The following is a 72,089-nucleotide window of genomic DNA, read 5'->3' as shown; positions in this document are numbered from 1 at the left end:
AGGTTGAGTATGACATGGTGGCGGGGTTAAGACTGGAGTTGGAGGCGAAGAACATTGGGCTGGAACTTGATCTGGAGAGGGAGAAGGCTCGGGCTACTACTGCAGAGGCTGTCGCAAATTTGGCTGATGAGATAGCCAAGAAGGCCAAAGAGAGTTATACTCGGACCTATGGCGAGTTGTTAGAGACTAAGAAGAGGCTTCAGTATGCTTATGATGACTATGCCGAGCTCCAAGGTCATGTGGTAAATGGCATGAATGCTCTCTATGAGAATTTGAAGGCCCAAGCCCGAGTTATTGCTCCCAATGCCGACCTCAGCTTATTCAGTATGGACAATATTGTGGAGGATGGCTGTATTGTGCTTGGCCCTTATGATGATGAGGCTCCTCCTTCTGCGCTGACGGTTAAGGCCTCTACAGCCCCTCCTGCTGAGTCGTCTGCAGCTCCTTCTACTGAGGTCCCCCATCCCGAACCTGAACCTGAAGTGGAGATCTCGGATGATCCGGATGGTGTTGTTGGAGCTGTCCCGATCTTTGGTTATGCCTCCCGCCTCTCAGGATGCTGCCACCAGGGCGAAGCTAGATCCTTTATAATTCTCCCTTATTATATATCTTTTTACTATGTATTTGAGGTGGTCTGACCTGTGGACCTTTTAAACTTTGGTTCTGTAAGTCTTTTGGGATGACTTTTCTAACACTTTTCCTAGTTGCTTTTTAGCAACTTTTCGTTTTTAATCAAAACACTGTTATCTCCTGGGTTGCCATTGGACAGCCCTTGAGCCTTTAATGTTTTAATTTTTGTGCTTCAGCTTTTCTCGGCGATGCACTGATTTAGCTTCTGGCGAGGTGCTTTTGTTTTTAGGTTGTTCTTCCAACCCTCGTATGGTTTTCTGTGTTCTTGGCAATGTAGTCCCTTTGTGGGTTCTTTATACCCTGGGACTCCTTGGTTCGTTGCCTTTTTCAAGGTAGTGTTTGCTTTGTGGATCAAGCCTTGTCTTGGTTGTGCTGCCAACCTTCTGCTCTGGCGACATTGTCTTTTAGAGCTTACTGTTCGGGCTTTATAGTCAGTTTCCAACAACTTTTTAGGTGGTGTCCTTATATTGAACCCTTTCTTTTTAGTTTATTTGGATGACTTTTTAGCTCCGTCCTGAGGTCGTGCCTTTGCTTTTTAAGTAGCGTCTCTTTTCAAGACTTGTACCCTTTAGCTAAGCACCTCGGGCCTAGGTTTTTCAACCATTTTGGCCTTTGTGTGGTGTTGTTCCCTTTTTAGTGATCCTTTCGTTGGTCCGACCTCATCAAGTTATTTTTAGTAATCCCATTTTTAGTCCGACCTCATCAGGTCGCTTTATATGGGTTAATTTTTATAACTTCTTGCATTAACTCGGGCATTATCGCTTCACCTTGCTGACCTTTCCTGGTCGGGCGATGAATTTTACATTTTTTGAGCGTAGATTAATATGTCTTGGTAAGAAACTTTTTTAGGGAATCTTTAAAATTTCATTCAAGTAATAAGATAAAAATATAAGTAAGAGTATGTACATGTGAGTGCTTACCCTTCTAGTCGGGTAGTTTTTAGATCTTGGCTTGGCGCCTCATTAGAAAACCCTTTAGGAAAAAGAGTGCGCCTTGGCCTGAGATCTTTTTCTAGATTTAGTACCTTCTTAGGTTACAGGCATGCCATGACCTCGGGAGCTTTCGTCCTTGGAGGTCGGTTATCCTGTAGTAACCCTTCCCTAGTACTTCTGTGACTCGGTATGGCCCTTTCCAGTTAGCCGCTAGCTTCCCTTTTCCTGACTGACCTGCTCCGATATCATTTCAGATTAAGATGTGGTCATTGGTAGTGAAGCTTCGTTGGATTACCTTCCGATTATACCTTGAATCCATTCGACGTTTTAGCGCTTCCTTTTTAATCCGAACTCTTTCTCGGACTTCTGGAAGTAGGTCAAGCTCTTCCCTTTGTGCCTGGAAGCTAGTATCCTCGTTGTAGAAGATCACCCTAGGGGACCTTTCCTCCATCTCTACGGGGATCATTGCCTCCATTCCATAAGCAAGTCGGAAGGGTGATTCCCCGGTAGTGGAGTGTGGGGTTGTCTGATATGCCCACAGGACTTGCAGGAGCTTTTCAGCCCAGGCTCCTTTTTCGTTCTGTAGTCTCCATTTTAACCCGACCAATATGACTTTGTTGGCGGCCTCCGCCTGTCCGTTGGCTTGAGGGTGTTCTACAGAAGTGAACTAGTGCTTAATTTTCAGATCGGCTACCAAGTTTATGAAGCCCGCATCGGTGAATTGAGTGCCATTGTCTGTGGTAATGGAGCATGGGACCCCAAACCTTGTGACAATATTTCGATATAGAAACTTCTGACTTCTTTGGGCGGTGGCAGAAGCTAATGGCTCTGCCTCGATCCACTTTGTGAAGTAGTTTATTCCAAAAATGAGGAACTTGACTGCCCTGATCCCTGGGGGAATGGTACGAGGAGGTCGAGCCCCCAATTTGCGAATGGCCAGGGTGAAGTGACGCAGATGAGCTCTTCGGGTGGAGCTATATGGAAGTTGGCATATTTCTGGCACGGGGGGCACATTTTGACGAACTCAGTTGCTTTCTTCTGTAAGGTCGGCCAGTAGAAGACGGCTCGAAGGACCTTCCTGGACAGTGCCCGTGCCTCTAGGTGGTTTCCGCAGATACCACTGTGAACTTCCTCCAGGACCTCCTTTGTGGCAAAGGTCGTGACGCACTTAAGGAGGGGTGTTGAAATCCCTCTTCTGTATAGGGTGTCGTCTATCAAGGTGTAATATTGTGCCTCCCTTATGAGCCTTTTTGCTTCCTTCTTGTCTGTGCGAAGTGTTTCAGATTTGAGGTAATTGATTATAGGGGTTATCCATCCTTGGTCTTGGTCCGATATATTTAAGACCCTCTGCTCCTCCGAAGTTGACAGATTTTATAGTGTTTCTTGGATGAGGCTTCTATCGTTGCCCCCTGGTTTGGTGATGGCTAGTTTTGAGAGTGTGTCAGCTCGGGCATTTTGTTCCCGAGGTATATGCCAGATCTCGTATCCCATGAATTTTCTGAGCTGTTCTTTGGTTTTGTCTAGGTATTTCTTCATGGTAGGATCTTTGGCCTGGTAGCTCCCTTCTATTTGCGAGGTGACTACTTGTGAGTCGCTGAAGATGGTAAGCTTCTGAGCTCCAATTTCCCTAGCCAGCTTCAAACTAGCCAGTAGGGCCTCGTACTCGGCTTGGTTGTTCGAGGTAGTAAACTCGAACCTTAAGGAGAGTTCGAGTTGGGTTCCCTGGTCACTTTCTAGGATGACACCCACTCTATTCCTGGCTTTGTTTGATGAGCCAACAACATAGAGATTCCAGTTAGTGGGGTTGCCTGAGGTGTCGGTGTATTCTGCGACGAAGTCAGCCAAGTATTAAGATTTGATGGCTGTCCAAGCTTCATACTTAAGGTCGAATTCGGACAACTCAACTACCTATTGTAGGGTTCTTCCTGCTAAGTCGGTTTTCTGTAGAATACCTTTTATGGGTTGGTTGGTCCGTATGCTGATGGTGTGGGCCTTAAAGTATGGTCGGTGTCATCGGGAAGTAAGTATAAGGGCATAGGCGAACTTCTCTATCTTTTGGTAGTCTAGTTCAGCCCTTTGTAGAGCCTTACTGACAAAGTAGATAGGTTGTCATCCATTCTCGTCTTCTCTGACTAGGGCTGAGGCTATCGCCCAACTTCCCATGGCGAGGTATAGGATCAGTTCTTCTCCTTGCCGGGGCCGGGTTAGGATAGGTGGTTGCCCCAGGAATGTTTTGAAGTCTTGGAAGGCTTGTTCACATTCTGGGGTCCATTCAAACCTCTTTCCTTTCCTTAGTGTTGCATAGAAAGGGAGAGATCTCAAGGCCGATCCGGCTAAGAATCTAGACAGGGCCGCTAGTCTTCCATTCAGCTGCTGGACCTCTTTGACACAGGTCGGGCTTTTCATGCTGAGTATGGCCTGGCATTTATTTGGGTTTGCTTCAATCCCTCTTTGGGTGAGCATGAAGCCCAGGAATTTGCCAGCTTCTACCGCGAAAGTGCATTTTACGAGATCGAGTCTCATCCCGTGCTTTCTAATGGTGTCAAACACTTCGGCAAGGTCAGGTAATACCGCTTCCTCTCTTTGTGTCTTTACCAGTATGTCATCTACGTAGACCTCCATCAGCTTTCCGATGTGGTTGGCAAAAACTTTGTTCATCAACCTTTGGTATGTAGCCCCTACATTCTTGAGTCCGAAGGGCATGACTACGTCGTAGTAGTTTGCTCTTGGGGTTAGAAACGATGTTTTCTCTTGGTCATTTATCTTCTCAGTGTTGCATATTGATGGGGGGAAAAATCATCGGTAAAGAATTTCACAAAAAATTGATCGCGTTGTAAGTATAGATCTAAACCGACAATTAAACCTCAATCAAATTTAAATAGTTTGTCACTTAAGCAAACCCAATAAAAATCAACCGAAGTATTTAAACCTCGGGTCGTCTCTCAAGGAATTGCAGGGAAGTGTACTTATAATTGGTTATAGAAAAGTATATTTTTGGTTTTTTGAAATAAGGAACAAGAAAGTAAAATGGCAAGAAAATAAATCAATAACTAAGAAAGCTCCTAACAAGGAAAGAGAATTAGAAGTCCTATCCTAATTATCATTATCAATTGTGATGGTAATTGCCTTTTGCTTTCACTTAGTCAACCTCTAACAATGAAAGAAAGTCGAGTGAGCAAAATCAACTTAGATTCACAAGTCCTAATCAAAGACTAGATTTAGTGAAGCTTAAGCCAACTAGCAAGTCTCAATTACCAATCAACAAAATACTTTTGATAACTCAAGAGTCTCTAAATAATTAGTCCAAGTTAAGAACAGAAAACTCTAAATTAAAATCCACCCAAGTATTTCATCAAACACTTGGACGGCACAAAATAAAAGCATGGAAAATTAATAAGAGATAATAAAGTCTAAACTAACAATTGCAAGCAATCAACAACACAGATAAAGAAAGAAGCAATAAACATGAAATACCTCACTTGCATTAAAAAGGAAATTGAATCTAACATGGAGAATTCATAAACCAAATTAGCAAAATAAGGAAATCACAAAGGGAAATAGATAACTAGAGTACTAGAATAATAGAATGTAGAAGAGAAACTAAATTAAAGCAACATGGAAATCTGAATTAGAGAAGAACTAAACCTAAAAACCTAAAGAGAAGAGATAGCCTCTCTCTCTAGAAAATTACATCTAAAACCTAACTTGTTGTGTGAATGTGTGAATGATTGAATCCCCCATTCTGCTCCACTCTGCAGCCTCTAATTTGGATTTTCGAGCCTAAAACTGCGTCAAAAAGGAGCCCAGAAATTGCCCCCAACATTTTCTGTAAATTGCAGCACGTGACGCTCGTCACGCGTACGCGTCGCTTGACAAAATCTTAATCACGCGTGCGCGTCGATGTCAGCTTCTCAAAACTCCAAATTCTTGTGTTCCTTCCACTTTTGCATGCTTCCTTTCAATCCTCCAAGCCATTCCTACCCTTTAAACCCTGAAAACACTCAGTAAATATATCACAGCATCGAATGATAATAAGGAGGAATTAAAATTAGCTAAATTAAGGCCAAAGAAGAATGTTTTCAATCATAGTACAGAATTAGGAAGGAAAATGTAAACATGCGAATTACATGTATAAGTGTGAGAATAATGGGTAAAAATCTACTAAATCGAGCATAAGATAAACCCTAAAAATGGGGTTTATCACATATTTCTCGGTAGAAATCTATAAGGGACACCCGAAGAGGTGTGTGGTTGTGGTATTTCCTGGGTTTCTCTGCAGATTGGTCTTTTTTTACTGGGCTCTTTATCCTTATCCCGAGGAGGGTAGGAGAATCCGGTTTTTGAGGTTTCTCCTAATCAGGAGTTCTCCTCCATATTGATGTATTTTTTCACCCGTTCTTGTACCTCGTTTAGAGATGTCGGGTGTTTTTTGGATATGGAGTGGCTAAAGGGTCCTTCTCATAGGCCATTGATGAGCCCATGATGGCCGCTTCTATTGGAAGAATTTGTATGTCAAGGCATGCTTTATTGAATCTTTCCATGTAGCTGCAGAGGCTTTCCCGATCTCCTTATTTAATTCCTAGCAGGCTTGGAGCGTGTTTGGCTTTATCCTTCTGAATGGAGAACCTGGCGAGAAATTTTTTGGCAAGGTCTTCGAAGCTTACGATCAATCTTGGAGGCAGGCTTTGCAACGCGTCGTGTCCGAGGCATCCATGAGGTACATCCCGCTTCTGAAGTTGCTGAGGTGATGGTTCGGGTCGGACATACTGTTGTATGGGGTCATGTCAAGAGCTTTGAAGTCTTTCGAGACTTTAGCCTTCATGATTTCCTTTATGAACGGGTCTTGATCCTTGTGAGGGCTATCCTCTCGGTCGGATCGAGTGGTTTTAGTTTTGAAGTGGGCTTCGAGTTTTAGGAGCTTGTTTTTTAGCTCTTGACGCCATCTTGTTTCTCTCCGGAGATCTCACTCGACTTTTCGCTGACGTTCAGCTTATTGCTCGATCTGTTTGAGGTGATCCTGTTGTTCATAGATGGCGTCTAAAATTTCGGTGTTCTGAGGTTGCTTGTCTCCCTTGGTTTGGTATGTGTCCTTTGGTGTGGCATCCGTGTTCTTAAGTGGTGTTCCTTCTTCCAATCCGGAGTTATAGTCGTTGGTAAGGTTGTTTGCCATGGTGATGGGATGACTTTCAGGCTCCCCGGCAACGGCACCAATGTTCCGAGGGTTACTTGAAACGTTGAGGTCGAACTCGGACGAGATCTTCTGATGTGACCGGAACCGCCGTTTTTGATTTTGTTGCAGTCTTGAAGTGCTGTTGATCCTGGGTCACCGGGGTGGTGGTACCTACAAGAGACTCTGATGCCTAAGTTAGCAAGGTCTTTAGGCAGGTTTTTTTGTGGAATTCGAGTATGAGTTATACCTGGGTGCTCCAATGTATTTATAGTAGTGTTTGACAATCTTCTTTAGAGATAAGTTCGTTATCTTATCTTATCTTTGTTGATTGAGATCGTTATCTTTTGGGTCAGCCGCTTTTTATTGGGCGGTGACTCTTCTTCTCGGGCCTCCTTGAGCCTTTCTTGGATCTCTTGTGGCGGTTTGTCCGACCTCTTTATAGAGGGGTCGGTGGTTGACTAACCCAGTGAGAGGTCGGACCGGGGTATGAACACTAACCTAAACCTAAAGAGACATTAATAGTAATTAGAAATTTACAAAATTGAAATAAACTAAGCTAAAGGTGCGAAAATCTACTTTTGGGCCCACTTGGTGAGTATTTGAGTAGAGCTTGGTGTCCAACTTGAAGAAGTGGGTGTTGAACGCCCACTAGGGGTTAAGATTGCTGCTTCTTTGCTCCCTTTGTATCATTGAACTCCAGGTTTGGGCCTTCAACGCCAACCTTGGTCCTCTTGGGGTGTTGAACGCCCCATATGGGGTAGTTTGGGCATTAAACGCTCATTTTGGACTGTCCAATCTGAAGAAAAGCGTAGACAATTAAATATTGCTGGAAAGCCCTGGAAGTTAGCTTTCCAACACTATTGAGAACCTATTATTTGGACCTCTGTAGCCTTAGAAATTCTTGTTTGAAGGCATGGAGGTCAGAATCTGACAACATCTACTCTGCTTTCCTTGCCTCTGAATCAGACTTTGCCAGAATTTAACCAAATTCACCCAAAATTCACCTAAAATTATAGAAAAATATAAAAGCTCAAAGTAATATCCAAAAAATTAAATTTTGCATTAAAACCTACTAAAACTCAACAAAATGTACTAAAAACACTAAGAAATTGATGCCAAAAAGTGTATAAAATATCCACTCGTCACTCCTTCTTCAGGAGTTTGATGTTGAGATTAGAGATAGCAGAGGTGATGAACTTTTTACAACAGGTTTACCCACCAATAATGCCAGAGTTGTGATGAGCTTCTTGCAATGGTATATCTTCAACAGGTTTGTAGTCCCAAGGGCCTTGATCAATGATGGGAGAAGTCACTTCTGCAATAAACAGTTGGACTCTCTTCTTCAAAAGTATGGAGTCTGACATAAAGTAGCTACCCCATATCACCCTCAGATAAGTGGACAAGTAGAGGTCTCTAACAGATAGCTCAAGCGGATTCTAGAGAAAACTATCAGTGCCTTGAGAAAGGACTGGCTAGGAAGATCAATGATGCTCTCTGGGCTTACCAGACAGCCTTCAAGACCCCTATTGGCATGTCTCCTGACTAATTAGTCTTTGGAAAGGCCTGTCACTTGCTTGTGGAGTTAGAGCATAGAGCCTACTGGGCTACAAAGTTTCTGAATTTTGATGCCAAGACTACTGGAGAGAAGAGGCTTCTCCAACTCAATGAGCTTGATGAATTCCGAAGCATAGTATATGGAAATACCAAGCTCTACAAGGAGAAGACAAAGGCAATGATAGAAAAATAGCCACCAGAGTGTTTGAGCTAGGTCAAAAAGTTCTTCTATTTAACTCATGGATCAAGATATTTCCTGGGAAGTAGAAATCTCGGTGGTCAAGACCATTTTTAGTCTCTAAGGTTTCTCCGTATGGTCATATTGAAATCATGGATGAAGATGGACAGTCAAGCTAGTTGATAGTTTTATTCTTAAACTGGAACAGGTACGTTTGGAACGGAGTTGAGAGCTTGGTGAAGATGGAATTGGCTTCTGTTTAGAATAGGATGCACATAAATTGAGAAGGGTTTACTACCACCCTAGCGTCTAGCTCCATGGGTGTGTCATTAGAAGATTTGGTTTCTGGAGGGCTGGCGTTTAGCGCGGCCTTGGGCTTTTAGCACCAAGGTTGATGTAAAAAAAACGGGGTGGGCATTATACGTCATGACACTGGTGTTTAGCGCAGAATGCTTCACAAGTGGTGAAATTGATTCGGGAGGGGTGGCACTAAATGCCCATAACCTGGCGTTTAGTGCTGATTATGCTGCACCAAACCCCCCCCCCCCAACTTAATTTGAATTCAAATCGTTTCCCAATCCCCTTGATTCTCTCCCTCTTTTTCGTTTCCTAACCTAACACCCTCCTTCTCCCATTAAATCTCTCCTCTTGCCCATACCTTTCACCCCAATCCCATTACTCCCCTTCCCTACTCCACACAACAACCACAAATTCCATCTTCTTCTTCTTATTCCTTCCTCCCTGCCCACACCAAAAATTGTCTCTCCCTCTCTTCATCTTATTTTTTTGTTCTTCCTTTCTTTCCCCACCATATCCCCTACCTCAAGTACATCATGTTCTTCTTCATTATTCTTCCTCTTCACACGCCACCCCTTCTCTCCTTCTTAGCCCCAACCGACCCTCTTCCCCCTCCTTGCTCTCTTTTATTTTGCTCAGGAAAGAGCAAAATTTTAAGTTTTGTGTTGTCGCACCGCTCATTTTCTATTTTTTCTCAAAGGCAGCAAAAGGAGGAGAATCATCTTCAAGGAAGAGAAAGGAAAAGGCACCACAATTTGGCAATTTTAACTCAAATAGGTTCTTGTCTAAGTTACATGAGGAGAACTTTTTTGAGATCACTAGCAAGAAGAAGGTGATCCCAAAAGTAAAGTTTGACCTCAAGCTAGATAAATATCCAAAGATTCAGCAACAAATAGAGAGAAGAGGTTGGAAACTATTGAGAAATCTGCATACTGATGTGGGACAGCTGAAGGTCAAAGAATTGTATGGTAATGCATGGATCACCTACAAAGATCCTGCTCGTGAGGTGAATGAGAAGAACTACCAAACTTATGTGAGGGGGAAGGTCTTGGACTTCATTCCAGGGATGGTTAGGGTGGCCCTTCAACTCCCACATCCAAATTATCATTTGGATTCTTATACTGAGAGGATGAGCTGGGACTGGAGGTATGATCAAATACCTACAGACATTTGTCTTCCGAGAGCTTAGTGGAGGTTGAGTACGAATGGGCAACCAAATTAACTGGGGCAGGATGACCTCAAGCCGGTTGCTAGAGGTTGGCTAGAATTCATCCAATGCTCCATTCTTTCGACTATCAACCGCTCAAAGTGCACCGTGGATAGAGTTTTCATGATCCACTGTATCATGATTAGCTATGAGGTGGAGGTGGAATGATACAGAAAAATTAATCCGCATAACTACCGGCAAGTATATCAGGTCGTATCAAGTAATAAAACTCACAAGAGTGAGGTCGATCCCACGAGGATGAAAGGATTAAGTAATCAATAGTTAATTGATAATGACAATCATAGTGGAATGATAAGCAAACAAGAAATTTAAATGACTTGAACGTAAAAGAAAGCAATAAAGTGCAGGAAAGTAAATGACATGAATGTAAAGTACGAGAATATAAAGTACAAGAAAGTAAAGTGCTGGAAATGTAAAGTGCAGGAAATGTAAAGTACTAAAAATTAAAGATAAAGACATTAGGGATTGGAGATGTTGATTTCTCTTGAACTAATGATTCTCAACTTCTACTCTGTTTCATGCAATGTTTATATCTATTGGAGATCATAAGTAATTGAGCTCCAATTCCTTGGTTACTCAATTTCTCAAATCATGAATAAATGCCAATTCCTTGATCCAATGCTCATGAAAAGAGGTGAAGCATTAATTTCTAATCCAAAGCCACACAACTCACAAGACCCCAATTTTGGAATGATTATATGTCACGTATCAACTCCAAACCAAAATCAAACTCATTCTGAGAACAGAGTTTCCAACTGAATTACTATGATTCCTTTTCCAAGGTTCACATAGAATTCTAATAGATCCAATTCTAAGACGCCAATGTTAGAGAGATTACATGTCACAATATCAACTTTAAATCAAGATCAAATTTATTTTGAGAAGAGAGTTTAAACTGAATTGTTATGATTCCTTTTCTAAGATTCACATAGAATTCTAATAGATCCAATTGGATCTTTAAAGAACTAAACTTTCTCCTATGTATGAAGATAGGATCAAGAAGAGAAGAAAATAAACATCAATTCAATTGAAATTGTAACAGAGCTCCTTTCCCAAATAAGAATTAGAGACTCACAATATTTACAAAAGTGATATAGAAGAAAATGGAAGAGAAGAGAAGTGTGGAAGAGAGGGGTCTGACGACCCCCTCTCAGTGGGTGTGTGTCTTTATGTATCGGTATATGATGATACTATTTATAGCTATCCTAAATTACCAAATGAATTTGAAAACAAATTACAATCAATTGAAAATTAACTATTCTAGATGTTTCTTGTGGCCTTGATTGGTTGTCAATTGTGGGCTTGCTTGTCTGAATTTTGAGTTGGACTTGAGTGAGATATATGATCCAAATTGAGGTTCCTGGGTGTTTCGGCGTCATTTTCACCAACGCCTTTAGTACTTGGTGTTGTCGCTGGTGTTGTTCAATCGAGGGCCCTTTATCTTGGCTGTTGTTTTCACTTGTCACGCGCGACGCATATGCATGGCTTTCATCGCAGCCATTGCTTAAACAAATGCCTAAACCAGCACCCATTCCAGCGCCAGGTCCTTAATTCCAGGAGCAAAGCTCTCATCCTCACGCGTACTCATGGCCTTCGTCGCAGGCGCTGTATGAACAAGCGCTAGTTCAATTCTGGCATTGGTTAAACGAACGCCCAAACCAGTGCCAGTTCGAGTGCCCGATCTTGCTCCAGGGGTTCCATGCTGGGCATTGGAAATTCCAATGCCACTTTCAGCACCACTTCTAGCACCACTTACTGGGCGTTGGCAATTCCAACACAGTGTGCCAGCCTTTGCTCCTTCCTTTCTTCTTTTGAGCTTATTTTGTGTTTTTTGCTTCTTTTTCTACCATTTTCTGCAAAATGAATCAAATCAAAAAGATCAAAACAATATACAACTTAAGCACAAAAATTACTCAACAATTGGGCATTATGAACTAAATTTTGATATGAAAAAGCATAGAAAAACACACATGATACACATGCATCATGGAGGACATCATTCCACAACAAATATATAGCATCGCCTCCAACTCCTCCACGCATGCAAAGCTAGCCATCCTTGATATTATTTACCAGCTTTGTGAGGCTGCAAGGGACAAGTTAGATAATGATTTCCCCATTCCCATTGAGAGACCGATCTTAAAGAAGACTATGGAGCATGCGAGAGAGTATACAAGGGTTCCGAGGGGAGGTCAAGATGAGGAAGAGGGATAGCAAGCTCCTCCACCACCTCTCATGCCTCAAGGGCACTACTTTCTGCCTCAGGATTACTGGCAACAACTAACATCCTCCCTTGAGCAGATGAGGGTGACCTAAAATAGCCATGACATCTTTCTCCATCAGATTGTGGCAGAGCAAAAGAATCAATGCCATGCACTTCTTCAAGTGAGGCAAGACATACGTCGTCTGAAAGGACCAAGTGGAGCACAGCCTGAGGAGGGAGATAGCCACCGTAATGACTGAGGTGGTTAAGTTCTTTTCATCCTATTTTTCTTTCCGTTATGCTTATGTTATTTTCCTGTTTCCTATTTTCTAGTATTTACTGTTAATGCATGACTCAGAGTTCTCAGTTTTCCTTAGTTTCTAGTTCGTTTTTAGATTTATGCTTTTATTTTCAAATGATGTCACATGTATTGTCCTCAAGAAGTATTAAAAAAAACAGAGAAAAAGTGGTGTTTAATGTTAGAAGTTGAGTTTATTTTACAATTGCCTTGTTACATTGCATATGGTGGTATATATATACTTATGATTGTGATTGCATTAATAGAATAATGTGTGGTGTTCCTTGAACAAGAGGAATGTTGACTCTTGAGGAACAAGAATTTAGAGAAGTGTTATAAAACCTCCACAAGTAAGCAAGAGGTTGACCCTTGAACCAAAAGAATTGAAAAGAAAAACAAGAAAAAGAGTGAAAAAGAAAAAGCAAGAAAGAGAAAATAATGTTGAAAAATATCAAATAGAAAGCTAAGTTACAAAGCTTTGAGTATCAATGGCTGAGACCCGATTATGTGCCTATGGTGTTTATTGTTCAAGGACGGCTTAGGTGATTAGATCCGAGGTGTGCTTCATCCGATAACTTGGAACAACTAGTTCGAGATTGTCGATTGAAAACTTATTACACAAGCCACCTTGAAACAAGACATTTAGCAATCCAAATAGGCCCTGGCAATGTTTGGGATCAAAATCTCAGTTATATTCTTGTCGTGCAACCATGTCAAGGAGAAGCTTGAGAAACTAGATTCGCGGGGTGTGTTATCACCGGGTAACTTGGACCAACTGGTCCAGGATTACCAATCGAATGCTCACTATCAAAAGTTGCCTTTAGACGGAGCATTTAGAGTTATCACCTGACACATCTGGTAGATAACCCAAACATTGTCCACTCTACTGTCTACTCGCTATATAGTATAGCCTCGTAGGGTGAGTGCCCTGTACACCTCACAGATAGAGGGAACCTCGTAGAGTTAAATGCTCTGTATACCTTGCAGAGTTAATATTCTATACACCTCATAGATTTACAAGCCTGTATCTCTCACAAGGTTAGTACCCTATCATATCATTGTATAACCATTCTCAATTTCACCCTGTATCTCTCGCAGTGTGTGTACCCTGTACACCTCGCAGGCAGAAAATCTGTATCTCTTTCTAAACTCATTGTTCGTCTTGCAAGGTGAGTGCCCTATACACCACACAGGAAGAAAAGCATGTATCTCTTTATTCATAATCACAACACGAGATAGGAAATCCTCTACCTCAACTCGCCTATTCATTCATCTCATTCGTCAATTTCATATTCAATCAGTTTGCTACTCATAAGCCTCATTATTAATTCAGTTTCTCACTCCTCAATCTCCTTCATTATCAATATCACTCTCTCCACATGTTTTTACTCATTTCAAAACCTAGCACAAGAGGGGGAATCCTCAACCCCAACTCATCTATTCATCCCGGGATATAGTGCCCATCACACTTCTCAATCATCTTCTCGTCAAAATCTTCACTCATTTATATAACATATAACTCGGAGGAAATCCTCAACCTCCCCAATCCACCATCATTCACAAATTATCAATAACTTTGACCCATCATTCAGTTCACTCATTATCACCATCATTCTCATCATACTCAATCATAATTATTTCATCATCAATTCACTAATTCAACTCATAAATTATCACTCTTAACTTCTCTATCCTCTATTACACCGGCTTTAGACTTTTATTGTGGTTTAAAAAAGTTTTGAAGGCTAAACGAATGGTTAAAAACTCAAAAATTCAAGTTTTGCAAACCACCCTCCCGTACGCGAGAAATTTGGGCAGAGAGCTTACGCGCTTAAGAATGACATGCGCCACATACGCAGCCCATGTTCGCATATGCATGGGTTTTGGCAGTGACCAACTCTCACGTACGCATGATGGGTTCCACGTACGCATGACATATCAGAATGGGAAAAAGCTTATATGCACCAAAAACTAGTTTTTCAGCCAAAATTCTAAACCTTCATAACTTTTTTCACAAAATTCATTTTTCAACCATTCTTAAACCGTTGGAAAGATCGATAAATAAATTTTCATTAAAAATCTTTTTTCATAAAATTTCCAACCAAGGACCGAGTTACGGTCTACCAAAGTTGGTCAAAAATCAATTTTTAACCAAAAAGAGAATTTACCAATTTCTCCAAAACTTCATAAGCCAGAACAGTTTTTAACTAAACAACATAACCCCAAACCACTTTAATTCACATATTCACAATTAACCAAACTCAAACCTACTCCATTCCCACATTTTAACTCAAAATCATCAACTTCACATCTCAAATCCTCAATTCTAATGTTCCAACAATCATTACCTAAAATTCCACATACTCAATATCAAAATTCCCATTCAAACTCATGCATCAACATATAATACAACCACCAACTTACCAATCTTACCTTTTTCCAGCTTTCGGCTCAACATTCATCAATTCAATACATAACTTATAAATACACAATCACCATTCAATATCAATTTCAATAACACATCAACTACACATATCAATTTCATCCAAACACATAATTCATACTTATTCCTAAGGGCATCTAGCAAAGAATTTCACATTACATCACACAGTATTTAAATAAAAATTAAACCATACCTTAATGACATCAAAACTAAACCCTCAAACTTGAATTCCACCAAGTCCAAATTCCAAATTCACCTCTGCCATGCTCAAACACCACCAATGCTCAATTCAATGCCTTAAGTACTCAATCTACACTAATTTCATATAATATGCACAATACGCAAACTCTAGGGTTTCATAAAATTTGATAAACAAATGAAAAAAGTGACTCTTACCTTTACTCACTAAAATTGGTGATGATATCTAGCTAGAACTCAAGTTAGAGCTCCTCCTAAACACTAGAATTGTAAAACCCGGATAATTAATAAATTGTTAACTCATAAATTAAACTTTATTCTAGAAAATTATAAATGTGATTTTTTATGGTTTAATATGATAGAGAAAATTAAAATGAGAATTTTGACACTAATTTTAAAGAATTTGGCCCAAGATTGGGCCGAACGGGCCGAACCGAACAAAATGGGCCCATATTGGGCCCATGGCCCAACCCAACTCCACTTTAATGAAGGCCATCAGCCCTTATTTCCCAAACAAAGGGGGGAAACACGCTGAAACATGGTGAGGGGGAGAAGGAGATGAGCAAACCCTTGGCTTCAATTTCATTTTACCATAACTTTTGATCCGGAGCTCCAATTGACAAGCCGTCAGTGGCCATGCGTTTGTCTTGGAATTATCTACAAAGCCCATTACATCAAAAGGTAAGAAAACCATATTCCTAGTTTCTTTCCTCTCTTCTCATTTTCGAAAATTTAGTGTTTGGGGTTTTGAGATTTTTATGTTTTGATGTGTGTAGAGTCAATCTAACTTGAGGAGATTATTGAGTTATGATCCTATAATATTTGGAGAAGGTAAGAACCCTAGCCCTCTTGTGGAATTATTGAGATTTTGAGTTTAGGGATTAATTACAGTGATACATGCAGTTTAGATTGAATATGGTTGATTTGGAGTACATTGATGATGTGTTGGAAACTTGATTGTTGAACCTTGGTGATTGTGATTCGGTTCGAAGAGGCTTTAGGGCTATGGACTCTCGAGGAACGTTGACCTTGAAGTGTCCTTGGGTTTTGTGAGGAATCAGCTAAGGTACGGTTTAAGTTTCATTTAAGTACCGTGTGATATGATGTGAATTTCTAGGTTAGGTGCCCAAGGATTAAGCTTGAATGGTATAATTGATTGGTATTATATGTGTAGTGAATGATATTGGATACAGATTGCAGAATTGTGCATTGCTGTTGTGTTGATTGAAAATGGTATTGGATAGTGAATTATGTGGTGATGAGTTTATGTATATTGAATAGGTGAAATATTGGGCCGGAGGCCGTGAATTTGGGCCGGAGACCGGAAAGAGGTAAGGATGGTATGTATATGGTTGATGATTGGTGATTGAATGAATGATAGTAATATATAAGTGTTGGAACATGAGGTTTTGTTAATTGTTTAAATTGAAAGAATGGATGTTGTTTGAATTGAATTGTTGAGTTGAGATCCATGAAAAATAGAGAATTGGTAGAATATGGATATAATGAGGGAGTTGGATAATATTTAATGCTGAATTTGGTAGGTTTTTGGGTTGGTTTCAAAAGGTAGGAATTGGTATGTTTTGAAAATGGAGGTTGTAGAGTTTTATGAAAATTGTGATTTCAGCCCAACATTAGTGAAGTATAACTTGGTCTCCCGACCTATGATTTATTTCAAACTTGTATAGAAAGAAAATCTGGTCCGAGATGTTTATGTCGTTCGAAGAACGGAGGAAAATGTTTTAAAATGAGGAAGTTATGCTCGATCAAAGTTTGGTGTGTAAACTGAAAAATCTGGACTTAGCAGCTTTTTGGTGTTGCTCCATTGTATGCGTATGCATACATTCCATATGTGGGCAAAAATGTATGTTCACACGTACACCTGGCCCACGTGTACGCGTGACCTGGGATTTTTACGTACGCGAAATCCCTCGTACGTGAACATTCGCTTCTGCTTGATGTATATGCATACACGTGAAAGGTAATGCGTACGCGTCTTGGTCCAAATATGCACCCACGCGTACGCATGGCCCATGCGTACGCATGACATTTCAGTAAAACACTCCCACACATACGCGTGGCTTACACGTATGCGTGATCCTATTTTCAGCAAATATGAGTTTTGTGTTTTTAGAACCAAATTTCTAACCTCTAAGCCTTTATTTTCACTCTTTTAACCCTAGATCTTAGTAGTAAACCTAGTAATGAGATGAAGCTAGGGAAGAGGAGGTATCTTGGTGGTGAAGTAAGGTTGGAAAGTGATGACTTATATATGGAAAATATGAATACATGGAGTATATGTGATGTCATTGCTATGATGAATGGTTTTGAAATGATTATGAATGACTGTGAATGAATGTGATCATTGAGACTTCGTTCATGATAAGAATATGTAAGTTTCTCTTTGTTGCGAGGTGTGTCAGACACTATATCCCATGAGTGTGATGGGCACTATATCCCAAGAGCATGGGATGTCAGGCGCAATATCCCAAGAGTGTGGGAGCACTTGTCCCAAGAGTGTGGGATGTCGAACACTATATCCCATGAGTGTGACGGGCACTATATCCCAAGAGTGTAGGAGCACTTGTCCCAGGAAATGCAACGGGCACTATATCCTATGAGTGTGACGGGCACTATATCCTGAGAGTGTGACGGGCACTATATCCCAAGAGTGTGGAGGCATAGAGAGATGATATCCGAGTTAGCTACCGGGTGTGTCGGGCTCTGGCAAGTAATCGACACGTGAGCTCACGGCTAGTAGGATAGACATGCATCATATGCATTTGTTTGAATTGTCTGGGTTTGCTTAATTGCTTTGGATTGCCTAATTGTACATGTTTCCTGAATATTTGCTAATTGCCCTACTTGCTGTACTTGTGTATTACTTGTCTACATTGTTTATGTTTGATTCGGTTCTTGGGTCAGTCGGTTGGGAGGTGGTAAAGTATGAAAGGTTTTGGTTAGAATTAGAACCCGCTATGATAGTTGCCAAGTTATGGATTAGGAGAGCTTAGGTTGGATATGACGAGATAAGAAGTTTAAGATGCTTACTGAATTTATATTATAGTACGTTGTATTTATTTGGCACTTTTACTGTACAAGGAACCATGGGTCGGGGGTTCTCATTTCGTATATATCTCTTGTTTTTCAGATGCAAGTCTAGGTACTCAGCAGTGAGCTGTGGTTTATCTCAAAGACAGCGAAGACCTTTGAAATTCCCGGATTTACATTTTCTTAGACTCTTTCCGCTTTTGTTTTGAAAACTTATGCTATGTATTTAATCCTTTGAAACTTGCCTTTAGGGGCTGTGATGTATTTTGGGAGTGATAGGAATTCACGTTATCAAACTGATTTTCATTCTATACCCTAGCCGGCCTAAACTTCACAGGTTGCGACTAGCAGCTATTTGTATATATATTATACAATTATATTATGTCTTCATCTCATTCTGCTTTACTGTTTTATCCTTACCTTCGCTTTCTGAATCGCGCCTTATTTCTATATTATCGATACATAAGAGTTCCCATTTTCGCGATTTTATTTTTACTCCTTTTCATACTTCTTGTTTAACATTTTCCTTCAACATATATATAATTGCGTACTATAATCCACCTTGAGAGTCATACCACCTTAATATCATTTACTTATGACTCGAGCATAAGGATCTGTATATTTGGGAGTTACAAGAATCACAAAGTTCCATGAACACACAACCAAAAACGTGATATTCATACCAAAATCGAAACTGGAGATTATTGACGGAGAAGCTTATCGAATTTTTATATGGAATTGAAGAGCTTCGCATGGGCACAAACGACTAGTCAATCGGAGCTTTGGAGAAAAAGTTATGGTGGATTGAATTTCAAGAAGTTAGGGTTTTACACTCTTCCCTTCCCTCTCTTCTTTTTCAGCGTGGAACTCTAAAGAAAGTGGGTGAATGATGCTAAATTGCATTAATGTGAATGCTTATATATGTGGACTTGGGCCTGGTTCATTCGATTTAGCTCGTTAGCCCAATTTTGGGCCAAAATCTTTAAGATTTGTGTTTTAATTCATATTTCAAGTATTCTTGCTTCCCCAAATTATAATTTCTACTTTTCTTAACTTCTCTGGCTCATAATTAATTTTCTCACTCACAATACTGGACAGTCTAAGCCAGTACTACTGGTTAAATTTTCAATACGCGTCATTATGCCTTTTTCTGCAGAAAAGTACATCTTCCCACTCAAAAAAATCCTCTGAATCCAAATATCATATTTAAATTTTCAAATTATGGTTCTAATATTTTCCACTACGTCGGTCCCTATTTAATTAATTAATTATTTAATTTTCGTTTAATCAGAGTTTTACACCCTGCATTAATTTTATTTTGGTAATCACACAAGAACAATTTTCTTATTCTTCAAGAAACCATATTTTTTCACTTTCCCTTTACTATAACTTTGACGATTTGACTATTGTATTTTTCAAATAATAAAATTATTTTTGTTGCATTAAAAACAGTGATAAAATATAAGATACTTTAACACAATAATATTTAAAATTATGCAGAACAGTGGTGAAAATAATGGAACTCACAATGGATGATCACATTATTCATGAAGTTTGATATTTTGTAATGAAGTATGGAAAAGAAGTAGACATGTGATAGTTCTTGGAATTATAATTCATGTAGTAGGAATTCATGAGTAGTTATTATCATGACTTTGACTTATGGTATTTTGTTAGAATGTTATGTCATCAAAGTCTATTTTTTTGGTGATAAATTTATATATGTTGAATTGGTTGATTTAAAATTATATATATAAATTTTTTGTCATTATTTAAATTACTTTTTTAAACTATGATTTAAAATTATATATGAATTTTGTAAGGTTTTGCTAGGAAGATTCATAAAAAAGTGTAGCCATAGGTTTTTTGAGCTAATCTATAGCCACATTTTAAAAGGGTGGCCATAGTGTAGAGCAATCATCAACGGCTACACTCAAAAAACATGGCCATAACTAAAAATATTGGCATGGTTCAAAAGTATAGCCATATCTTCAACTATGGCACGCTTTCCAATCGTTATCATAACCAATAGGTACGTTTAAGAAAGAGCGGTTGCATGTCTACCAGAAAGCACGCTTAGAAAGTGTGGGTATGGGGTTATACATATAGTCGCGTTTTAAAAGCATGGCAATCGATAACAGCGTGGCAGTAAAGTAAGTAAGGCCATAGTTCACTAAAAGCGTGCTGATAAAGCAATGGCAATGGTCGCGCATGTAATCCCTGAAAAAGCTTGGCCATAGCTAAAAAAGTGTGGCCAGTATCTGTGGATATGCTTTTTTTTTTTTTACTTTTTGGCACGCTTTTTAACCATGGCAAAAGCTAGTTTTTCTTGTAGTGAAAAAGTGTTACTTGATTCTCTGGAATGGTGAATCCTTTGTGGACAACCTCCTAAAAGCCAAAAGTCTTGTGCATATAGAAAAGTTTTCATTTGAGAATGTTTATCCTCATAACAGTCCTTTGACAATATGGAGATGAGAATACTTATAGGTTAGCTAGTCATAGGTATGAAAAAATTTGTTTAATATAATCGATATTTATAGCTGATAGGCTAGGAAGAAAGATTCTATGTGCAATAGATGATCGAATATAGCTCTGGTACCACTTTTAGTCTTATAAAATAGTTTGAAGTTGGTTTATTGTATTATGATCTTGAATTTTTGTAGCAAGAGTAGAATAATAATTTTGATAAAGGAATAATTTTGATGAATGGTTGGAGAAATTTTACAGTTATATTATGGATTAAGTACGATTTTGGTCCCTAAGGTATAAGCCAAAAAAATTTTACGTCCCCTAAGGTATAAGGCAAAAATCATCCCTAAGGTTTAACTTGGTTTTAAAATCGTTCTTTTTACTTAAATCTTAAAATTTTGGACTAAATTATTCGAAATAAAAAATTATAAAATTAAAAAAAGGAAAAAAAGGGAAACAGAACGGACAAGAGAGAGAAAGAGAACCATGGGAAAGGGAAGAAGAAGAATGGGGAAGAGGAAGGTGGCGACGATGCCGGTGAGGGAGGACAGACGCCGCATGCCGCATCGCTGTTTCTGCTCCTGCGCCAGTATTCGACATCAACCCCAGCAGATCGGCGAAGGAGGACATCTACCGCGTTGCTGTTTCTGCTCCTCCTCCTTGCTCGCTCGCCGGTCGCCGCTGCTTCGCATCCTGGCTGCTACTCCTCGCCGCTGGTCCTTCCTATGATACCAATTTTACTTCGAATTTGTTGATTTTATTAATTACATTGTTAATTATTCTACTTCTGTTTCTTTTGTTAATTACATTGTTGATTTTGTTAATCACATTATTTCTGATTCTAATTCCATTGTTATTGTTGATTCTGATTCCATTGTTCTTCTGCTTCTGCTTCTGATTCCATTCTTCTGCTTCTGATTTCATTTTTGTTGTTGATTCTTCTGCTTCTATCTTTTGTTGTTATATTTCAGAGTTGAGAAATATGGTGATGGTTTCTTTTTTCTTCTTCTCTTTTGCTGTTGCGGCTAGTTGAAATAAATTATGTTTTGATTCTTTGATATTTGAAATACAGATTTATTTTCTTCACTTTTGTTTTTGCTTCTTTTTTTTATGTTTATTACATTGTTTCTGCTTCTAATTTCATTGTTCTTGTTGCTAATACTGTGATGAAGAAGAAGAAAAAGAAGAAGAGATGCTACTGTGATAGAGAAGAAAAAAAAGAAGAATAAAAACTGAGTATTTTGGTGAAGAAGGAGAATGGCATTTTGGTCCAAATGGCGATTTTAAAACCAAATTGAACTTTAGGGACGAATTCGAATTCAAAAAAAGCTTGGGGACGAAACAAATTTTCAGCATCTACTTTAGGGATCGAAATCGTACTTAACCCTTATATTATTAATAGGTTAAAAAAATAGTATAAAGATATTTTAGGAACTCGATATATATTTCACTTGATTACAATAAACTCTATGTTAGTCTATTTATATTACTTGATCTATTTATTTATTTAATTACTAGGATTTTTCATCCTAATATCTAAATATTTATCCTTATACAATAAAATCATGAAAAATATAAAATATAAATATTTTCATGAATGTGTGTTATAATTAACACCGTTAAACAAAAAAAAAGGACAAGCAAATACACATAGAATCAAACACTCGAATAGTAAATATATTTCACATTACTTATAGAATTCAAACACCCCACTAGTGTGTATATATATATATATATATATATATATGCGGTACCCCTTAGGCAAGTCTCGTTGATATTTCAAGTAGACTACCTACTCAGAAATATTTTGATGTTGATAAACTAGATTCCTAAGGAAGTAAAATCTTCTCCAATCCTCTAAATTATCATGGGTGTTTGACAAAACCTTACTGGTTCTGTTTTAGTTTACTCGGTCAAGAAAAAAAAAAAAAAAAAAAGCATCATAGACATTACAAGAAAGCGCAGCCTAATCCAGCCCCCCTTGGACGCTAGCTAATTAGATATTATCATTTAGAAAAGCTGCTCCTTCTTGTCATACCACCATCTCCAACTGTAACAGGAAAAAAAAGGGAAAAAAGCAGACCAAAAAGCATTGGTTAGCAGTCAAAAGATCAGAGCATCGTCATACATGCGGACTCCACATTCAAATATTGTGTTGCAATTTTACCGCTCGCGTTTTACTCAAGAAAATAACGCGTCCGTGGCAAAAGCAATATACAAAAAAGAGAATCTTTGGAGCGGTTCCAATCTCATTTTCTAAAGCATTTTGAAATATTTTTACTATCAAAAGAGTTATACTAGGTGACTTCACTTTTTTGATATTTTTCTTTAGGTGAAAAATCAAACTTGTTTTTATATAAAGTTGAAGATCCAGAAAAATATTAACAAGATAATAACTTATTAATTAATTAAAAGTAATCTAAGAGTGTTAAAAGTTTAAAATTTATAATTTAAAAATTTATAGATAAAAATTTAACTCAGAAAATTATTTAAGGCCCAAAAATACAATTAATTATAGAAAAACGTGTATTGGTATTAAAATTAATTGTATAGGCTTAAGTCTGTTTCGTACTGTGTATGAGAAAACTAAAGATATAGAAATAACCAGAAAAATATTTATAATAAAAACTGGAACACTTATCTTTAAAATTTTGGTCCTAGGTGAGGCCAATAGGCGAAAAGATAAAAATGCCCCTCGCCCAAAATTTCATTCATTTTTACATTGAGATAGACAGTCTCAAGAGTAAGAAGAGAAGATGGAAGAAGCATAACACTATTCGCATACACATACAAATCCATTTTTCTTAAAAGCCATAGCTCCAATCGACGACTCATTTGCGGCCACGCTATCATTTTACCATCATCTTCGATTCTATATAACTTTTGCAGTGAGTAATCACAAGAACCTTACCCCATTTCTCCATTTACTTCTGATTTTACGTTTTTGGTATATGTTGATTGAAATTAGTGATTTTGATGATTTAGGGGAAGCTCAGTCTCAATTTCTAGAGGAATTTTTACCCAAGGTTATGTAGAACAAGGTAAGACAACTCTTTCTCCCTATATTCCCTAATTTTATGCAAAAATCCTAGTGTAAATAAATGAAATTTTGGTATAATTAGACTGAATAGAGTGATTGGTTGCTTGGCTTGAATTGGTACATATTGGTTTCTTGGACTCGATTGATGAGGAGTTGGTGGATGCTTGGATTGGCCAGAAGGAAAGGATCAAGAGGTTGGAAACCGCCGCTAACAAAAGGTATGGGTTTTGGTTTCGAGTAAACAATATATAACGCTATGTAAAAACCTAGGTTAGATGACCTTAAGAAAGTGTTAAATGGATATGATTGGTGCTGTTGATGACATTGGCTTAGTGTGAATGTTTATGTTGGTTAATTATTAATTATTGAGCGAATTATATGATTTGGTCTGTTTTGAAGTTGGGTGATATAATGTTGAAATGAATTATTGTAAGTGAAGTATGAAATTAGATTTGAATGACTGATTGATGTTTAATTTGGACTATATGATGATGGAATTAAGAAGTGATGTAATTTTGAAGGATTGAGATTTATAATTTTGTGTAAATAATAACATATGAAATTGAATTAAAAGTGGTTAATTGTTGAGTTTGGTGAAATTAGTAGGTTTGTTTAATGAGAAGTTAAATGATGACTTGGATGAGTTGTAAAGTGAAATAAATAAGATATGGTTTGAGTTTGAGCATTGAAATAAGCATTTGGTATTGGTTTGGAAAGAAAAGGATTTGAAGAATGAAAATTATGGATGATGCAGAATTTTAGGTAAAATAGATATTTTGGCCAACTTCAACAGTGGCACTCGTAGCTTGGAATTGAGAGAAATACATCTTGAATTATAACTGGAAATGAGTACTTTAAAATCGTTGAACGATGGAGGAAAAATAATTTTTGTAGATAAAGTTATAGATGTTTGAAAATTGGTGTTGAAAATTGAAAATTTCAGATTTTGCAGCATACCAGAAAATTCACTGGTGTGTGCGTGCACAGGGGTATGCGTGTGCACCAATCAGGGGCTAAATACAAGTCTGTGCGCACACATAAAGTGGTGCGTACCCACTCGTCAGGGAAGGTTTTTGGGTCTGTGCGTGTGCACACAGCCTGTTTTTTTTTTTTCCAAAATGTTGGTTTTTTACTGTTTAGCCTTCCCAACAAGCTTGTAATCCCTGTAACCTCCATTTGAAGTATGATAACCATTTTTAAAGCTTTGAAAATATTGGAGGTGAATTGAATTGATTAATTCCTGTATAAAAACTTGGTTAACCAGATGAAAATGTTGTGAGGATGGTTGTTCGTCCCGTCCATGCTGAGGACGGTGGCTTGGTCTCACTCATGGATTAATAAATTATAATTTACTAAATCGGTTAAGATTTTGACTCATTATAAAATATGATTATAACCGTGATTTGATAACTGAATTAGCAAGGACGTGGGTTTGTCCCGCTTGCGTTATTGATGAGGAACATGCACTTAACAAAGATGGTGGTTCGTCCCACTTGTTCAGTGCTGCGGTGTAAATATGGGGATTGTGATTTTGTCCCGCCTATATTATTTCTGTTTGTAAGTGTGACCAGGTACTCATTCCCTAAAATAGCTAGCCTCCAAAAGAAGGTGAATAGGGGACCCTTCCTATGAGATGTGAACAGGGCACTCTCCTTGCAAGATTATTTTTTATTCTTATGCAAGAGACATTTACCTCTTAGGATGCATGCTAGAAAGATGATATCCGGGTTAGCTACCGGATGTGTTGGGTCTGGCAGTTTAACCGACACATGAGCTCACGGCCAGTAGGACAGGCATGCATCATGTGCATTTTGTTTGCTGTTGTTTGAGTGTGCATAATTATTTTGGTTTGCCTAACTTATTATTCTGCTTAACTCTTAACTGTACTACTTGTTTTAATTGTGCTAAATTATGATTTCCATGCATTTGCTTTGTGTTTGTGATTGATCTTCCTGAACTGAATATATGAATACGGAGAGATCATGATGTACTAAAAATGATTGAGACTAGAGATAGTTACAGAGCTGAGAATTTAGCAAAATTTAACCTTGTGTGTATTAGTGAAAACCTTAGACTTGAACTTCGGTAATGTTAGAGATTAGGATTGCCTAGAGGGTTCATATATCTTTATATAGTCTTTATTTGGAACTATTTTCCTACTGGAAATCTTCGAGTTCTCACCTGTCGTGGATTTACTATTTTTTAGATGTAGGACGTGATGCACCTTGCTGAGAGGGCGGGATTCTATATGGAAGCGAAGAAGACTTTTTGGGAATTATTTTGGCTTTCTAGAATTCTCTCTATTTTTGATACTTTATTGTATATATTTTGTATATTCCTCATAGAGTCTTTTATTTGGAGAGACAGGATGTCTATTTTGTATACTTTCTGATGTTGTAATATTCTAGTTGGCTTTTTCTTCACCGGTCGAGACTAGTAACTATTATGTATTCTTTTCCAAACTTCTATATATATATATATATATTGCTTTTGTATACGACATGTTCTTGCGTTACCGTTTTACGAGTGTGGTTACGGCTATCAATGTTTATTTTTCTTCACATGCTCCTAGTTATATCATTATTCTTTTATTATTTTGTATGAAATCTTCCTTTTAGGTATCGTAATGCCTCACCACCTTTGATTTATGACTATAGCGTAAAGTTTTGTGTGGTAGGATATTACATGATATATATCATTTAACAATTTTCAACTATCAATATTACATAAGTATAACTGTAGATAAGTTTACATATTTTTTATCTGGTTGAGTATTTTAATATATGTACTAGACTTTGCTGGTACGGGTTGAGGGAAGGATCAAGGATTAGCCAGTCTTAGTGATGACATGATCGGACCTTTGAAGTGGCGAAGGCTAGTACCTGCAAAGACACTCTGACGCCCAAGTCAGAATGAATATTAGAGGTATAGGTGTGAATTAGGAGTGTCTAACGTACCTGAAGGATCCATTGACTCCCTTTATATAGTTTTTCTTGTTATCTTATCTTATCTTATCTTGTTAGTTAAGATAAGGGAGATATTTAAATTTGAATATTAGTTATTGGTTCCCAGCTTTCTGGCCAGTTTGGGCCGTAGGATGACTTGGGTTTCGGGCCTAGTTCATCATTGTGATGTTTAGGGCCCAAATGCCAAGACTGGAATAGTTGCCCCGCAGCGTGAGAGCAAGTGTATGCTTGGTCTCATTGCTAGCTGATCAGTTTAGTTCTTTACTATTCAGAAGGTCATGTTACCGTTGTCAGAGTGCGGACTATTTCTACGTTTGTCCGTTGCGTTTCCCGATAGTGAGCTTTGTCTATTAAATTTTCCAATGTGTCATAATGATGCATAATAAGAGAGAGAGAGAGAGAGAGAGAGAGATTTTTGCCTTTTTTTCATGTCCACCCCTAGTCCTTCCATATTTCAATTTAAAACTTAGGAGTTTTTTGCTTCAATATCCTTGTAACTGCTCCTTTCTCCCCCATTTTCCTCATATCTTCCTTTCTGGCATTTTTCTGATCTCTGGTACTGTTGATGGGATTGACCATTATTGGTTGTTGCATTTTCGCTCTGCTAGTTTCTTCTCTTGCCGATTTCAGAACAGGTTAATGCCTTCTCTTTGTTTTTCACGCTTTGTTGCTTTAGTTTTCGTTCTACATTATTTCTTTTTAGGTTTCCTTCATGTGATGGTAGAGGAAATGCGGGGATGTCATTGTTCTGTTAAGGTTTTGGATTTACGGGATTCGGTAGATTTTTGGCGTAGTTTTGATATAGGAAGGGATCTTCTTGTTTTCTGTGTTTTTGGGGAATGGGCTGACAGTGGTGCCCCTGTTTGGATATAGGTATGGTAGGGCAGAGAGGAGTTTAGGAGAATCCGAGTCTGAGTTTCCCAGCTGGAGGTGTACTGGATCGTTACCATTGTGTGATGTCTGATGTGTTAGGTACACCCTCCCGGTTAGATGAGATGGACCTTCAGAGACTTTGAGATGAGGGGGCGTGTTGGGAGGAAGCGAGGCAGAGCAACAATATAAGCTTGTGCTCATTGGTTAAAATGAGAGGGTGTGCTACCTAAATTTGGACTCCCCCCAGGTTCCCAATGGATATGGGTGTACAAACCTTTGTTTACCAAGATGGGGTTCGGTTGGCTTTCTTTGAGTTTGTCATGACCCTTCTGAATCATGTTTCCATAGCGCTGTCTCAGCTACATGATGCATGAGCATCATGAATATTTTTTGAGTTGTTGTGGTCTTTTTATGATTGTAGATAGCATTGGATAAAGATTTAGTAAGAATTAAGAACGAGAAAAGCCAAAAAGATCACTCTCTGGACTCTTGGTGTCTGGCGCGGTACTAGCGACGCTCAACGTAACTAAAGGAGCCACACAAATGTACCCTCTGGACCCTTGGCGTTTAACACTACACTAGCGACGTTTAGTTCCACTCATGCCCAAACCTCCATTCTCCACTCTGGACCTACAGTGTCTAGTGCGACATCATCAGCCTTCAGCGCCATTCCACCCTTACCTTCACTATTTCTTTTGATGGATTAATATCATTGTTCCCTACTTTTATTAATACACTGATATTTTATTTATGAATTAAGTTTCGTTCTTAGTGTATTGGAAAATAACTTTAATCTGAATTAATTTCCTCTATTATCTTGGAAAGGTTAATTTTTAGAATTAAGCTAGAAATCTTTCTCATGATTTTTTAACTGTCCGAACTTAATTTGATAAGTGACATAAAATCAATTACGGTTAGTTCTTAAGAATTGTGTGGCCTTTAAACTAGAAATTGTATTTAATCTCTTAACACAATTAATTGTTCAAGGGATTGGGGTTTGATTACTTAGGGTTTGTCATGAATTATATCTCTGTATGATCAAAGTAGATAGCAATAATTGTTGATCTTGAAACTTAAATATCTCTGGCACCTTAACTTTTCTCATCATATTACCTCTCTACATGTTTACAATTGATTTCATTTACATTCCCTATTTTAGTAGTAAAGATTTAAAGAACTCACTTTTGATTGTCTAACTAGAATAATCATTTAACCACCACTTGCTTAGTCCATTAATCCTCGTGGGAACGACAACCCACTCACGTGGTATTACTTGGTAGGACTCGGTGTACTTGTCGTTAGTAATTGTGGAAAGTCCGCATCAATTTTTGGTTCAATGCCATCTGATGCACTGCAACCCATACCTGAAAAATCCTTGTAATTACTACATCTAAACAGTTGGGTGGCTATCCGTATCTTCGAACCGGTGTGTGAATTTTTGGAGATACCGGCTCAGGTTAAAGTCTTTTTATTTTTCTTTCTGTGCACCATTCCACATAAGGAGGGGATACATTGAAAAGGAATATTTCTTTCTGTGCTCAGCCAAACCGCCGGATCTTTGACATGTTTGAAGATTCATTCTATGGTTTTAAGGTAGAGTATTTCTAGGTCCGTCCGGTCCAAGGTCATTGCCCTTTTTGGTTATCCCAGGAGGGGGAGCGCCGAATTTGCCCATATTAGAATTTTGGGGCTGGGGCTTCTATCTCACGAGGACAACTTATGAGGGCCTCTCTTCTGAGAATAAGGATATCACCTATGTTTTAATAGCGATATTTGAGGATACAGCATTGAATCCTCGGGACGTCTTGGGGAGTCTCAAGGCGGGTAGGTCGTATGTTGGTAGGTTCATATCTAGTCTTTATGCATCTGTCTCCCATTTTGGTAGGTTCATTTCTAGTCTTTATGCAAGGTCCAACCCCCATGTAAAAATATTAGCAACTCATTTATGTTACATTGTTTTGGCTTTACTTTCGTTTAGTTTTTAATTTTGTTTGTTTTACTTGAATAAGCTTTCGTATTACTCAACTGCTTTCAATTGATAATCCTGTTTATGCCTATATCTATCACCACTATGTCTTTTCTTTGTTGCTTGAGGACAAGCGATCATTCTAGGTTTGGTGTTGAAAGATACGTTCTACATAGCCTAAAAGATGATGAAGAGAAAGGCAGTGAGAACTAAGGTTGTTTCCTTCCTTTTTAATTATATGCATTTGTTTCAGTTTACTCTATCCTAGATAATGCATTTAAATTTTCTATTTGTTAAGTACATGTCATTACTTGTCCATCACAACCCATAATTACAATTATACTTGTTCTTGAATGTAAGTAAGGAGTCTTGTGCTAAGAAACAAACAATGGATTGATTATATAGAGAGAATGACAATTTGAGTTTGGAAGGCCAAAATAACTGAATTATTCAACACTTACTGAGCCAAATTGCTTGAGGCCTTAATCTAGAGGACTATTATGGGATCCTTGTCATTGAGAAAGATTTGGAGAAGAAAAATATAATGAATAATAATTAACAAAAAGGGGTTGAAATAGAAGCCAAAGGCTCTGAGTACCTCTGACTAAAGGAATCAAAAGAAAAATGAGCTCAAAGAGCCCTCCTAAGTCAAGTGCTTGTGGTGCTTATCTATCAAGCAAAAGCTTGAAAATAAAGCATTTAGAGTCACAGCTAAGCTCAAAGGTGCAAAGTACCCCCCTCCAAAAAAAAAGAGAAGCCAAAGGCTCTAAGCACCACTGATGGAGAATGTTGAAAGAAAAATAAGCTCAAAGAGACCCCAATCAAGTGATTGTGGTATTTATGTATCAAGCAAAAGCTTGAAAACAAAGCATTTAAAGTCACGGCTAGGCTCAAGGTGGAAAGCATCCAATAAAAAATAAAAAAGGAACATGTGCAAAGAAAGTATATAAGCTTGCTTTAAGGTGATGGTTCAAGGAAGCATTCCATAATCTAATCTGGATAGAAATTTTCAAAGAATATAACCATTTGTGTTGAACTGTATATAAGTGAAATGGCTAACTGAAATCATTTGAATTGCTACCATTCACCCTTGCATTTTAAGCTGTAAGATTTTGAAGATTAAGGCATGATTCTTTGCTTGCTTAAAGACAAGCAAGAGCTTAAGTTTGGTGTTGTGATGCATGTGCATCATGTTGTGTTTTTCTATGCTTTTTATATGAGAAATAAATGCATAATGCTTAAATATAGACTGCTTTGGTGCTTAAGTTGAATATTGCTTTGATCTTTTAATTTGATAAGTTTTGTAGGAAATCATAGAAAAAGAAGCAAAAAGCACAAAACAAGCTCAAAAGAAGAAAAGAGAAAGTTTTGGGAACACTTTAAAGCTTAGAACACGCTTTGGAACCTTAGGCCATGCTTTTGAAAGTGTGGCCCATGAAGAGAAGACCCCTAGAAGTGCAACAAAGTGGCGTTCCACACGCCAGGGAGAATGGGTGTGTAGAATGGAAACACCTTCAATATGGGACTCATGCATATGCATGCCTCATGCATATGCATGCCTCATGCATACGCGCAACACCTGAAAAATGTGGATTCATACATACTCATGCCTCATGCGTATGTGCAAAAGCCGAAAAATGAGGGCTCATGTGTACACATACTGCATTCATACGCGCGATTGAAGATTTTTGTCATAGTCATTCATACGCATCCCTCATACGTACGCAGGTCCCAGTGAACAGTGGGCGTTCCACACGCTAGGAAGAATGGGCATTTGTGATTTACACGCCATCGACACTTAAGTGAAGGCTTCTATTTGGTAATATATATGGGCGTTTAACGCCACACTTTAGGCGTGTCACACGCCATATTTTACCTCCTAGGACCTTGTTTGATTGAGTTGCGTTCCACATGCCGCAGCCCGGTATTACACGCTAGGCCAAGTTTCCAGAAGACTATTCAAAGATCCCATCTGGGCATTTTACACGCCATAACAAGGGTGTGTCACACGCCAAGAAAGAAGGAGCTCTAGGGACCACAGAAGAGTGGCCTTTCACACGCCACATGTTGTCGTTCCACACGCCGAACAGGGAAGACCTCCCAGGGAAGAGAAGATAGGCGTGTTACACGCCCAAGGGTGGCATTACACGCTAAAGGGGCAGCTCCAGGAAAACATAGCATTATGCATGAAAAGCGTGGCATTTACATGCAAAGCGTGGCATACACATATGGGTGTTTCACTTGCTCCCTTTGGCCCATTTTCTATAAGCCTTGTTTGCAACACTCAAAGCCAATTCAAGATGAAAATTTGGGACCACAGAAGATACAAAGTTGAAGAATTAATGCGGAAGATTAGATTCGATTTGTTTTGTTTTTGAATTTAAGTTTGAATTTAATAATTAGGTTTTGTTTTATTTAGTATAAAAAAGGTCCTAAAAATACTTTGAGGAGACCTTCAGACCTTTTGCCATTTTTGATATTTTGTTTAATTTCCTCCTTGGTTAAGGCTAAGAGCTCCATTCATCTTTTAATGGATTATTAATCTAAGTGTTTTATTTTAGATGAGGGTTATGATTTGATTTAATTCATGATTGAGTTTTCGTTCTTCATCCTTAAAGATTTAGAATTATTGGAAAATATTCTAACTCCGTCTTGGATTCTAAATATTGTTTTGAAAAAAATTAATATGTGAATTAGCTTGAAAACTCTTTCACACTATTTTTTATTTCACTAGGAATAGGTTCAAAGAGTGTGTGACACTTTGTGAGTTTCAATTGTTAGGACTAGCTTGAATACGTGACATATAATTCAACCTACGGACTATTTTTGAATCTTTCTTGAAATTGAATCAGAATTGTGCTTCACCTCTTTTTCTTAAGCAATTGACTAAGGAATTAGCGGTTAATTGAGTTAAAGAGAAATTGAATTGCCAAGGAATTGGAATTTGATTATTTATGATTCGTCGTGATTAATCTTTGCATACCTCATATAAATAAACATATGGATTGTTTTCCTAAAGAGTGAACATCTCTGACACCTTAACTATCTTTATCATCTTATTTTCATAATGAATTTTAGTTTGCTTTTGTTAAATTTTCTATTTTCATGCTATTTACTATTGAAACACTTATTTTTTATTGTTTGACTAGAATAATCAATTGACCATTGTTTGCTTAATCCATTAATTCTCGTGGGATCGATACTCACTCACCGTGAGATATTACTTGGTACGACCCGGTGCACATGCCGGTAGTTTGTGGTTTGTAAAATCCACACCAATGGCTCTTCACAATCGACGCCTCCTGTAGATTTTATTCTCAGCTCTCAGACGGTCTCTCAAGAAATTGTTCAAAAGGGGACTACTGGAGATGATGATATCTAAGAGATTCTGATCCTGGAGCCCAATAAGAAAAGTAAGAGGCCTACCAAGAGAGGTAATTCGGAGGGTATTAACACAGGTGTGGTTGCCCCCTGTGTGACTAATCACTCCTTTGATGCTACCAGCTTTATTAATCAACACTTGTTGCCTAGCACAGATGAATACTTCAAGGTTTGTTATCTTTTCAGTTAGGCTAAGTCAGTATACCATGTCCCCCCCCCCCAAATGGCCGCTATCATCTGAAGGGTTGAACCAATGCTTTTGCAGACTTTCCTTCTGGATGAGAAACTTCATCAGGATTAGGCGGAGCTTAGCACTCTAAAGGGGCAACTAGATACATCCAAAACTGCAAGGGCAAAGGCAGCTAAGGATGCTGAGGATGCGGGCTTTGAGATCCTACGCTTGTCAGAATGGGAAATTGAGATTATGTCCCAGGTGGCTAGGGTGAAGAAGTTGGCAGCCGATGCTGAGAGTGCTGCTGCCGTAGCCCGTTCCAAAGCTTATGTCGTGAGGGTCGAGGTGGAGGGTTTGAAGCAGCAAAATGCCGATCTTCTAGCTAATGCGAGGGTGGCCACCTCGGCTACTGAGGAAGCTTTGAAAGCTTAGGTCCAAGTCTTGGCTCCGGGCATGGATGTGTCTGTTATAGGAGCTTTTCGGACTGTAAAGGACGGGCAGATTGTAGATCTTGAGTAACTTGGTTTTAAGTTTTGTGAAACAATTTCTTAAGTTTGTAAGCCATTTGTGCGACATATATACACTGCTTTGGTGGCCTTTCCTTGGCCGTTTTGTTATGAACTATTTGTGGGACTCTTGGTGGGCCAAATTGCATGCTTATTTGATTTGTTTGGATATCGATTTGTTGGCCTCGGGAGTGATCGGTCCCCCGGATGGCCATTTTGTTCGTACCGTTTGTTAGAGTAAAAACGTAAAAACTTAAAAGAGATTATTTGAATGAATAACCTTTTTATTAAAAGTTCGGCCTCATCAACCCCCCTCCCCCAGTTGTCTTTTGGGTAGGAAAGAGTGCCTGAAAAAATGTTTTGAACATGAACATGAGAATGGAAAAGTAAAACAAAACAAAGGAAATATGAAAACTCCAAATAAACCTTAAATTTTGCTAAAGTTATTAACTCAGTGGAAATCGCCTATGAGTAGTAGCTCCGTATATTTGCGGCATTCCATGTTCTCAGTAGCTCAGTGCTGTTAAGTCGTTCCAACTTGTAAGCTTTCTTTCCGATTACAGACTTAAGTCGGTAGGGTCCCTCCAAATAGGGAGTTAGCTTTCCCAAGGTGGGAGGGCCGATGTCATTGCTCACAAGACCAAATCTCCTTGCTTGTAATCTGATTTTACCATGTCTTAGTTGTACCTCAGACTTACTCTCTGTTTTAAAGCTAGTTCCCATAGGTGGGCTATGCTTCTGACTTCGTCCACGAGGTCCTACTCTACGTCCTCATCATGTGCTCATATGGTCCTTCGAGGGCTGGGCTCCCTAACCTCAACAGGGATGACGACTTCTAGGCTGAATGTCATCCTAAAGGGGTTCGGCTGAGGTTTGGGGCAATGTTCGGTATGACCAGAGTATGGAACCAAGCTCGTCGGCCCAGAGACCTTTGGCTTCGTCTAGTCTTTTCTTGAGTCCTTTCAACATGATCATGATGGCCGCCTCTATTTGGCCATTCGTTTGCGGGTGTTCCACTGAGCTAAACTTCTGTGAGATGTCGAGTCCCTCTAGGAACTCCCTGAAGCGTTTGTCTGCAAACCGAGTCCCATTATTTGAGATAACAATCTCTAGGATCCCGAATCAGGTTATGAGTTGTCTCTAAAAAAATCTCCAAAAGAATCTCTTGGCATTGAGTGGCGGTGATTGTAGATAGTGCTTCAGCTTCTATCCACTTGGTGTAGTAGTCAATGGTAACTATGAGAATTCTGAGTTGTCCGGGAGCTGTGGGAAAGGGGCCTATGAGGTCAATTCCCCAAGTTTTGAAGGAGCGTTCTGTCGTTATCATGCTGAGATGATGAGGGGCTGCTTGATGGAGGTTGGCGTGCACTTGGCACTGCTTGCAACTTTTGACTAGTTGCAGGGTATCTCTGACGATGGTGATGATAGTAGTCCAGAAGTACCCAACTCGGATAACTTTTTGAGCTAGGGTTTTGCCTCTGATGTGGTGGCCACAACATCGTTCATGAATTTCTCAAAGTATGTAGTCCGTCTCACCGGTTCTGTACACATAAGGAGGGGTTGGGATAGTCCTCGCTTATACAATCGTCCCGCTATTGTGGTGTACTTTGTGGCTTCCCACTTCACATGTTTTGCCTCCTTAGGGTCCCCAGGTATGTCCTTGGTGGTAAGGTACCCGAGGATCAGGGAGGTCCATGAGTGCTGATTGGACAAGGGCAGGTTTGTCGAGGAAGTGGTGATGGAAGGTTCTTTGATGACTTCTTGGATTAGAGAGCAGTTTTTCGAGACCGACTTGGTGCTCGTTAGCTTTGCGAGTAGGTCATCTCCTTAACTTTAGATAAGTACCTTTAGTAGGTGTCCCGTGTTTGGTAATCCCCATTTATTTGGGAACTAACTACCTAGGAGTCACTGCAAACCTCCAGTGTTTTTGTACCAACTTTCTTAGCCAGCGTTAATCCGGCTAAGAGGGCTTCATATTTTGCTGATTGTTGGAGATTGGAAATTCGCATCGAATCAACTGTTCGATAATAATCTCATTCTCGTTTTATAATATTATTCTCGCTCTGCTGGAGCTGTTGTTCGACGAGAATAATATTAGAAAACGAGCCTTGATTCGAACAACAGCTCCAGTGGAGCGAAAAATCTACCACAGAATGAGTCTAAGATGCATAAGTGTGAATTAGGAGTGTCTAACGTACCTAAGGAAATCCTTGACTCCCTTTATATAATTTGTCTTATATCTTCTTGACTAAGATAAGAGAGGTATTTGAACTTGAATGTTAGATATTAGTTCCCGACTTTCTGGCCTATTTGGGTCGTATGGATGACCTAGGTTTAGAGTCCGGTTCATCATTAGGCCGTTTGAGACCCCAAATGCAAGGACCAAAACAATATGTAAATCGGTCATTTGATGATGTGTTAAAAGAAATATCTAATTACTATTAAATAGTCGCCTTGAATGAACAAAGATATTACTAACCCAAAAAGAAATAAAAAATTTGGCAATTTTTTCTCCAAATAGAATTTGGAAAATCACAAAAGTTTGACATAATTAAGTGCTTATTTGGACACCATTATTTCGATAAAAAAAAGATTTTTTTTCAATGAAAAAAAAATCTTTTTTATTTTTTATTGTGTTTTGTAAATTTCTAGTAATAAAAGTAAAAGCACTAAAAAAATATAAAAAAATATCTTTTTTGAGAAGGTATAATTTACATCTTTTTTAAAAGATCTTTTTTTTAAAAAAAAAAGATGTTTTTCATGTAATAAATAAAGAAAAAAGTACTTTTATATTGTTATACCAAAACATAATTAATAGATAAAAATATCTTTTTGTATGAGATATCCAAACATAAAATTACTTTTTTTTTTTCATAAGCTCTTTTAAAAAAAAATAACTCAAAAAAGATTTTTTTTTTAATCTCACCCAAACAAGTCCTAAACTTCACCAAATTAGTATATTTGATCTAACTTTAGTGAGCTTTGGAAGCCATGAGCATAGCACCCAAAAACTATTTTGTCGAAATTAAAATATCTCAAAGGGGAGGGTCAAAATTGTTGTTTACTTGTTAATTTTGGTTTCGTGCTATAATATCTCTATGTAAAAGGGATTTATTCTTTTTTTTATTTAAAAAAAAAAAGAACTCACCAATAATAATCCCATCTGGGTCTAACTTTGGTCATGCGGTTGTGGCCATGAGGATAATCACTTTCAGCTCTTCTGGCGTTTCGGAAAGCACAGCAACCAATGGAATAAATGCAAATGAGGAACACAAGCACCACAACGTTCAGAACTGATATCTTATGCCAATCTCTTCTGATGTTTTCAAGCACCCCAGCCTTGCACGAATCGCATTCGTAGCATAGCATTGTTGGACCGCTGTTCCAACGATAGCAATCAGATTGTTGAGCAACCACTATTGTGTCCGGGTTGTAGTAATTGGTATTGCATGATGTTGGTGGCTTACAGCATCCAGACTGCAGTCAAACATATAACTTATTATTGGATTCTCTTATGTTTCATCAATTAGACAACAAATCAAAAGGAGTAGATATAAACATTTTTTTTTAGTAAATATTCAAATTGATCTTCAAAAAATTTGATATTAGACACTAAAACATCTATATTGGCTTTTGATGTTGCTATAACATTTTTTTCCAGTTTGGAATATAATTTTTTTTATATTTTCATTTTGATTGACTTGTTTCATCGAACGAAAATATATCATAGGCTAAAATTATAATGTTAAAATAATGCTAAGGCTTAGGACAAAAAACTTTTGAACATTTTAGGATTAAGACTAAATTTTTATGCAACTAAAGCTAAAAGTTACATATTAAAACAAAAAGAATAGCTACAAAAATGGGAATCAGTTTTTTATGTAACTGTCATTTTTTTCTAGTTTGGAATATAAATTTTAAGAGTAACACTATACATCCAAATCTTTTTATAAATTAAGTCCAACTAAATTAAACAATAAAATTTAGAATAATGCTAGCTATAATTGATTTTTGTTATATTAGACTAACTTAGTTAGACTTAGTTAATAAAAAGAATTGGATGTATAGTATTATTCAAATTCTTTTATAAATTTTGTTTTTATTAACTACTTTCATCAAATGAAAATATATGTTATGCTAAAATAATAATGTTAAGTTAACGGTAAGGCTTAGGACAAAAAAATTAAATCTTTTAGGACTAAGACTAAAATTAAGAGTTACATATTGTACATGAAATTAAAATTAAATTAAATTTTGATATAGTGTTAGTGTAAAATAGTTTTACACATATAGTCATATTAAAAAAAATAATTATTTTTTATATGATCGCGTGAATAATTATTTAAAAAATGAACATAATTGAACAAATGTGTAAAATATTTTAAAAATTCATATCTCCAATGTCTTTTCCATTAATATTATTCTTTTCGAACATATATAAAAAAACTCAAACTAATAAAATTTCAATTTCAAAATTTGAATCCACAAAATATATGATTAAAAAAAAAAAAAAAAAAAAAAACTACCAGTGTACCTGTATCGGAGTCATATCCCTCTTTATATAATCAAAAGAGGTCCAAGAAGCAATCTTGGCACAAGTATTAGACCCCAAAATACACCCTCTAATAGTGCTCCAATATCGGGGATCCTTAACCCTACTCCTTAACCATGGTGAATAACCCCCAAGATGGTACTCCTTATACACCCTTCCAGGAACTTGAACTCCACCACCCTCGCCAGTCACAACGAACCCAAATATGGTCAAACCAAAGAGTGCGGTCATTAGGAGCAACATGATCGCCAAGTAAATCCATAGTGCCCAAGCCACATGAAAACATGAACCTATGAACCCTGCAAGTGAAATCACAAGCACGACAAAGCCTATAACCAGAAGTGGGGTCTGCAGGAAATTCTCACACGTTGTTGTGCTCCTTGCCATCCATAGACCCGCACCAATTATGGGTATTGATGATAAGAGTGTGAAGAAGTTCAAGAACCCAATCACTGTGTTGCTCAATCGTTGCATCTCATAATCACTTTTTCCTTCTCTCTATATTGATGATGGCTTCCTAGTTAGTTATGTTTTGTATTCATTTTTTTTTTTATTCCCTTCAAAAAGCTAAGGGATGTCGCTGCATATGTTAAGCTTTGGGAATTTTAAAAGAAGGGTAAATTACGTTCAAAAACTCTGCAGTTTCCCGAAATTACATATAGTACCCCACTAGTTGAGCCACATACTCTCATTCTATGTTTGGTTCGAGAAAAAATGAGAGGAAATAAAAAGAAGGGAAAGAAAATCAATAAAAAAATAATATTTTTTTATTTGGATATCAAACAAAATAGAAAGAAAAGAAAATTTTTCATCATAAATAAAAAAATAAGAAAAAAATATTATATTTTTTTGTATTTCTAATATTACCTTTAGTTATATTATTATTAATCATTATTATTATAAACTTAGTTTTAATAGTTTTAATACATTATTATAATAGAGTTTACATTTAAACATTACATGTATTAGATAAATAATTTAAATTAAATATATAAAATTATAATATTTTATAATATTTATAAAATATAATAAATAAAAATAAATAAAAATATTTATACTTTATTTTATGATAAGGAAATTAATGTAATTTTATATTATTATATTTTTTTTCTATTTAAATAAAAGAAGATTTTTTTTATTTTCTTTCATTCTATCCATTTTCTTTTCATCCATACAACACACATAACTCTATTTTTTCTTCTATTTTCTCTCTTCTCATTTTCTGTCCTCTTATTTTCTTTCTTTTAATTTTCTTTCATATATGCAAACAAAGTATAAGTCTAAAGAGTCTAATGTCTAGATGCATCTAAAATAAGCATAATAATTTTAGATGTATTAGATGAGCTATTTTTTATGAGTTATTAAATATTTAAATTTATTAAATAAAAATCAATGAAGGTTATAAAAAGTGAGTATTAATAAATTTTATACATGTTACGGATCCGACCCACGGATCCCGCATACCCGGTTACCCGGTACGACCCGTTTCGACCTGAAGGCCCAGAACCGGCCCTTCCAAGCTCCTAACCAACTTTCGAATTCAAACATCTCCCTTATCTTAGCCAAATAAGATAAGATAAGATATTCGCCATCACCTATAAATAGAGGACCCAGGTCCCTCCAGGTATTCATCCATTCCACACACTTTCTACCTCTCAGATCCATTCTGACTTGAGCGTCGGAGTGTCTTTGCAGGTACCACCCCCATTGTTCCAGTCAAGCAATCCGATTCCAGCTTCGCCCGCGGGTTCCCGATCCACCCTTCAAACCGTACCAGAGACATCTCGTACATTGGCGCCGTCTGTGGGAAATCTGCGCCAGCTGGGCCCAATGGGGGACGTCCTAGAGGAAACCCCCTCAAGCCAGGATGACTCTCAACCAATTAACCCAACCCCCGAGCACCGTGAGGTCACAAACCAAGCGAGAATAGCAAGCACTATCCAAAACGCGAACGATCACGACGTCACGGACCGACGACATCCTGAGAAAGCCAGCGACAAAGCAGCGCAGATCATCCAGGATCTCTGCCTCCGAGTTCAGGAACTCGAAGGCAAGATAACCAATAAAGGAAAATACAACAACGAGCACGGAAGCCATGCAACCTCCAGATCAAGATCTCGCCGCGGTAGGTCGCCAACCCGACGACACGACAGAAGAGACGGTCGCAGCTCATCACGCGATCACAGACACGAGAAATCGCCAGAACGGCGATACAACAAGAAACATAACCGCAGCGCTTCTCGAGATCTGAGTTATCAACATTACTCAGACGAAGATCGGAGGGACCGAAACACCAAACGCACGAGAAACGACCATATAATAATGGGAGCTACACCCTTCACAGAAAGAATCCTAAGGGCAAAACTCCCCAAAGGCTTCGACAAACCTACCGATATAAAGTACGATGGAACTAAGGATCCCCAAGAACATCTAACGGCTTTTGAGGCCAGAATGAACCTAGAAGGAGCAGCCGACGCGGTCCGATGCAGAGCCTTCCCGGTAACCCTCGCCGGGCCAGCGATCAAATGGTTCAACGCCCTCCCGAACGGATCCATAGCCAGCTTCCACGATATTACACGAAAGTTCATGGCCCAGTTCACTACTAGGATCACCAAAGCCAAACACCCCATCAGCTTACTAGGGGTCACGCAAAAACAAGAAGAATCCACAAGAAAATACCTCGACCGCTTCAACGACGAATGCCTAACGGTCGACGGACTCACGGATTCCGTCGCAAGCCTTTGCCTGACCAATGGGCTAATGAACGAAGATTTTCGCAAACACCTCACCACCAGACCGGTATGGACCATGCATGAGATCCAGAACGTCGCCAAAGATTACATCAACGACGAAGAAGTCAGCCAGGTCGTCACCGCCAACAAGCGGCAGCACGGCAACGCCCAGCGCGGCAATTCGGCTTCTCACCAAAATCCAACACTCAAAGAGAATCAACGGGACCACCCCAGGCCGACTAGCCGACCACCGAGAATAGGCAAATTCTCTAATTACACGCCCTTGACAGCACCAATTACTGAGGTATACCACCAAATAGCAGATCGAGGCATCATTCCGAAAGCCCGGCAACTCAAAGAAAGGACAGGAGGCAACAAAACCCTTTACTGCGAATACCACCGAGGTTACAGTCACAGGACACAAGATTGTTTCGACCTTAAAGACGCCCTTGAACAAGCCATACGAGACGGCAAACTCCCAGAATTTGCCAAAATCATCAGAGAACCGAGACGCGCGGAGAGAGACAGGTCGTCGGAGAGGGAAGGACGTAACCCGAGAACCCAAAAGCAACCCCCCAGGGAAAGCCCAGAGGAAGATCCAACCATCATAGTAAACGTCATCACAGGCAAGGACGTATCAAGCAAGTCAAAACTAACAATGAAGAAAGACCTCAAGGTAATGGCTGTAAGGAACCAAGTCCCAATCTCCGCGGCCGACAATACGATAACGTTCTTACCAGAGGACTGCCAACACGGCACCTCAGCCGAGGATGCCCCTTTCGTCATCTCAGCTAGAATCGGAACAGGACTCTTACGAAGGATACTGGTAGACACCGGGGCAGACTCAAACATCCTTTTTCGAGGAGCCTTCGATAAACTCGGACTCCGCAACGACAACCTCCAAACACACCGCCACGGCGTCACGGGACTCGGAGACAACTTCCTCAAACCAGATGACTCAATCACACTTCCCATCACCATAGGAACGAGCAGCCAGAAGAAGACAATCCTATCTGAATTCGTAGTCCTAAAAGACTCCACAGCCTATAACGTGATCCTCGGAAGGAAAACAATCAACGACTTCTCCGCAGTTATCTTCACCAAATACCTCCTTATGAAATTCAGAACCGACGACGGCTCCGTCGGCACCATCCACGGGGACCGAGAAGTCGCAGCCGAATGCGATAACACCAGCCTAGCCCTAAGGAAGAAATCACGAGATGCGGCCAGAGTATTCCTAGCCGATCTGGATGCCCGACAAGACGGCCAACCCAGGCCAGAGCCAGAAGGGGATATGGAAAAACTACAAATAGGGCCAACCAAGGATGAATACACCTTCATTAATAGGAACCTCCCATATGACCTCAAAGAGGAGCTCTCTCAACTCCTGAAACAAAATAGAGACCTGTTTGCATTCACACCGGCCGACATGCCGGGAATAAACCCCGACCTAATGTCTCACCGTCTAGCCGTGGACCCCAAAGCTAAACCAGTAGCACAAAGGAGAAGAAAAATGTCACCGGACCGAGCCACCGAAGTCAAAAAACAAGTTAAAGCCCTACTCGAGGCCAACTTTATCCGAGAACTCCCCTACACGACCTGGCTAGCCAACGTCGTACTAGTGAAAAAATCTAATGGGAAATGGCGAATGTGCGTCGACTACACGGACCTCAACAAAGCTTGTCCGAAGGACGCCTTCCCCCTACCAAACATCGACGGATTGGTAGACGCTGCATCCGGTCACCGATACCTCAGCTTCATGGACGCATATTCTGGATACAACCAGATTCCGATGCACCGACCAGACGAAGAGAAAACAGCGTTCATCACCCCGGACGGGACGTACTGCTACACAGTAATGCCCTTCGGTCTAAAAAATGCTGGAGCAACCTATCAAAGACTGGTTAACAAGATATTCCGAGACTTATCCGGTAACAAATTAGAAGTCTACATAGACGACATGCTCGCCAAGACCGAATCCGGCGAACAACTAACCAACGACCTCGAGGTCATAATGAACACCCTACGAAAGCACCAAATGCGACTCAACCCGGCAAAATGTGCCTTCGGAATGGAAGCAGGAAAGTTTCTCGGCTTCATGATTACACAGCGCGGAGTCGAAGCAAACCCAGAGAAATGCCGTGCCATCCTTGAAATGACAAACCCAAAAAACCTCAAAGAAATCCAAAAGCTCACCGGCAGATTAACGGCGTTATCACGTTTTCTCGGGGCATCGGCTCAAAAGGCAATCCCTTTCTTCAAACTAATGAAAAAAGGAACACCTTTCAAGTGGGAAACGGAATGTGAAGAAGCTTTCCAACATTTCAAAAAAGTTCTAGCGGAACCACCAATCCTCGCCAAACCTCAGACAGGGGAAATACTTTACATATACCTCTCCATAACGGAGGAGGCACTTGCAGCAGCACTAATCCGAGAAAACGAGAAAAAAGATCAAAAACCCATATACTTCATAAGCAAAGTCTTACAAGATGCGGAAGCTCGCTACTCACGCATAGAAAAGCTAGCTTACGCACTCCTTATAGCCTCCCGACGCCTACGACAATACTTCCAAGCTCATTCCATGACGGTCCGAACCGACCAAGCGGTCAAACAGGTACTACAAAAACCCGACTTAGCAGGAAGAATGCTAGCATGGTCCATCAAACTATCCCAGTTCGATATCAAGTTCAAACCTCGATACGCGATCAAAGCACAGGCCATGGCCGACTTTATCGCCAAAATGACACCAGGAGACTCCACCCCCGAATCGTGGAAACTACACGTTGACAGCTCCTCGAATACCACCTCCGGAGGCACCGGGGTCATTCTCGAAAGCCAAAACGGAGTCGTGATCGAACAATCAGTGCGATACGAATTCCCAGTCTCAAACAACCAGGCAGAGTACGAGGCCCTCTTGGCAAGCCTATCCTTAGCCAGGGAAGTCGGAGCAAAGGTCCTAGAAGTAAATACCGATTCTCAGGTAGTCAGTTCCCAAATTAACGGAGACTACCAGACACGAGATCCCCTCCTACAACAATACCTCGCCAAGGTAAACAAACTAAAGGAAGGATTCGAGTACATTACCATACAGCACATTCCTAGGGAACGAAATGCCAGGGCATACCTACTCTCCAAGCTAGCCAGTACCAAACCCGGACACAGTAACAAGTCGCTGATCCAGGAAGTCGTCAAGACACCCTCCGTGTCAACAACAACCAACGCTCATCTGACAATCTCAAACCGGGGATCTTGGACCTACCCTATCCTGCAATACCTCCTCGATGGAACACTGCCACCAGACCCCAAAGAGGAAAAACGAATAAAAAGGGAAGCCACCAACTATACCATTGTCGCAGGACAGCTATACAAACGCGGATTCTCGCAACCCCTGCTCAAGTGCATCGAACCCGAAAACACGGAGTACATACTCCGTGAAATCCACGAAGGCTGCTGCGGTCACCACGTCGGGGGCAAAACATTAGCCCAAAAAATCATCAGAGCAGGCTACTTCTGGCCCACGGTTATCCGGGATTCCATACAAATAGTTAAAAACTGCGACAAATGCCAAAGGCACGCCAATATTCACCAAGCCGCACCGCACCAGCTCAGCACCATATCGGCAGAACGGCCGTTCGGCACTTGGGGCATCGACCTCGTCGGACCCTTCCCAACGGCACCCGGCCAGCTTAGATACCTCATCGTCGCCATAGACTACTACACTAAATGGATCGAACCCGAACCCCTGTCCTGCATAACGGCAACCCAATGCCGAAAATTCCTCTGGCGTCAGATCATCACCCGATTCGGGATCCCCGAGATCGTTATCTCGGACAACGGAACCCAATTTACCGACAAAAAATTCAGAGAATTTTTAGAGGGGCTACATGTATCTCACCGTTTCAGCTCGGTAGAACACCCTCAGACAAATGGACAGGTGGAATCCACGAACAAAATAATCGTCAAAGGACTTAAAAAGCGGCTCGACGAAGCCAAAGGACTATGGGCCGACGAACTCGGGTCGGTCCTATGGTCATACCGAACCACACCTCAAACAACAACGGGAGAAACACCTTTCTGACTAACATACGGTGTTGAGGCGGTCATCCCGGTAGAGATCGGAGACCCAAGCCCCAGAAAAATGGTCGGAGGTAACGACGAAGAAGCAGAACGAGACCTCATTGACGAAACAAGAAGCATAACCCATCTCAGAGAGCTAGCCCTAAAGCAAAGAATCAGCCTGAGATACAATCACGGAGTCATCCGGTGAGAATTCGCGGCCAACGACCTCGTCTTACGACGAAACGACATCGGTCCCCCGACCCCAGGAGAAGGGAAGCTCACCCCCAACTGGGAAGGACCATACAGAATCAAGGCCGTAATCGGAAAAGGAGCGTACAAACTCGAACGGCTCAGCGGCGACGAAGTCCCGAGAACATGGAACGCCGCCAACTTGCGACGATACTACGCCTAGACCAACCCACAAGGTCGCACCCTTGCCCTCATTTCTGTTTTTGTACCTCTCCTACCAGTTTACAAATTCTAAGTTTTTATTTCATCTAAGTTTTAAACTCGGGTACTCTTTCCCGCCACCAACGGAGGGTTTTAACGAGGCCCAACCATCAATAAAAATTCCATTAAAACAGCTATTTATATTTTCCTAAATGTCCCAAAAACGGAACGGAAACACGACCACAATTGGGGGACTGATCACCCCCCAGGCCCAAAACACGCGGATATCCATGAAAAAACCCGACCAAACGACGTTCCGAGGGAACAAAATAGCCTAAAAACGGAATATAAAGAAAGCCCGGACGGCCCAAAAATAATATAACAACGGAACATACAAAAAGGCCCGAACGGCTGATAAACACTAATAAAACGAAAGTTCGGTGTTCCAAAATCCCAAAATACACGGCCCTTGGCCATCCAAAAGTATCCAAAAACACAGTCTGAAGAAAAATCCAAAAAAGATAAAGATAGAAAGCTACTCGAGGTCAACGATCTGGCCATCACGAATAGTCTTGAAGGCCCCCATCACGGACACATCCGCACCGGGAGCCAGCACTAAAGCCTGAGCCCTCATCGTCTCCTCGGTAGCCGCAATCGCACCCTTTGCATCAGCCAATAACTCCGCCTTCTCCCTCCTCAAGGCAGCGACCTCGGCCTTCAAAGTCTCTGATTCACTGAGAAGCACAGCCGCCTGAGAACCCGCATCAGAAGCCCGTTGCCGCTCCTCTGCCAGTTGAGAAAGAAGCGAAGTCTCAACCTCGGAAAGCCGGAGAATCTCCGCCCCGGCTTCCTCAGATGACTTCATCGCCTTCTCCCTAGCAACCCCGGCAGCCTCAAGCTCCTCCTTCAGCTTAGCCACCTCAGCCTGAGAATGACGGAGCTTCTTGTCCAACAAGCCAACTTGCGCCATCACAGGCTCGGCTTTTCGAACAACAACGGCAGATCGGAGAAGAGCACGATACACCGACTTAGCCTGGAATGAAACATCGCAGCCATCAAAAAATGGCTCCGTCCCAGGCATCAAGTGTTGATCAATAAACCCCGGAGCATCGAAACGTCGGTCCATCACACTGGGCACCAAACCTTCATCCTCAAAGGTCTCGCTGCTCGGGTCCTCAGGCCTTCTTCTCTTCCGAGAAGCCTCAGCAGCCGTCACCACAACGACTTCAGGAGAGTTCGTAGGCCCCGGAGAAACTTGAGCCTCGGCCCGCGCACCCGAGGAAACCACCTCCTGAGAAACTGGCTGAGAATCCACGGCAGGGTTAGAAACAGGAGTAGCCGGAGACGACGACCCCTCCTCCAGGGCCATCGCCGCCTTCAAACGAGCCAAGGATGTCAAGCCACCAGCCATCTCAACTGCAAACAATACAAAAAATCCCAAGTTACAAAAACGGGAAACAAAACATAAAAACCAAAGAAAAAACAGACACACACCAACATATGACCGGCAAGCAACCGGATCACCCATCACGTCCCGGGGATTAAGAGGACGCTCTCCAAACAACTGCCACAGAACGAGAACAATATCCCGATCCTCCGAGGACAGGAACTCTTTCGAAACCCGAGTAAAAACCGACGGACCCGCCTTAAAATTCCAGTAAGTGGGGAACCGACGATCACCCTCCAACGTCAACCAAAAGGGATGATGTCCCCCCGCGGGACGAACCTTAAAATAACCACTCTTAAAACCGTGGAAGGAGTCTTCATACAAATCGAAAATCCGACGATGGGGCTGAGCTCGGAAAGATACATACCCCTTTTTATGCTTCCCCTCCTTAGTCAGAAGAGTACACAAGAAAAGGAAAAGAAAAACGTTTACTGAGGCAGGTAACTCTAAATAATCACAAACGAGTTCAAAAGACCGTATTGCCGCCCAGCTGTTCGGATGTAGCTGGGACGGCGCCACAGAGCACCGATTCAACAACTGCTGAACAAAAGGAGAAAAGGGAAGCCGAACACCAAGCCGGGTGAACATCGCCTCATACACCCACATCCAATCCGGCACTGTCGGGGAATCGAGATTGGTATAGCAAACCCTCTCGTCAACCCCAGGGAGGGCAAGCTCGTAGTGGCGTTTGGCATCGCCACCCCCACAAACAGCCCCTTCATCACGGAGCCGTTGGAGGTCCGCCTCCGTCATCCGCGACGGTGTCCCCCAAACATCACTGGTGACCCAAGAAAAAAGGTCAGGGACACCCCCCGCCGGGGCCACCGGAGCCCTCACACCCTCCGTCCGTCGGCGAGCCATACCTAAAATATCGACGAGCACCACCGTCAGCCAAACCTCACGGCAGAAAACGACAGCAGGTAAAAAACCAAAAAATACTGCCACCGCACACCACCAATTATACGGTGGCACTCGCCCCAACCCTTTTCTAGGAACCCAACAGAACTATCTAACCACCATACAAACACCACAAAACTACTCTAAAACAGCTACACTTAGCAAAAACAAAAACAAAATACTGCAGAAAACAAAGCAGAAGAAGCAAAAAGAAACAAGAGAAATGCTAACCTGATAAATCGAAGGAAGACAACCCAAAGGAAAGACGCCGCAAAAGAAGACCAACCAAAACCACGGAAAGCGAAAACGAAGAATGGGAAATGCTCTGGTTGGAAAAAGAAGCAATAGAGAAGTAAAAGCAGAACGAGGGAACTGAAGGAGGAAAACCAAAACGGTTTTCGAAAAAAGTGCAGCTCGCAATAAATACCCCCCTCGAAAGCAGATAACGCCTCGAAGAACGCAACAGACGCGACTGACACGGAAGAGTCACGTCAGACCTAAACGGTCAGACGAATCTTCCACAATACGAAAACCAAGGCACCGACCTCATCTCAAAGTAATCAGACGGGCACCCGAGAAAAAATTCGAGCCCATAACAAACGTCTCCCAGCGACAGACCGATCACGTTCGCTCTCCCGCTGCGGGGGCAACTGTTACGGATCCGACCCACGGATCCCGCATACCCGGTTACCCGGTACGACCCATTTCGACCCGAAGGCCCAGAACCGGCCCTTCCAAGCTCCTAACCAACTTTCGAATTCAAACATCTCCCTTATCTTAGCCAAATAAGATAAGATAAGATATTCGCCATCACCTATAAATAGAGGACCCAGGTCCCTCCAGGTATTCATCCATTCCACACACTTTCTACCTCTCAGATCCATTCTGACTTGAGCGTCGGAGTGTCTTTGCAGGTACCACCCCCCATTGTTCCAGTCAAGCAATCCGATTCCAGCTTCGCCCGCGGGTTCCCGATCCACCCTTCAAACCGTACCAGAGACATCTCGTACAATACATATAGAATAAATTAGTATATATAGATAAATATATTTTAATATATAACATTTTTACAAAAATAAATGTAGTCTTTTATTTTTAAATAAATAAATATTAAAACATAAAGCTTATACATACATACATACATAAATATTTTTTATTTATTAAGATTAATTTATATACAATAAATTATTTTTAATATTAAAAAATACAACAAAATATAATTAAAAACAATATTTTATTTTAAATTTTTTAATAATGTTATGAGTTTATTCCACAAGTTATCATGTATGGTAACACTTACTTGTTAGTCATATTGCTAATTCAACTTAGTTTTTGGACATTATACCAATAAAATTGACGTTTTTCTCTTCTAGATGCAGCAGTAATCTTTATTTACTACTTTATTGGATCGTGTACAAAATGTAAAAAAAAATTAAAATTTCATCACATTCCATCATCGTTTTTGCCATATAAATGTAACTAAAAATAGAAAAAATATATTGATATATATATATATATATAGGTGAATGCTACCAACCCCCTCTAAAATAACATGTAAGTTACCCTTCATTATGTGTCACATTGTAATTGGTCCTTATCTTAACTATAGTTGTAGTTGAGGCGCCAACGTCCATCTACTGCCCTCCCACACAACCTCTCTTCCCAGTATAGCAGCGCCTTTTTTTTTTTTTTTTTTTTTTGCCATGGATCACTTATTACCCACATAATTAATGGTTAATTTGGTTATTAAATTTTTTTATTAAAAAAATATATCTTTATTTAATTACATGATGGAATATATATTTATATGTAAAATATAATTAAATAATAAAGTACGAATAAATTAAAAATTAAAAGAATAAAAATACTATAAAAAATACTTGTAAGAAAGTTAGATTTTATCATTTTAAACTTGTGTTATTAATTTTAACAATTTATTTTTTTTAAAAATAATTTATGTACGATAAAAAATATGTTTTTTTCTGATTTTAATTATACTTTTAAGTACTCTAAATAGAGTTATTATATTATATTTTACATATGAATATATGTTCTATCCTGTAATTAAATAAAGATTTGTTTTAATAAAAAAAATTAATAACCAAACTAAACATTACTTAGGTATGTATTTCATATTTATCTCTTAAATAGTTATACAATTTATTTTTTAAACTATTATATTGGTCTCTTCTCTAATATAATACAAAAAATAAATTTTCGTAAAAATAATTTGTTTAATTAGTAATTAAATAATAAAATACTAATAAATTAAAAATTAAAAAAATAAAAATACTATAAAAATACGGTAAAAAAGTTGAATTTTATCATTTTAAATTTCTGTTATTAATTTTAATAATATATTTATTTTTTAAATAATATATGTATGATAAAAAAATATGTTTATTTGTTTGGAGTACAAATTTTATTATTATATTTGTATGTTCATGATTTTAATTATACATTTAAATACTTTGAATTGATTTATTTTATTATATTATATTTTACATATAAATATATGTTCCATCACCTAATTAAATAAAGATATATTTTTTTAATAAAAAAAATTAATAACCAAATTAACCATTAATTATGTGGGTAAGAAGTGATCCATGGCAAAAAGAGGCGCTGACTATACTGGGAAGAGAGGTTGTGTGGGAGGGCAGTAGATGACAATAACGTTGGCGCCCCAACTATGGTTAAGATAAGGACCAATTACAATGTGACACATAATGAAGGATAACTTACATGTTATTTTAGAGGGGTTGGGTAGCATTCACCATATATATATATATAATTTTAATATATAATATTTAAAAAATGACAAATAAAATCTTTTAATTTAAAATAAATAAATATTAAGTATATAAATAAATATAAAAATATTTTTATTTATTAAAACTAATTATTATGCAATATTATTTTATTTACAAATTATAAATTAATTAAGTTATTTTATATTACTTGAAAATAATTAGATTATTCGTTAAAAAAATTAAATACATTGTAATAGTTAATTTTGTTAAAATTATATTATTGTATAATACAATTTTTTTATCTAAATATTTGTAAACATGGATTTTATTCAAATATTATATGTGATATCATTTTAACAAAATTAACTATTATATAATAACATATTTTATAACGTGCACAAAATTATCATTTGATATTAATGTATATTTTAAAATATTATATACAATCTATGAATCATTTCGCCAGTTACTATGTCTATATATCAAACACATTTTAGATACGACATTCATCTACACTCGTCCGACATTTGTGTTTTTTGTGTCCAACGAACCATGTCTTAGTAAAAGATAAAAAATTTCTCCAACCTTATTCTTAACATATATTTTTCAAATGGATTTTGAAATATTATATATATTATTATTTATTAAAAAAAACTATTTTAAATATTGTATATAATTAAAAAATAATATTAAAAATGGTTAAAAATTAATTTATATTTAAATATTAATAAAATATCAAAATATCATTACAATTTATCTAAAAAAAATTTATATTTTATGTATATGTCATTTCCTGTGTCTTATAAGAATTTGAAATTTGTGCGTCTGCGTATCCTGTGTCATGTTGTGTCCCGTGATTGTATTAGTTTTCATCCAAATGTTATATAATACATGAAAATATTGATTTTTTTTATTTTACACACTTTTAAACAAATATTTGAATTTTTATTTATATTCTTAAAAAATAAAAATAGAAAATAAACAATATTATTATTTTTTAAAAATATAGATAAAAATTTACTTCTAAAGATTATATATAAACGTACTTAGAGTTAGGAATCTTTACATATCTACCCACACTAATTTGTGACTTTCATGAGTCTATGTAACAATTCGCTATCTCTTTTTTTTTTTTGGTGACAATTCGCTATCTCTTTGATAACTCTCAAATTAATCATGGTGAGTAATATTTAAAACAATTAAAAAAAATAAGTGAATGTATTTTTAACTTTTTTTTTATTAGAATTGTCAATTATTTATTAAATTGTAGTTAGATAATTAATTTTATCTTTTTGGATTTTACTCTATAATAATAACTGAAACATCGATTCTGTGTAAAGTAAAAAAGAATTTTTAAAAATAAAAATGGTACATAATTATATAAAGATTACCTATATATAATTATATAAAAATGGTAATAATTATAATTATGTAATTTTCATGTCATTCCATACATTTTTCTTTTCATAGAAATAAATTGTTATCTATAATTAAAAAGTAAAAGTAATGTTGTTTTTTCTCTATTTCTATTTTTTAAGAGTATCAATAAAAAATTTAAAAATATTTGTATATTTTTGCCATACTTTTTTGGTATGTAAAAGATATAGCCACACTTTTAAAGCGTGGAAATAACAAAAGATACGGCCACACTTTTAAAGCATGGTAATAGCAAAAGATACGGCCACACTTTTAAAGCATGGTATAAAGCCTGGCAATAACGAGAGATACATCTACTCTTTTAAAGTGTGGTGATAATGAGATATGGCAACGCTTTTAAACCGTGGCAATAGCGAGAGATACGGCCACGCTTTTAAAGCGTGGCGATAGCATCATCAAATTAAAAAAAAAATCATTTTTCTGACTTTACCTTCATCACTATACAATATAAATTTTCAATTCTTTTTTATCACCAAACCTATAAATATAGTACGAAATTTTTATTTCAAGACAAATCAAACAGTAATTAGTGACATATATAATTTTTGCTATAATTATTTTATATATTAATACTCAAAAAATAAAATAAATTTTGAGTTCAAAACTTTGATTTCTCAACAAGCTTCTCAACCTGAGCATAAAAACATAGAAATAATTAAATGGACAATGTATCATCTCCATATATTAGTCCTACCGAGAAAGAAAATACTAGGACACTCTTTTTATATGGATAAAAGAATGGAAGGAATTTAAGAGTTTTAACATTACAAGTCACATTATATATAATGAATTCTACCTACAAACAACAAAAATGAAATTCTTTAAAAAGTCAAAATGTCATCACCTGATTCGCGAGTAATTTCCATAACCCTCATACACTGTTTTCTTTGACGTCTCCATTTTTGCCACCTTCGGTAGCCACAACAGCCATCAGCTCATTAAAGTTTGCAGTCTTCCCAACTTCCAAGTAGTATTTCAATCTAAAACACCATTTATCACATGTAGAAGTCAGAAATCAATGCAACAGATCATAAGGATTAAGACAACAAACATAATCTAAAATTAGCAAATATAAATTTTGAATTCAAAACTCTGATTTCTCAACAAGCTTCTCAACCTGAGCATAAAAACATAGAATTAATTAAATGGACAATGTATCATCTCCATATATTAGTCCTATCGAGAGAGAAAATACTAGGACACTCTTTTTATATGGATAAAAGAATGGAAGGAATTTAAGAGTTTTAACATTACAAGTCACATTATATATAATGAATTCTACCAACAAACAACAAAAATGAAATTTTTTAAATAGTCAAAATGTCGTCACCTGATTCGCGAGTAATTTCCATAACCCTCATGCACTGTTTTCTTTGATGTCTCCATTTTTGCCACCTTTGGTAGCTACAGCAGCCATCAGCTTATTAAAGTTTGCAGTCTTCCCAACTTCCAAGTAATATTTCAATCTAAAACACCATTTATCACATGTAGTAGTCAGAAATCAATGCAACAGATCATAAAGATTAAGACAACAAACATAATCTAAAATCAGCAAATATAAAATGTCTTACTCTTTTCAATAGCAAGCCCATTATTTTTCAATATTTCAGCAACGATTACCACTCTAGCAATAGCTACAGCAAAAAAAAAATCAAATGATTCAGAAATATCAAATTGTAATCATGGAAAAAATTTGAGAAATATTGAACTACAAAGGAACAACTCATAAATAAATCACTAAAGAAATCATGCATATATTCCTCATTAATTTTGAAATGTAATTCTTCCATCAATGAAAAAATGTGTTGTACTTCAAAAACAGTGAAACAACTCTACAAATATTGCATTTCCAAAACACAATGCTATCTAATATTTCAATTAGTTTACCAAATTTGACAACTATTACATAGATTTTTCAAGTTTCATTATGAATCCTTGCTTAAATATGCTAGTTGCTATGAATTATTAGTAGACTTTGGAAAAACAAGCACAAAAAAAAGCATATTTGCAGCATAGACATTCATAACCCTTCTATAATCAGAAACTATTATACTGAATTTATGAAAGGAGGAGATAACAAGATAATGCATCAGAGAAATGAATGACATCTAGATTCAGTGTCAAATTTTATTCTTAAATCACAATCTACTCATTATTATACCATTAGAACTAGCAAAATAAAACCTTTTCTTTTCAATAAACATATAAGAGAATTGATTTGATGTAAAATGATAAACATTATAAACATTGTGCTAACACATCACAAAGGATGCATGAGAGAAATAGAGGTGATATGAATTTGAGTTTTCTTGGCTTCTTTTTATTAAATATACTCCTAAAAGACATGATAAGACCATGGACAGACTTAAACAAAAGACTCTTGCAACAAAAAGAAATAAACTACAAACGGTAGGATTTGAATCATTGGCCACTTGAAAAGAATTAGGAAACAACTAAAAGAGGTTTGGTAAGAAAGCTTAGCTCATATAGGATTTATTTAACACCATATTTTTATTTTTATTTATTTAACACACCAATATAAATAGTGCATGCAAATAAAGAGAAGAAAGCAGGTCAAAATGCATGAGCAGTGTGCAAATGACAGCTACAACAATTGTTTGAAAATTCTCCAATAAATTATATTTGAATTTTAAGGAAGAGTGGTTTTCTAGTGATGGAATTATGAAAAGACTAATTGATCGCGCACTATAAAAACTTGTAAGAAGATATCTCATAAGACTAACCAGATGGTGTATTGGAACAGCCATAAGGGTTCCAAATCTTCCATTGATGCGGCCAACAATCTCATGTACCTGACTTGTAAGCTTTTGATCTGTCAAAGCATTCAGTAAATAAATCTTAATACAGATGAAGAAGATACTGGTATGCCAAGAAAAAGAAGATACAAGAGGAAAAAGAAAGGAAAATAGAAGGACTTTTTGTTCATTTCAAGTTTACATTTACTGTATCACATGTCTTCATAATTTTGTGAAGGAAAATTTATAACAGGAAATAAGAAATGTAGAATGGAAAAAAGAATGATAAATAATAACCAAATAGGCCCAATATGTGAAAACAGGAAATAACACAATTTTAGATATGAAAAAATTGTAACCAATTAAGATCACAAAAGTGACCATAGAGAGCAATGCCTTTTAAAAGAAATAATGTATTATTTATTGTTAATGTTTATTAAAATGTCCTAAATAAACTCCAAATGTGAAATACTCTGAACCATAAAATATAAGTGGCAACAAATGAAATAAGATGACAAGCAAATTAAAACAAAAATGCATGTATATATGTATTTAAAGAGTAAAAATATAAATTAATTGATAAATACGATTCAAGTAATAACTATCATGTCTAAAGAAGAAACATACAATCATGAACATCTGTCCTAGTTGGTACAGCAATTTGCAACAAGACAACTTTATCACGCCAGCGTGGGTTCTCCTCAAATGCCAATATCTTCTGTGGAACTTCTTTTATAATATAAACTACAAAATGAAATAATAATAATATGGGATAAGTACTTTTTTCGTCCCCAAGGTCTGGGGTCAAAATCAAAATCGTCCCTGATATTTTTTTGTTATTAAAATCATCATCAACGTTACAAAACGCTTTAAAATCGTCCTTTTCTATTTTTTTGGACCAAATTACCCTTAACTATTAATAAAAATTAAAAATAATATTAAAAAAAAATCCCACCACACCCACACCCATCAGCATTTCTTCGTCTCTCTCCTCTCCCCCCCTCCCCACCCCCACCCCAACCCCAATTTCCCTTCCTCCTACACCCACCCCCAAACCCCACCCCTAAACCCTCACTCCATCACTCCATCACCCCCTCAACCCCGCCGCCCCTGCGTCCAGCCCCCCGCCGCCGCTGCGTCCAGCCCGCTACCGCCCCGCGTCCAGCCCACCGCCGTCCTGCGTCCAACCCGCCGCCGCCTCTGCTTTTCTGCTTTTGCTTTCTGCCTTCTGCTACTTATTCTTCTTTTTCTTCTTCTTCTTCTGTGAACTGGATTTTTGATGAAATTTGTTGTTGTTGATGAAATTTGTTGTTGCTGAAATTTGAATTTCTGAATTTTTGATGAAATTTATTGTTGTTGATGAAATCTGTTGATGATGATAATGATGACCATGAAGAGAGGGGCATGAGGAAGGGGGTTGGGGTTACGGTGAGGGAGGGGGTGAGGGAGTGAGGGGTGGGGGGTTTATAGTGAGGGAGTGGGTGAGGGGTGGGGAGGGTTACGGTGAGGGAGGGGGTGAGGGGTGGGGGGTGTTACGGTAAGGGAGTGGGTGAGGGGTTGGGGGGGTTACGGTGAGGGAGTGGGTGAGGGGTGGGGAGGGTTACGGTGAGGGAGGGGGTGTGGGGTGAGGGTGTTATTGCTGTTTGGTGGTGGTGGTGTTGGTGTTGGTGTTGGTGGTGATAATGTTGGTGAGGAAGGTAAAGAGGAGAATGATGATGATGAGGGTATTTTGGTCCAAAAATTTGGGAAAGGACGATTTTAAAGCATTTTGTAACGTTGAGGATGATTTTAATAACAAAAAAAGATCAGGGACGATTTTGATTTTGACCCCAGACCTTGGGGACGAAAAAAGTACTTATCCCTAATAATAATAAAATAAAAACATGGTGTTAAATAAATAAAATGACAAAAGTTAAATAAGTATCAACTCAATTTTCTTCTCATCAAACTTAGTACTATGAATCAAGCAACTCAATCTTGAGATTTCAATTAGTTCGTAAGAGAGCTCATTAGGTCAAATGCAGATGAACCAAGTGGTGATGAAGAAAATTAAACAAAGTAAAAGCATTAATAAGAGAGTTATATATATAGGTACCATTGAATCAATGGATTTCTAGTTCATGCAATAATCCTCAAGCTGTTGAAGGTCTTGCGAGAAGTTCTACAAATACGACAAGAAGGCGCTTGAGGCTGAGGTCGGAACACAGAGTCAGGTCAGCAGCAAAGCAGAAGCAGAATGAGAGGTAGCAGCGGCAGTTAATAGCAATATGTTGAGCTCGTTAATATTTATATATGGTCACTTTGAAACATTGGAGACAAAAGTTTTTGGGATCCCAGGATAAGCTATTCAAACAATCAGTTTATAATTTCTTATAAATATAAATCAAGCTAGAGCATTAATAGCTTCTCATATCAGATTATATTGTTCTAGTATGATTTTCAAATGAAAAAAATATGGAATCCATGAATTACCTTTTTCAATGATTTGGAGTGCTTACAGTTAAAGAACCACACTCAACAATGATTTTGTTCTGCATAAACACAAAAAAAAAAGAACAAAACTTAGTTGCACAAATGAACCAATTAACCTTCTTAGATTTAACTACTATAATGACAGCAAAAGAACCATGTTCGACATTATTATATGAGGCTCAAAAAATTATTATTTAAACTTCTCTAACTACTTAGGCACTGAAGAATAAGAGAACTAGGAAAGCACAAATGAATCAGAGAATAAACAACATAAACAAAGAAGCACAAATGAATTTTGTTCAAATGAGAAGTCAAACCTTGCTAGTAAACTTGTTCTTCGGGAACTTGACAGTACTTGCGGTTCTCTCCTTCCACCGGTTCCCTTCCTTGTCGAATAAGTAAAACTTTGATTTTCTAAAATCAATTGGAAAAGAGTAGTAACAGTTAAAAAGTGAATATTTATTATAATATTTAAAATAAATGATTAAATGATGATCGAAGCTTTATTGAAAAAGCATGAGTTAGGGATTATAGATCGAGGAGCATCAACGGAGGGTTTGCGATGGACAGTGAGCGCTAAGGGAGTCACAGCCAGAGAGAGTCATTGCCGAAAGAGGGTTAGGGGTTTAGGGTGGGAGCAGCAATGGTGGGACTGCCAGAACAAGGAGTGCCAAGGGAGGCATTGCGAGCACCAGTGATGTTCTTTGGATTGCCGGGTGGTAGCACGAATTCCCATAATTTTGTACTGTTGTACTAGCAAGTGCACTGGGTCGTCAAAGTAATACCTGAGCGAGTCAGGGTCAATCCCACAAGGATTGTGGCTTAAAGCAAGCTAAGGTTATCTTGCAGGTCTTAGTTAGACAGATCAGAAGGTTGTTGGAAGAGTTGTCAAATTTGCATTTAAAGGAGTATTGGAATAAAAATCAGTAAAATGGTTATAATTAAGGATAGAGTTGAGGATTCGAGTTGCTTTGCCTTTCTGAGTTAACTCTGGTACTACTGTCTTCTTTGCTTGTGAATGATCTTCTTCTATGGCAGGTTGTATGTGATCAAAGCCATTGCCCGTGGTCATTGATCTCCTCTGCTCCAGATCAAACGCCATTGCCCGTGGTTGCTCAATTTGATAGAGGGTGAAGCTCTAGCAGTTCATTCTCTTGGCGATCCTACTCAAAATGCCACAGACAAGGTCAAATATTTCGGATCAGAGAATGCTGCTTCTTTGGATTCTAGCCTATACCACGGAGATCCTAATCTCTCCAGAAATCGACTGAACTGGTGTCTCGAAAAGTCCCCACCGAAGTCATGGATTAGCCGTGTGAGAGATGTATAAACATAGCTGTTGGTTCGTGCTTTCCGGCCACGTATTCACACGAACCCAAGTAGACGCGGGTGTTTTCCAGGCACGTTCGTCTTAATAAGATGAACAGATTTGATTTTCTGATCATCCTATTCACCACGATGAAGATCGGATATGCATCTTAGAAGTAAATCAAACACGGATCGAAGAAGAAACAGTAATACTTTTATTAATTCAGAGGACTCAGCAAGGCTCCTCCCCTCAACCTAGGAGGTTTAGAAACACATACTAAAGAGAAATAGAATGTAAAACATGTATGATGGTAAAAGTGATGTCAAAGGTCTGAAGACATTGTGTAAAATAACTCTTAAATACTAAATAGATAACTAGTAAGGGTAAAACAGTCTATTCAGTACTAAAGTCCACTTCTGGGGCCCACTTGGTGAGTGTTTGGGCTGAGTTTTGATGAGATCCACGTGCTTTGAGGCTCCTGGGGCGTGAAACACTGGCTAGCGGGTCCTCATTGGGCGTTTGGACGCTGGTCTCTGCTTTTGGGCGCTGGACGCCCGGAAGGGGGCAGGAAGCTGGCCTTGGATGCTAGTTTTGGGCCTTCTAATCCGAAACAAAGTATAAACTATTATATATTGCTGGAAAGATCTGGAAGTCAGTTTTCCATAGCCGTTGAGAGAGCTCCATTTAGACTTTTGTAGCTCCAGAAAAACTTCATCCGAGTGCAGGTAAGTCAGATCCAGACAGCATCTGCAGTGCTTTTTCTGTCTCTGAATCAGCCTTTTGCTCCAGCTCCTCAATTTCAGCCAGAAAATACCTGATATTGTACAAAAACACAAGAACTCATAGTAAAATCCAAAAATGTGATTTTAACACTAAAACCTATAAAAACTTAATAAAAACTAAAGAAAACTCAATAAAAACTAATGAAAAAATGATGTCAAAAAGCGTATAAAATATCCACTCGTCACTGGGGTTGCAGAGTGTTGGGGTTCTTTTGAATAGTTTGGGGTTCTTTCAAAGGACCTTTCTTTTTAGGGTGAATACAAAGGGTTTGAAGAGTTTAGGGTTCGAAGGAGAAAGATAGAGTTTTGAAGAGGGTGTGCTATGTAATTAACTAATTATATCCTTTTCGAAACATTTTTTTGGCAATCTTTTGGCCACGCTTTTGAAGCATGCCAAAAGAGTTGTAGGAAACGGCCACGCTTTTAAAATATAACTATAACAAAACTCTGTCGCCACACTTTAAAAAAGCGTACCTGTTTCTCTATATGGTCATGCTTTTTAAGCAAGGCTTTTTAAGCGTGACAAAAAAATTGCCAAATCTCTAATTAATCATCACCCTCTTAAAAGTGTGGAGAGAAAATATTGTGGCCATAGGCTTTTTTTCTTGTAGTATTTTGAATTTTAATTTCATGACACTCTTTTACTTTGATATTAATGTATACATTTGAAATCATGATAAATTGATTTTATTTAGAAACAGCTACGTTGCATGAGGTGCTTGTTAAATCTCAAATTGGCTACATCTATTGTAAACCCAGAAAAATTAATAAATAATTAACTAATAAACTAATTATGAACAAAGAAAATTAAAAAATTAAATTTTATAATTTAGAGATGTAAAAATATTTAGAATACGAAATAAAATACTAATTTTAAAGGTTTTGGTCCAAAGTTGGGCTAACGGACAAAACCAAGTGAACCGAGCCTAAGTGGGCCCAAGCCCACACACTCAACCCATGTATATATGCTCCAAATCAGCCACTCCCCCTTTTATTCATGTGATTCATGCTACAAGGGAGAAGAGGATATGAAGAACCCTAAACCCATTTCCACTTCAATCTTCTATCTTCTATAACTTTTAATCCGGAGTTTCAATTGATGAGCCGTTTGTGACCACGTGTTCCTCTCGGAGTTCTCTTAAATTTTATTCAAATAAAATGGTAAGAAATTTACAATTTCTAACCTAGTTCTCACTCCCTTCATTTCCACAAATTTGGTTTTTGGTATTGAAAGATTTTATAATTTTGATGATTTAGGAGTGTTCTAGTACGTGCTAGTGCTGGATTTTTGTCTAATTAATCCAGAGATAAGGTAAGAAACTACTAAACCTTTGTAAATTTTGAATTAGTGAAACCAAGTGTTAGTTTTTGGTGAATTATATGAATTAGATTGAAATTCATGTGGTTTGGGGTCAAATTGGTGAACTTCTGTATTTGGGTTGGAGCCTTAGTGGCTGGGACGAGCTCATTTGTTGATTTGGAGAGTTGAAAGCTTGACGAAAATAGGTTTACTGTGATGTTTGAGTTTGGGGAGAAATCGGTCAAGGTATGATTTTGGTTTCTCATAGTTAATTTATAATGTTGCATGAAAACTTAGGCTAATGGACCTTTGAATAAGTTTGGATTGAATTTGGTTGTTGATGTGATTAGTGAATAAATGTGTATATGTATGCAATCGATTTGAGTTTCGATACGTGTATGTAAATTTGGTGGAATTATGAAATATAATAATGATTAGTCTGAAATTGAGCTAGAGGCCGAAATAAGGTAATTCTCGGTAAGTTAGGTGAAAATTGTAAGACTCAGAATTTTCAGAAAAACCTTATTGTGAATTAATTTCAATTTATTTATTCATTAAATATTTTAATTTCGAAAATTATTTTATTAAAGCTAACTAAATCAAGTTTTGATAATTAAATTAGTAATTTTATCTAATTTTACAATTATTGGGTAATTTTCATATTTAAATTATAAAGTTTAAGAATCGTAAAATAATAAGAATTTACATGATTTGATCTAAATAATTGTGATTTTAGAAATTAATACTTTAATAATTTAATTTTTATGAATAAAGAAAATTAATTATATTATCTATAGTTATCAAATTAGAATTATTTATTTGAGAATAATTTGTAAATTGATAATTAAATAGTATTTTTAATAAATATTAATGTTGGATTAAAACAGGTTTTCAATTATCCTATTACTCTTAATTTTATAGAATTGTTATATTACTTATATGAATTTTATCTTAACTCTAAATTCCTAAATAAAACCCTAATTTTGATCAAATTAAACTATAACTCCCTCCTAATCTAACTTAACCAATGCCACTCATCTAACCTAACCACCCCCACTCCCTAACCCAAACTCAGTTCCATCCCTTCAGAAAAAAAAAAAGAGAAAGACAGAAAGAAAGAAAGAAACGAAGGCAAGAAAAAGGGAAACGGGGAAGGAGAGAATCAGGGAGGAAGAGAGCGTCGGAGAGGAGCCGCCGCCACACTACTGCCGCGCTGCTCAGGACCGTGTCCCGCTCGCTACCGTGCCGCGCTCAATGTCGTCCTTGCCATCACAGCCGTGTCGTCGTCACGCACAAGAGGAGGAGAAGGGGAGCGACGGGGAGAAAAGGAAGGGATGACGCCGTGATTGGGCTCGCCTCCATTGTGTCGCAGGATCTTCCAGTCCCGTTGCCGCCATTCGCGCTGTCACCTCCAGTCTGCGCCGTCGCCGTTTGTGAAGAGTGAAAGAGGGAGAGAGAGAGCTCGAGAGCAGAGGAGAGAAAGGGGAGATCCGTGCTCAGCCACCGCCGTGCCTCTAACGCCGAGAAGCTCCGCTGCCGCCACTGAGATTCACCATCGGTAAGGGTTTTCTAGTTTGGTTTACCTTCGTTTAAGATTCCGAAAACCTTATAATCTCTGCGTGTTGGTTCTAGTCACCGTCGAAGAAGCTTCAGGCGCCGCCGTCGATTGTCACTGGGGAACAACCGCTGTGCCTCTAGTCGCCGGAATCACAGACTGGAGAGAAGGGGGCTGCCTCTCCTATTGCTGCTATTTCGTTCTTTTATCGTAAGCGGTCTTTGTCTCCAGTTCCATTGAATTCATTTCTATTTTCGATTCCATTGAGTTTAAATTCTCTATTTTGCTGTAACCATGGTCTCTGTTGCTGGAATTACTGACGCCGCTCTCGGTGCTGATTGGATTAACCCCATAGCTATTCTACATCACCTTCACTTTCCATTATTTCTGTCAGGTCCGTTCTTGCCGGTGTTGGCCATTGGATTCGTAACATCTCCAACTTTTATTTCCCTCTTGATTCGGTGAGTTTTTCTTGTTTTGGAACTCTCACTGTTAGCGATTCGTTATAGTTTATTGAGGATTTTGCAATGCTATTTTCTATTTGATTGAGTTTCGGTTATTTCTTGTTGCGATTAGAGTAACTATGGTTGCTGCAAAAGTCGTTTGGAGCCGCGGTTGTGGCTGCCGTTGTGATGAGCCGGGGGAAAAAGGGATTTAACGCGTTTAATTATTTGGATTGCGAATAATTGAGGTAGGGATTTTTCTTAAAATCTATTTTACATTACAGAGTTGTGATAAATAGATATTGATGCAAAAAGATATATTTCTGTGATTATATTTGTCTTGTGGATGTGATGGTTTGTTGGACTGGATTATTGGGTGCTTGATTGCTTGAGTGAAGTACGGTTGTTGCTAAGAAATGGATTTGAAAAGTTATTTACTTTATTATTAGGAAAAGTGGTTTTTCTTGGTTTGAAGTTAAAGCGGTTTGATTTTGAGTCGGTCTGATTTTATAAATGATTTAATACTTGAGCTGGTTTGACTTTAAAAAGAGTTTTATTATTGGAATTGGTCTGATTTGAAAATAATTTGATGCTAGAATTGGTTGAATTTTGGAAAGTGATTGAGATTTAGAAATGGTTGAGAAATGGTTTGAGAAATGTTTGGATGGGACCCGAAAAGGGTGGCACTGTCCGAGTTTTAAAGGAAATATTGCCGAAATTTTATAAAATTAGAAGTTTTATTTGAAGTAGTTAATTAAAAAATTTGTTTTTAAACATTATATGTTTTAAGATTGATTTATTTATGAAAGAAAGGATTATGTTTGAAATTGGGATTGTTAATGAATGGGATGGAAAGAAGGATGATGAGGATTGATGAGGATTTTCTTTGAAATATGGTTTTTGAATGAATTTGAAAATGAGATTTGGATTGATGAATGATTATGATGTTGAGAATGTTGAGATATGATCTTTGAATTATTCATATGGCTTATGAATTTGAAATATCTAAGATACGAGGTTCCCTGGGTTAAGTGCCGTGGCTTGCCACCACCTGTACCAAGTTGAAAACTCGATACTCTGTTGATCCTACGACGTAAGTGTGACCGGGCACTATATAAATTTCCGGGAATGTTACCCCCATTGAGCAATATTGATTATTTGAGAAAAAGCTATGCATAGACTCTTTGGGATGCACGTCGGGGGACAGTCTAAGGACAATTCAGACTTGTCGGGTTGGCTGGATAACTGACAGATGAGCCTCATCAGCCATAGGACAGGCATGCATCATATGCATTTGTATGTTTTGCTTGGGTTTGAATTTGTTTTGGTTTGCCTAATTGCTAAACTGTCCTTAACTGCTACTTGAACTATTGCTGTAACTGCTACCTACTTGTGCTTTCCTTGTCTGTCTTGCTTGTGTTTGTCCTGGTGTACTACATTTGAGAATGAACTTTGATGCTGGATTAATGATTGTGTTGTTTGATTGCATGGTTGGTTTCTGATTGAGATTTTCTTATAAGAAAGGAAAGGTTTCGGATTTCTAAAAGATTAAACATTGTTTCCTTGAAAAGGTTTTGAATGATTTCCTATTGGTTTTTAAAAGATTCATAAGGCATTGATAATCACTGAGCTTGAAAACAGTTTTCTTATTGAATATCTTCTTATGACAACTTTGAAACTCCGTGGTGAGACCGTGTGGTTAGGTTCTCACCCCCTACAGCTTTATCTTTTTAGGAACCGGATGAAGAAGCGTTAAGAAGAGTTATATTGCGTTTGGTTCATATGTTGTTGTGTTAATTAGATTATTTTCTTCCCTCGTCTTTGCTATTACAAGTTTGTAAGAGGGATATGAGTTGTATATTTTATATGTATATTATATTATGAGATATTATATAAGGAGTCTTGTATATGAATCTATGCCTGCTTGTATTTTTCTTAAGATAAAGTATTTATTTCCAGTTTTCAAAGGAATCAGCAATACAAAGTCGAGTCACAGGCTCCTATTTTAATATTTAGTATGTAAAGTAGTTGTAATACTTCTTGCTATCAGATTAGCGCAGCCAGAAGCGTGATTTCTGATAGTAAGGGTGTTACAAAAATTGAGATGTTGTGCAATTTAATTGATTATTTTATTTTGGTATTGTGCAAATTGATGAAATGCAGATAATTGATTTGGAATTAATGTTTGAATGGAATTGATGGAAAATTATGGGTGAAACTATTGACATGGTTGAAGAGCTTAGGGGTTGATATGATTGTGAAGTGATTGGATGGTATGTGAACTTGACTAGAGATATTTAGTATTGAATTGGTTGTGAAATAATTGAGTTTGAAATTGAGAATTTTGTTAAAACTAGAGATTTTGCAAATTTTGGTAAAAGCTTATTTTTGACCAACTATGGCGGGCCATAACTTGGCTTCCAGAACATCAAATTTTGTAAAACTTGTTTTGAACAAAAATTGGGACCTGAAGTTTACAACATTCGAAAAATGGACTAAAAATAATTTTTAACGAAAAAGTTATGCGCATTCAAAGTCGGGTAAGAAAAACTAATTTTTCTGACTTAACATCTTTTTGAAGTTTCTGATGCAGATGCCTACACAAACATGCATGCGACGCAAACCCTGGGCCTTGCCGAAACATCCTGCAAACACAAACATGGCATGCATATGCGGAATTGACCAAATGACAGGCTCGCATATGCGAGTAATGGTACGCGACACGGGGATGTCTCCCTGCCCAAAGTCTCGTGTGCGTGGACAAGGGGGTGCATATGCGAGATCGTCCACTTTTATACTTCCACGTACGTGGACATGGCCTACGTATTGTAACCCCTGTTTTCTGAAAATGTTATTTTTAAGTTTTAAACCTATTCTCTAGCCTCCCAAACTTCTTTAAAACTTGTTTAGAGTCTGTTAGTGAGTTTTTAAGTTCTAGAAGAAGGGAAAATATGTTAATTAAGTTGAGGGGATGTTGGGAAGGATTTGCAAAGTGATAACTGAATTAATGAGGTGTTAGTACGTTAAACGAAAGGTGATCGATAAAGATGTAGATAAAAATGAGGAATTGCAATTGAATGAGGGATGGATTGATGCTGATAATGACATTGAGGAATGATGAATTAAAATATATTTGGTGTGAGCATTTGAAATTATTTGAGACATATTTCCAAGTAAGAGGCAGTGGCGTTGTCTACTTGCTTCGGTTATAAGTTGATATGCCAGGTAAGATGCAGTGGCATGGTCCACTTACTCCGTATAAAAGTTGGAGACGCCGAGTAAGAGGCAAGGGTTGAGTTTTGTCACCACATGCTCTGGGTTGAGAATTCTAACACCACCTAGGTAAAAGGCAAGGGTTAAGATTGTCCACTTTGCTCTGGGTACGTGGGTAAGATGCAAGGGTTTCGGTTTAGTCCCACTTAATGTGTTTGGTTTTCCTATCTAGGGTTCACTACCGGACATGTCAGGTTTGGCTTTATAACTGACAGATGAGACTCATCGGCCATAGGATAGGCATACATCATATGCATTTAAATGTTTTGTTTGAGTGTGCATTATTTTGGTTTGCTTAACTACTTAACTCTACTTATCTGCTACTTGCTCTACTTGTTGTAATTGTACCTCTATCTGTGTTTTCTTTGTTTAATTTGTATGTGTTTATATCTGAGAGACCCCTCATATGGTGGAGGTGTGATGAGGGTTGTTTTACTAGTGATTCAGAAGTTTGGAGGAGACAAAAGGTGCAGAGTTAGACTAGCGCTAGAATCCCTTAGTAAGATTACCTATATTATTGGTTTAGAATAAATTTCAAGATTAATCTCATTGTCAGAGTTCTAGGATTGCATCTGGCTTTCCTGGGACCTTATACATTAACTATACGGGCACGTTTACCATGTTGAGAACCACTAGTTCTCATTCCATACATATTCTGCTATTTTTCAGATGCAGGTTGAGAGGCATCTCGTTGAGCATCTGAAGACCTTCCGTGGAAGCGGAGATTTCATTTTGGGGGCTGTGCTTAAGCTATGTATATATATGTAGATATTATATATTCTCCACTGTATATATTGTATTTTGTCCCTCTTAGAGGTTGATTTGAAGAAACAGGTTTAGTATCCAGTCTTTTGGGATGTCTCTTGGTATATATATATTTGTATGTATGTATGTATGTATACTTTGTCCGGCCTTATCTTTGCAGGTCAAGTTTGGAGCTTGATATCTGTATCCTTGGAACTCTGATCTATGTGTGTGTGTGTGTGCGTGTGTGTGTGTGTTATCTTTCCTTTTGATCTCGTTTATCTGGACGAGTGTGATGCAATTTTCTATTACACTTTGTTTAGCTTCTTCTTCAAGGCTCCGTGTCATAAATCCTTCAACTATATTTATATATGTATTTTTCATTTAGAGGTTGTAATACTTCGCCACCTCTGTTTTACGACTTAAGCGTAAGGTTTTCTGTAGTAGGGTGTTACATCTATGATTACATAAATTGCACTTCCTCTGTTGAATGAAGATTTTTATCAAATGATGCTTAGGTTTTTCCTTTTCCTTTTCTTTTTCCTCTAATCATCTTGCATGCTATGTTATTTACATTGCTTACTTTATAATTTTTTCCATATAGAGTAGGGGGATAAGTGGATAACCGAAGTGGCTATGAAAACTGCATAGGAGCACCGAGCACACTAATGCAGAACATAACCTTTTCAATAATCATTTATTGTTTCTAGATTATTCTGTCATAATTTATTCATCATGGAGGTACATGTTACTTAAATACTTCATATTTGGCCATTTCACTAAAATAATTAGTACTATTTAGATATTGATTGATTATTATTGTTATTATCTCTAGTATGTTCATACATTCATCTTCGGTATTCTTTCTGATGCTATAAGCATCCTTTGTTTATTACTCATCAAAGACTTCAATTCTTTTTACTTGAGAAAGTTATGTTTCTTTTTTGTTTCTCATTTTCATTAATTTGGCATGTGATTTGATAGGTACTTAATTTCCTTGGTGTTGTGGAGTTTAATGAAGCAAGTAGATCTAAAGCTAATAGTAGAAATTTTCATGGTTTCATGTAAGCTAATCTTAGGTAATTTTGGTTGATGTAATATAATAATATTCTAAGGTTTTATAAAGCATGTGTTCTTTAGTGTCTTATAGTACTCTTTTTCTTTTCTTTTATTTTCTTTCTCTAATTAATTATTGCATTCTTATGATACCCGATTTGCAGGAAGGAAGTTATATTCCGCAGATGGCTAATACAATAGGGAAGTTGGAAGCTCTTGTGAGCTTTTTAAACTAGGTAATATACCACTTTTCTTGAGATCCAATTAGCCATTACTTTCAATTTGATCAAAACTTCACTTTCTATTATGCTGTTTATTAAAGCATTCCTTCTGCAGGTTTATTTTTTGCGCATGATTGTATTTACATGCACATGATTAATTTGTTGTGCATCATTTGATTTTGACCTTACTTAGTTTGATTATTAGGTAAAGGCATTGCAGATACCCCCATTCCTTGGTTGCTATATTTTCTCTATACTTGTATAATTATTCTCTCTGTACCCCCATTCCTTGGTTGCTATATTTTCTCTATACTTGTATTAATTATTCTCTCTATACCCCATTCTCTTACATGTAATGTTCATTTGTCTTTTTTTTTAATGTTCACCATATAGACAAAATGACGTTCATGATCACTCAAAATATTATACATGCTTCTGAGCTGTGATATATTTGTGCATAATGAGCTTTGACATTATAAGGTTTTATGTTCTTTATTTATACAATTAGTATTGTGATTATTTCAAACTCTGTCATCATGGGCTATTTCTTCAATCGGACGTGGAATTCAATTTTTCTAGCTCTATGTATGGGATGCTGAAGAATTGGATAAAGCAGAAGTAGAATTGGTTTGTGTACAACTTGGGATATTTTTAGGTAATTTAAGTTCAATCATATCTTATAAAGCCATTGTCATTCACATTTGCTTATCATACATATTTTTCTATTTCAGATATAAGGTGAGAGCTTGGACCATTTTTTGTCTCACTACAATATGAATTTTATATTAATGTGCTTTTCTTTATTTTAAATTGGTCCCTATTCTCAAATTTTACATTGTTACTTATTTATTTGGTTGAAAAATAGTTCAAGATCTCCCACAGTGAACAAGCCAATTGAACTATATTATCTTATCATGTGGCCATAAGCTTGTTGTCTCAATTAAAAATATGAAATTCATTTCCTATTTTTTGCCACAAATTCATTTCTTTATTAAGTTTGGCATTTTGTTCTATATCTGTTAGAGAATAAGGAAGTTGCCTTATTCAGTGTTTTTTTATTTTATGTGAATTATATTTGGTCTTTACTACAACTTAATGCCTGTTCACTGAGTTTTATTTATGCTCATTGTTTAGAAATTTACTTTTAGCTTGTGATTTTGGATTGAATTTAAGTATGTAACTGACCAGTTTGCTTGTATTCAGTAAAGTCCGGATAAAGGGATTAGAGACACTAGATTATCTTGACAACTTGTAGAAAAAGAAACGATTTACTGAACAAGGGGATGCTTTAACATTTGAATAGGAAATGAGACTGCTTTATGACATTCATTTAGCCAGTTCGAGTGTACTATTGTTTCCCATGCATTCATGAGTTCCAAACTGATACATCTCTTTTTCTTTATATGATAGGTTGACAAGATGTATCTCAACACTCCTACAAAGTTTGCTATTATTGATCACGAGAAGAAGAGAAGATATGTGTTACATAAAGATGGGCTTCCTGATGTTGGTGATTATTATCTTCTCATGCATTTTAAGTTTGTTCTATTTTTTATCTTCTCAAAGTCTAAGAATATGCATAATCTGAGAATGTTTGAAAGGCAAAGGATGAGAAGAATCGAGTGGAAGATAGTCAGGGTCATCAATTGTTTAGGAATGGGGTTTACGATTCACAATGAGGTATAAAAGACCTTTTGTGTGTTAAAGAGTAGAGGAAGAGGCTGGAAGGGGTAGGCAGGCTCCGGATTGCCCCAAATTGTCTATTATATTCCTTTTTGTTATTAAATTTTCTAAACCTTTTTCATGGGCTTTGCATTTGCATAGCCCAGAATATATGTTCTGAAATACTGGGGTGGCAAAAATATGTTGATGGAAAGGTAATTTTTATTTTATAGCAACTCATTTACATGTCAAAAAATCTTTAATTGATATGAATTTGTTATGGTAATAAGTAGGACCATATGTTTGGAACACATACAAGGAAGTTTATGATCAAGTTCTGTATATTGGTTTTATTTTAGGAGCATGTGGTGCCGAACCTGTAAGTTTTTTGGATAAAAAATCTTTAAATAAAGTATATATTTACAAATATTTGGATAAAAAATATATTATATAATAATAATATATCTTTACCAAAATTAACCACAACAATGTTTTTAATTTTTTTAACAAAAAAAAATTTAATTATTTTATATTTTGTAATTAAAAATAGTACTTCATAACAATTAATATTAATAAATAAAAAAATATATGTATTTAAATGCTTTATATTTATTTATTTTAAAACAAAAGTTTACACTTACTATTTTTAAAATGTTATAAATTAAAGTGTATTTATGTATGTATGCATTATGATCTATATTTACAAAGTCCACCAATATTCTCCGTTTAAAATATTTTTAATTTTCGTTTAATAAAATCTAATAATTTATAAAAAGTGGAGCATCCTGTATCTAATGTGTACAAAATTATTGAACTCGTTTTAGACACATCCATTAAAATTTAGCTATTAATTTAAAATATATATAAAAATAAAAAATACACACGCAAAGATAAATTAACAATAAATATATTTATATATAAATATATAATAATTTATTTTTAGTCTCCATGTAAGTTTTTGTATTTTTTTTTCTTATTGTGAGTGCATAACTTCAATATAATTTTTCCTTATTAGGTGAGACAAGATAAGTAGTTTAGCTTGCCTCCCCTACATACTACAAAGAATTAAGCATAAAAATGAATATAAAAAATTATAATGGTAAAAAATTAGACCATACAAAAATTAAAACTAATTTATAAGTTATAATAAATCATGAATAATTGATTTTTGTAGACAAAACTATCTACATTCTAAAAATTTGTTAAATATTTTTAAATTATCCTTATTTTTCTAATTTCAAACTCTAATTCTATTCTACTTTCAATCTCAACCCCTTATACACCCTAATTCACTACTATTCACCAACTTCAAAATCTATGAAAAGCAAAAATTCTCCTGCTCTCCATAAGCCAAAACTGCTGCATTTCCCTCGTTCAAATTCAAATCTGAACTTGAAATTGAAAAGAAAAAGGAAAAGAAAAATAAAACCCACCAAGTGCAACAAAAGAGAAAAAAAGAAAAGAAATTCAACGTTTGAAAGAAGAAAAAGTAAAATGTTTTCTGTTGTTAACTTTCCTCATTGCATTTGTTGTTTGCAGCACATTGTCATCAGCGTGTGCCTCCAACTCCAAGCCAACAAGCATTAATGGCGAAGTCAGTGATTTGGGCACCATGTACATCAAGTAGCGACAACTGCCCTGCCCCAACTATAAGGATGAGTTCAGTGACAGAGAAAAGAATGTTACTTAACACCTTTTTTTGGTGTTCAAGAATGAACACATCAGGAACGTCTACATTACCTTGCAAGCATGGAAGTAAGCCATTCTTTTCTATCCCATCAACTTCGTCACAAACTAATTGGACCTGATACTGAGTTGGGAGTGATGATTGTGGTCAAAGATTAGGAATCTGAGATAGGTAGAATCAGAATTTGTGATTAAATTTGGTTAAGTTAGGTTAAAAAGGATAATTTGAGAAATTTTTTATAATTTTTTAAGATTTGAATAATTTTATTTAGGATAAATCAACCATAGATGCATCAATACATTTATTTATTATATATTCTCCTTAGTTCTATAAAAAAATATTTCATTTAAATTGTAAGAAAAATAATAAATAAATGTATTGATGCATCTATGGTTGATTTTATGCCTCTGGAGCTTGTACTTATTCTCGAGATTATCGATCTTGTTCTTGTATTGTTGTTATGTAGGACATTTCATTAATTATTTAACTTTGACCTCATGGTGGAACTACATTGAAGCTAAATAAAACTTTTTTGGACTCAAATAGGACACTTTAAACCTTAATGACCAAAACAAAATTACGCCCAAACGTAGAGGACTAATTTAATACTTTACCCTTTTATTTATCAGAATTCATCTTTTATAATTATAAATTAGCACTACAAGAAAATAAGCTTTCTGCCACGCTTTTTGACTATCGGCACGCTTTTGAAAGGATCACATCCGCCAGCGTGCCGGTTGCTCTATCGCCACGCTTTTGTGGATCTATAGGAACGCTTTTTTTGTTGGCACGCTTTCATCTCTTGCCACGCTTAAAAAACCGTGGCCATAGGTCTTAACCTATAGGTATGCTTAAAAAGCGTACTGAAAAGTGCACATATCGCCACGCTTTTAAAACGTCCCAGAATGTTTGTTTTGAGTACTCTTTAAAAGTATGCCAATAGGGGAAGATATGGCTACACTTTTTAAAGCATGGCGATAGCCAGTGATACAGCTACGCTTTAAAAG

General features: G+C 37.5%; 1 protein-coding gene across 1 annotated transcript; it reads right to left on the bottom strand.

The window, feature by feature from the left end:
• Nucleotides 1–22,309: 22,309 nt before the first annotated feature.
• On the bottom strand, nt 22,310–38,822 carry LOC112742046 (tetraspanin-6). Its single transcript, XM_025791264.3, has 3 exons — nt 38,090–38,822; nt 36,704–37,032; nt 22,310–22,701 (listed from the first exon to the last, which is right to left on the bottom strand). Exons 1-3 carry the CDS (start codon nt 38,579–38,581, stop codon nt 22,662–22,664), a joined length of 861 nt encoding a protein of 286 aa, XP_025647049.1. The 5' UTR covers nt 38,582–38,822; the 3' UTR covers nt 22,310–22,661.
• Nucleotides 38,823–72,089: the final 33,267 nt, after the last annotated feature.

The sequence above is a fragment of the Arachis hypogaea genome, chromosome 14 (genome assembly GCF_003086295.3).
Source record: "Arachis hypogaea cultivar Tifrunner chromosome 14, arahy.Tifrunner.gnm2.J5K5, whole genome shotgun sequence".
Taxonomy (NCBI): Eukaryota; Viridiplantae; Streptophyta; class Magnoliopsida; order Fabales; family Fabaceae; genus Arachis; species Arachis hypogaea.
This window is presented reverse-complemented; position numbering and strand designations above follow the sequence as displayed.

Excerpts from the sequence above, each read along its gene's own strand:
- LOC112742046 (XM_025791264.3), bottom strand. The coding sequence starts at position 38,581 with ATGCAACGATTGAGCAACACAGTGATTGGGTTCTTGAACTTCTTCACA. Across the intron at positions 37,033-38,089 it reads GGGATATGACTCCGATACAG|TCTGGATGCTGTAAGCCACC; the intron begins GTACACTGGTAG and ends GTTTGACTGCAG. Across the intron at positions 22,702-36,703 it reads CCCAGATGGGATTATTATTG|TTGGAGATGGTGGTATGACA; the intron begins GTGAGTTCTTTT and ends TTCCTGTTACAG.